This window comes from Scardinius erythrophthalmus (genome assembly GCF_964197995.2).
Source record: "Scardinius erythrophthalmus genome assembly, chromosome: 15".
NCBI classification, from domain to species: Eukaryota; Metazoa; Chordata; class Actinopteri; order Cypriniformes; family Leuciscidae; genus Scardinius; species Scardinius erythrophthalmus.
Window position 1 is genome coordinate 19,597,561 of NC_138235.1, and position 72,089 is coordinate 19,669,649.

The 72,089-nt window shown below is 37.1% G+C and overlaps 2 protein-coding genes across 9 annotated transcripts; one reads left to right on the forward strand and one right to left on the reverse strand.

Moving 5' to 3' along the window:
* The first annotated feature begins 2,123 nt into the window (after window positions 1–2,123).
* tcea2 (transcription elongation factor A (SII), 2) lies at window positions 2,124–12,219 on the forward strand. The gene is made up of 10 exons (XM_081386097.1): window positions 2,124–2,421; window positions 2,892–2,954; window positions 3,885–3,990; window positions 4,245–4,338; window positions 6,152–6,288; window positions 9,059–9,115; window positions 9,644–9,798; window positions 10,202–10,348; window positions 10,647–10,718; window positions 11,371–12,219. The coding sequence occupies exons 1-10, from the start codon at window positions 2,353–2,355 to the stop codon at window positions 11,377–11,379; spliced, it is 909 nt and encodes a 302-aa protein (XP_081242223.1). The 5' UTR covers window positions 2,124–2,352; the 3' UTR covers window positions 11,380–12,219.
* An 8,737-nt stretch (window positions 12,220–20,956) lies between these two features.
* On the reverse strand, window positions 20,957–60,645 carry rgs19 (regulator of G protein signaling 19). Of its 8 annotated transcripts, none has more exons than XM_081386690.1 (8): window positions 60,510–60,610; window positions 51,575–51,611; window positions 51,101–51,248; window positions 48,222–48,332; window positions 29,157–29,296; window positions 27,176–27,247; window positions 26,783–27,017; window positions 20,957–23,244 (listed from the first exon to the last, which is right to left on the reverse strand). In XM_081386690.1, exons 4-8 carry the CDS (start codon window positions 48,234–48,236, stop codon window positions 23,056–23,058), a joined length of 651 nt encoding a protein of 216 aa, XP_081242816.1. In that variant the 5' UTR covers window positions 48,237–48,332; window positions 51,101–51,248; window positions 51,575–51,611; window positions 60,510–60,610; the 3' UTR covers window positions 20,957–23,055. The 8 variants fall into 8 exon arrangements, with proteins under 8 accessions (XP_081242816.1, XP_081242814.1, XP_081242818.1 ...); XM_081386688.1 differs by having other exon boundaries at window positions 27,176–27,259; XM_081386692.1 differs by lacking the exon at window positions 48,222–48,332.
* Between the last annotated feature and the right edge of the window lie 11,444 nt (window positions 60,646–72,089).

The window sequence follows — 72,089 nt, forward strand, 5'->3', positions numbered from 1 at the left end:
TAGAGATAATCACCATATTTATAATGAAACCATCATATTTTAAAAAATATTATATTTATCATATCATATAATAAAATAATTTATTTGTTACTACTTTAAAGCTAGCCTATATTCGATTATTGTGGGATCTCATTCTATGCTCACAGATTATTTTATTTTGTCTGTATTTATTAAATGAACATATTTAATGACAGTATTTGTGGCATTTATGGTGACAGTATTTATTGAACACAAATTATTTTGTTTATCAAAATAAACCGAAAATACAAACTTTGCTAAAGTGATTGTTTTGAACAAGTATTAACTTAGACATTATTAAAACATATTATTTTAGCTAAAGTATTTGTGTAAATACGCCCCATGCTGGTGAGCCTTTTGTCCCATGTGTGGGGCACCTCATACATTTATAAAAATTTTAAACAAACAAACCACGTTTATGAAATCCCTGTAGGTGATATTTCATAAATTCATAAATAAAGTTAAACCTATGACATTTACTATAAAACAAATAAAATGAATGCACAACACTTGTGAATTTACCTTCAACTGTTTTCAACATTTTTCTTAACATTTTTCTTATAGTAACAATAATATAATATAACAATAAATATGTATTCTAATAAATTAGTATATATTATTATTATGGTATAAACATATAATTAAGGAATTTAATAATTTATGAGGAAAAAATAAATAAGGTTGAGGCCAATATAAACTCTCTTGTTTCTGGTTGGTATAACTTGACTTGATCCTTAGAAGAATACGACTTGACTTGCTTGAGGTGAATCACTGACTTGACTTAGCACTGCGACTTGAGATACAGTATATATATATATATATATACTGTATATATGACATGGATAACATTCTAAAAAGTTGAATGGTTAATACAAGTCATGTTCTTTGCCAAAACACAGCTCAAATTTGACGTTAAGACAATGTATGTTTAAAATAAATGTCACTTGGTTTAAAATTTTGCTGCAATGAAATTCATGCATTTTAAATTGTGGTTTAGAGATGTCTAAATACTTTAGCACTTTTGTTACAATGACGCCCTCTACTGATCCAGTCTCAACTAAAACCTGTTCAAGCAACACACAGGCAATACAAAATATAGTTTGCATTATAGAGTGAACGCATTTTTTAATTACTATCATTCCCTATCATGATGTCGAGACTAGGCTTAATATGCTATTTTACAGTAACTGACAACAAAGTTAGTGTCAAAACGTGAACTGTGAAATTAAAGGTTAAACCAACTATTGTCATGATAAGGTTGCATTCCCGATTTATCTACTTATATAACTTAAATTAAACTTGTAAATAAAAATAATAATAATAATTAAAAAGAAACTTTTGAGTATTGACTCTATTTCCAAAATGACACATCAAAGTTGTTTATAAAATATGTCAAAACAAAATACAAAATATCAGAATTGTTAAAACTGTTCAGAAATGTTTGCATGTATGTATGTATGTATGTATGTATGTATGTATGTATGTATGTATGTATGTATGTATTTAACAAGCTGTGTGATTCACTGCCTTGTTGCTGAGCTGGGTCAGACTTCACTTCGTTGAAGACTTCACTTCCCATAATGCCCTGCTTCACAACAGAAGAGTTGTCCAGTCTATCTAATTTCCGCGAATCGGTTCTTTCGAACAGCGGATTGAAACAACCGGTTCTAAAAAAGATTCAGTGATTTTTGAATCATAGAATTTTGAGAATGATAAAACCATGTATTCACATATTGCTCTGTATAACAGTCTATCAACGGTCTATAAAATTTCTGTCAAATATGTTGTAATGAATGTATAATGACTGCAACAAACTTAACTAGAACACATCAATTAAAACACTCGATATGTATACGTATGTAAATAAACCAGCCATATAGTTAACTCCTAAACATTTATATTACATAATATTAAAATAACGTACCTTTCACCTCATTTGTCATTCAAATGTTCTTGCTATCATTTCGCTCCTCTCGTCTTGGCTCATTTACATGACTGAAAAAGACGCGGTTCTTAGTTCCCTGTGAGTCGGTGTGTAGTTGACTCAAGGACCACTCTAACTGATTCAGTCTGATTCGTAAACGAGTCGTTCACACCGATTTTATGAACAGGTTCGTTTGAAAAGATTCGATTCTAAAGAACAATTCGCTCGCGAATCGGTCATCGCTAAACAACAGTCGAGAGTGGAGAGAAAGGCAGTGGATTCCTCTCATACTGCCACTAAAAGAGACACACACACACACACACACACACACACAGAGAGACGGGCGCATTTTCACACATAAATGGAGGCACGTCCGTCGGGCGCCATCAAACAGCCCTAAACCTGTAAACATGGCGAAGGACCAAGAAGTGGAGCGCATCGCCAAGAAGCTGGACAAAATGGTGCACAAGAAAAACACTGTAAGTGTGACATTATTTCTTTATTCCTAGCATCTGAAAAAACGGATAGGGAAGAACTATTGGTTTCATCCACGCGCTCGTTTCTGTTTATCTTCATAAACGAGCACGAGATCTAGTGTGATTATCACCTGTTTCATCCTCATCCAGTCAACCACCGGGCTCGTATTGGTCAATCTTCATGCACAATCACACATTTGGCGTTTATACTCTCATGTTTGAAGCGTTTGTGTATACTGTGATGAGCTGGCAGCTGGTTGTTCTCCAAATTTCTCCAGCGCAAACAAAAGACTCATTTATCCAACACTTCACACCAGTCATTCCCATTTATGTCCCCACAACACAGCATTTATGTGCAGACTGGCTGTGTTTTTCTATGACCCAACCTATAGTGGAAGAAGCCATGTTTACTAATGCATTTGAGAAGTTGTTGTGTTAACTGTCTTTTCTCCTCGATGTGTTTTGATCTTCAGGATGGTGCTATTGACCTGCTTCGGGAGCTGAAGAACATGAAGATGTCTTTGGAGACCCTTCAGGTATCTCAGCTGGATTGGAGACAGTATTTGTGGGCAGAGCATGTGCTGTGTTGGATTACATAATCATCTCTTTCTCTTCCAGTCAGGGAATCCCATGCTTTTGTTTCTTATTGGCTACATTACTACTTGTACTATTTCTGCAGTGTGTAGTATGCAATCTATGTAGTATGCAACATTTATACATGTATAGAATATCTGGATAAATTAGATTTGCCAAAAACTGCAGTATACAGTATATTGCATGGTATATACCACGATTGTGATCAATCAATCCTGTCTTTTTTTGCCACCTCATTTGATTATATTGGTTAAAAAAAAGGCCTACAGGATTTTTAAAAATGCAATATATATATATATATATATATATATATATATATATATATATATAGTATTTCATTCTGAACAGAGCCACTGTGTTCCAGAACATACCAATGTTTTGGCTGGCAGTTTTTATCGTTCATCAGCTGGAACATTTTTTTTTTTTTTAAAGTGATTCCAACAATATCATTCCTCTGTTATTACTCTGCTATTCATTTATATTAAGAATGATATATATTTTTAGAACTATAATGTTAATAATTATCGCTCTTGGTGTGAACGGGCCTTTAGTCTTTTCAGATCAATGCCTGATGTAATGTGATTAGAATTGTAAAGGATATCATGCCTAATACTCAATGTTGGTCAAAAACTGAAAATCTCACGCGGACATTTGCTCATTCTTTAATTTACTTACGATCCCCTCTCTTTTGAGCATTATATAGCAGAAGAGTGACCAGTTAGTCAAAGCTTAGTAATTGGCTACTGGATGGTCATTTATAACAAAATGTATCAAGTTACAATATATCACAAATTGGATTTTGTGATAATCACTGTTAAATTTATTATAACAAATATGATTTTCCCATTGCTTCAATGTGGCCCACGTTGCAGTCGACACGGATCGGGATGTCAGTGAATGCAGTGCGGAAGCAGAGCTCGGAAGAGGAGGTGCAGACACTGGCCAAATCACTCATCAAGGCCTGGAAGAAACTGCTGGGTACTGCATCTCCATTCACACCCAGACAGCTTAAACAAGACCTTTTAGACATGCGTTTCTCTTATTTCAGAGTGAATGAAAATGATTGAGAAGGAGACTGAAGATTTCCAATTTAAAAAGTGGTGGCACAAGCCTGCTGTCTGTTTGCTTTCTTGTTCTTATTATCTTGAGGATGTTACAAGTTAACTTGGTGATAGTAAATGCAATGAGTTTGTCTAATGTTAAAGCTGGATTGTGAATCTTCTTTCATGTAGATGGTTCTGAGGCTAAATCAGAGGAGAAGAAAAAAGGTGGATCTCCTCTCCAGTCCTCGTCTTCTAAAGACTGTCCAGGATCCAGTGACTCCAGGTGTGTGGAATCTATTTTGTAAATGCATATTATAGATCTTACTGTGAACAATTCTATGGAAGCTTGTTTTCGCATGTGAATAAAAAATAAAAAAGGTAATTGCCACTTTTTATCCCAAAATTCTGACCTTTCTCCCTCACAATTGTGTGATATAAACTTGCAATTGTGCGTTATAAAGTCAGAAATATGAGATAGGCCTATAAACTTGCAATTGTAAGTAAATGTCAGCTGACTTGTGAGCTGACTTTTTTTCCTCAGTATTGGACTTTATAACTCGCAATTGCGAGGTTAGATCTCACAATTCTTAGAAAAGAAGTCAGCATTGCAGGATATAAATTCATAATTGTGAGGAAATTTCAGAATTGCAGGGTATACACTCGTAATTGTGAGGAAAAAAGTCAGAATTACGGGATATAAACTCGTAATTGCAAGGAAAAAAAGTCAGAATTGTGGGATATAAACTCGTAATTGCAAGGAAAAAAGTCAGAATTGTGGGATATAAACTCGTAATTGCAGGATATAAACTGGTAATTGCAAGGAAAGAAGTCGGAATTGCGGGATATAAACTGGTAATTGTAAGAAAAGAAGTCGGAATTGCGGGATATAAACTGGTAATTGCAAGAAAAGAAGTCGGAATTGCAGGATATAATCTCGTAATTGCAAAAAAAGTAATAATTGCGAGAGATAATCTTGCAATTGTGAGAAAAGAAGATGGTATTGTGGCATATAAACTCATAATTGTGAGAATAATAGTCAGAATTGCGGGATATAAATGCATAATTGCGAGGAAAAAAGTAAGAATTGCGAGATATAAACTCGAAAAACTGTGAGGGGAAAAAAAGCCAGAGTTAGGAGATATAAACTTGCAGCTGCAAGAAAGTCAGAATTATGAGTTTGTCTTGCAATTGTGAGGGAAAAAAAGTCCAAATTGTGAGATAAAAAGTAAGTCCAAATGATCTTTTACATTTTTTTTATTCCGTGGCTGAAACAATCTTCCATACAATTAATCTGTACATGTTTCATAAAAAAGAAAAAAGATTGACCTTGTTACGGTTAAGAACGTAATCCTCAAGATACTTGTCACTAGTGGTTGATTGGATCTGGATTTTTTGATGGCCGATACATAGTCAATCTTTTTGATAACATATAATTTTTATATTTTTTTACTAGTGGGTGCAGGACACTATAGTTCATTTATGTGAGGATAGCAAAATAAAGTAAACTGACATATTATACCCAAAAATTCTTCATACAGTGGACTACCAGTAAAATGTATAACAATTTTGGACCAAAAATGATCCAGACACTTTGACCTGACCTGTTTTGCTTAAGTGTTTTTTCTTTAATTTCTCATGTGAACTTTTTACACCACAGACTGAACAATATTAAGCATTACTTGGTAATTGGTTGACCTAAATTGGTATTATCTAACTGTGTACTTAAATTTAACAGCTGACAGCTATTCATCCTAATTCATTTGTGAGACGGTCTAACAGAAGGATGGCCAAAACCAGTGAAATATCAACTGATTTGATAACTCTGAGTTATTGTCATATTTTATTACCATTTTCTAAACTATAGAGAATAAACTGTGATAATGTGAGAAATGTTGAAGGTGTCTGAATAAATTTTGGTTTGATTGTACATATCACACTTTAATTTACATTTACTAAAATGCATCATTAATTTTTCCACATTTTTTAATAGTTAAACATTTATTGTTTAGATAGCAGCTTCTTAATCCTATTATAGTAATTGTGGCAAAAATTGAGTTTTACAGAACAGTGAAATGTTGTTTTTTCTTATTGACTAGTAACAAACAAGAGACGCCAAAAACTCCCACCACCCCAGTCACCCCAAAATTCACCTCCTTCCCGCCTGCACCCGTCACGACGGACAGTGTGCGCACTAAATGCAGAGAGCTGCTGGTGGCGGCCCTACAGACTGATGGTAAGCCATGAACAAATTAAGCTAAGTAACTGTAAGTTCATTTTACTTGAATATAAATTTAAGTTCATTGCACTTAATTAAACAAAGTTACATGAACTAACTGTGAAATTAAGGGAACTAAAATGTTGAAATTAAGTGGATTTAAATTTGAGTTAAACTATTTTAATTTAATGGTTTTACTAAATTCAGTTAAATTTCAGCTACACAGTGTATTTGAATAGAGTTCATAGTTATTTAATATTTAGAAATAAAATATTTTTTTGTGAAATCAAATAAAACATGTTCACATTTGTCGTAAATGTTGGTTTTGACTTTACAAAATGGTTTATAGCATAAAATGATGAGTTGTCACAGCTCATTAGGTCTTACTATGTGGGTGAATTACTATAAATGTATTTATAAGTTATATATAATATGTAATTTTATTATATTAAGTCCTGGTTTTACTGATAGAACCTAGATTAAACCAGGATTATTATGCTTTTTCGAATATTACCTTTTGTGCAGTGTGTAATATAGCTGTTTGTGAATGTGAAAGATTTGAAAAGTTTTACAGATCAAAGTGCACGACAAATAAAGTTGTCCTAATAGAAATAATCAGTTCTGAACTGGTGAAATGAGTCATCAGCAATTCCAGTCTCACTTCCTGTTCAAACCTACTTAACAATGTAACAAATTAGCATAATATCAGCCTATGGTTTTCATTGGCTGCCCGCGAACGACGTCTACTTTGACCGGCCCCTCAAACACTGTAGTGGTAACTGAGGACTGGAAGAGTTTGGTTTGTGTTTCGACCATAGACAGTAAAAGAAATGGACACAGCGACCCCATAGACTTCAACGGAGACCAGTGAAGTCAATTAGAAGCACTCTCTTCCTTATGGCTGAGCGTACTGCGCAGACTCAAACTGAGCTTGACGACGTAGATGTGACGTGAGCAACCTGTCTGACGGTTGTAAGTCTTCTAGTAGCTGTGCCAAGAGAAATCTGAATCATTCCCTTCCGAATCTTGCAGAGAACGGTGAGTGTGAGTAGGAGGTGTCCATGAGCTTGGAGCAGGAGCAACTTTATGACTCTCTATGGGCTTCTCCCTTGACTTTTTTTTTTTTTTTTTCTCCATTAGGTCACCTGATGGAGTTTTTCGGTTCCTTGCCACTGTTGCCTTTGGCTTGCTCAGTTGGGATATTTAATTTAATTAATCAATCAACGATACTATTGATCAGCATTACCAAACGTAGACGTTCCACTAGAAACAAACATTGATGTATTGTTCTAATTTATTGCTGTGAAGCTGCTTTGATACAGCCTGTGTTGTGAAAAGCGCTATATAAATAAACTTGACTTGACTTTATCAGACTTTATGCCTCCACGTCCCCCCGATTGCCTGCGAGCTTCTCCTCCTGTCCATACGGTAATTTCTGTACTGTGCGAAAGAGTCGCGTGGTTATGACGCAAACGTTAGCCTATTTTTACAAAAACTGCTTCTACGGGGCCATAGTGTATACAAGGTAATGGAGCCTTTTATACATTGTTGTGTTTCTCCATTACAAATGGAGTCTTTAAACGCCTCAGATGTAAAGTTATTCGCTGTCAAAGTGCCACCAAAATGAATGGGAGTCAATGGAATGCTAACAGCAGGTGATGGCTTGTTAGCCAATGGATGCCCCCATAGAAGGTACGCTTTCCCGGTGCTGGATTACCCCCTTGGTTTCGACATGTCGAGAAGACGCTGTTTTCAGCGCTGCAAGTCCACTTTGCTGCTCTTCAAAAGGATGACGATTCCCGTTGGAATTAATACGGAAAAACCAGCGCCACCGTAACAGTTTGTATCACTGTGTGTGTATCAAGCGTTGAGGAAGCCTCCTGAGCTGAAATTCAGATAATAGGTGTTTCTTTTCTGACATGCGCTGAAAGCAGTAGACCAATCACAACAGACTGTTCTGTGTCGACCTCCAAAATAAAATTAGAAACAATTAAAATAGCATAATAGAGGCATGTTAAAGGGATAGTTCACTTTGAAATTAAATTTTGGTATGTTTTAGCTTACCTCAAGGGCATCTAAGATGTAGGTGTCTTTTTTTGCGCAGTAGTTTCAATTTTGATATTTTTAGGTCAAACCGTTCTTGTCTGTCAGTCGTATAATGCAGGTCTATGGTCACTGTCTCAAAGAGCATGCACAGAGTCCAAATTAAACAATTCCCCATCGTAAGTACACATTGATGGCCTAAGACACGAAACAAGCGGTTTGTGTGAGAAAACGAACAGTATTTATATCGTTTTTAGCTCTTATACACAGACACGTCCAAGTGATCTGACGGCACGGGCGCTTCCTGCTGTGTGACGTGTGCGCAGACTGGTGCATAGATATATACACTAGATGTCGCCTTAAAGACATTTGTTCCAATGAACTGCCGTAGCCAAGGCGACATCTAGTGTATATATCTATGCACCAGTCTGTGCACACGTCACACACCAGGATGCGCGCACACGCCCTCAGATCACTTGGACGTGTCTGTGTATAAAAGCTAAAATCGATATAAATACTGTTCGTTTTCTCACACAAACCGCTCGTTTCGTGTCTTAGGCCATCAATGTGTACTTGCGATGGGGAATTGTTTAATTTGGACTCTGTGCATGCTCTTTGAGACAGTGACCATAGATGCCCTTGAGGTAAGCTAAAACATACCAAAATTAATTTCAAAGTAAACTATCCCTTTAAGCATAAACTGGTCTTACATTTAAGGAAGTTATTCTTTGTATTAATTTCTCAGGTGATCACCAGACAATCGGAGCAGACTGTGAACACCTGGCAGCACAGATTGAAGACTATATCCTTCTCATTACCACAGTTAGTTGGTAAAACAGTAATGTTCTGAAATATTTTTACAATTTAAAAAAAATGAAAGGTTAATTTAAATAAATATTTGGAAACCATGATACATTTTTTTTTATGAATAAAGAGCAGCATTTATTTGAAATTGAAATATTTGTTACAATGTAAATGTCTTTACCCTCACTTTTTAATAATGTGCCAAACTTTTATTTTGAATACAAAAAAACTGAATAGATAAAGATGCATTTTGCCTGCATATTGTGTAGTTACATCTACCAGCAGGAGACGTGATTATCAGCCAAACCTTGACCTTTTACCCTAAACAATGTTTTGATAGCGCCACAGTGTTTACGCTTTCCATTGAAATCCGCCTACAAATGATTTACTTGCAGTAGTCTCTGCATATTAAACTGCTAGAGAAGAAAATAAATATTTGAAATATCTGAAAAATGTCTTGTTTCCCCTTGAAAGGAGAATGTAAAATAAATACTTTGTGCTTCCTTGACTGAACTTCATGGCACACGTATCTACCAGGAGTTCAAATCCACTGACATAAAGTACAAGACCAGACTGAGGAGTCGCATTTCCAACCTCAAGGACCAGAAAAACCCAGACTTGCGCCGGAACGTCTTGTGTGGCAACATCTCGCCAGACCGCATCGCCAGTATGACAGCAGAGGTACGTCTGGATCTGATTTTGGCTTGAGAAGTGTTAAAGTCACCATGAGATTAAAATGACAATTCTTATTTTTTTATGGAATATTACAGTATTCATTCAGTGCTCTTCCCCTCCCTCCTGCAGCATCACTACTTCTTTTCTCTGATGACATGTTTACTGGTGTGAGGGCGGGACAACCTGTCACTCACATGACATCACAGCAATAGCAAACCACAATGATCCAATCAATTCCCAATTGACAAAATCAAGTCCTGCCCTAGATTCTTTTCTGGTTCGATAGACCGTTTCACTCCAATATTAAGTCACAATAGGAAAGAAAAGCCTATCTGCCATTTAAGGTCTAGTAAACTACAGCTTCTCTGCAGGATGTGAAGCGTGTTTGTGTGAATTGCGTGTTTGGCAGGAGATGGCAAGCGCAGAGCTGAAAGAGATCAGGAAAGCGCTGACCAAGGAGTCCATTCGAGAGCATCAGCTCTCCAAAGTGGGCGGCACGGAGACTGACATGTTCATCTGTGGAAAATGCAGGGGCAAGAACTGCACTTACACTCAGGTATGCTGTGAGCAACTTCTCACCAGAATGCGTTTCATAACCAGATGCGTTTATACTTGCCATCATTATAAAAAAAACAGCTATCAATCTGAGCAGCAGTAGGTTACACAAGCATTTGTATACTTAAGCCACGCTTTAAAAAAAGAAAATGGGGGCGGATCAAGTTTCTGAAACACAAAAAGACCCACATTTCTGTGCTTTGATCCGTTTGCATGTCTGAAAGGAAGTTTGCAAGTGGGCTAAAGCTGCATTGAAGCGTGAAACAAGCAGGAATGTAACGCACAGTCTCTCCCCGCAGGTCCAGACACGCAGTGCAGATGAACCCATGACCACCTTCGTGCTGTGCAACGAGTGTGGAAACCGGTGGAAGGTAAGAATCTCCCTACACGCCTTGCAGTGCAAAAGCCATTGGTTGACTTGAGTAATCTGGGTTACTGAAGACCTAAAACCTGTCAAATCCATTATGCGACTGATAAACACGTGCGTTTTGAATTAATGTTACAATGTCACCACATGGTGGCAGTATTTATTCACTGTAATCTAACCTTACAGCGGTACTTCGTTCAAAGTTTACCAGCATTACTGAGTGCATAAATTGGCTATAAGGAAATGATCAATTTAAGGAGGTTTATATTTCAAACAATGACAATGGAACAAGATAAAATATAGAGAGGAGAACGGGGTTAGTTGTCACATGGTTTATGTTTCAGTAACTATTAGATCAGAAGGAAAATTACACACATGCTGGTGTTCCCTAGCTAGCAGATGTCAGTTTCAATCACCTGTTTAAATATTTCAATATTTTATTTCAAATATTTAATTTATATTAAATATTTTATATATATTTTTGCTATAGCTGTTGAGCGCACAAAAAAAAACCTCACTGGCTTACATTAAAAGAAACTATATAATGATATTAAACTATATTAACTGAACCGCGAAAAACACAAAGGAAAAATTTTGAGAAAACATGTTTTGAATACTGTACTGTATTTATTGTCTTCTGTTTTCTCTTTTCATAGTTTTGCTAAAGACTAACGTGAGCAGGATTCTTCATATGAAGAGATGACCTGAATTCATAGTGAAAGGAACTGTTTTTTTTTTCTTTTGAGAAAAAAAAATCTGATGTCTTTTTTTGATACATTCATTTTCATAGCTTTGTAATATATGAGTGTTGCTACTTCAAAAACCTGCTCTGTATTATTTTTTATTATTTTTTTTATTTTTTTACTGCTGTAATATCATTGCCTTTCATGCACGGCCGATAACTTAGACTCAGTAAGTCAGCTGGCTTGTTCATTCTTGCTTTGCCTTTTGATATAGCGCTTGTGCCTTTTTGCTCTGAGTGCCAAGTAATTGCTGAAAGAATTTGTACCCATTCATACAATTTTTTTTGTTTGTTTGTTTGTTTTGAACGTGTGCTTTTCATATGTATATGCAGTTGATGCACTTAGCAGATGATTTATTTAACCAAATCTTGATAGGTTGGTTGCTTTTCCAGAGTTTAGGAAGTCTTAAAGGATTACGGTTAATATTTGAGTCTTAATGTAGGCGGTAGTTTGCTTCTTGTAGACAGCCAGACAAAGAGAAAAACAGAATGTGGTACATGATTGAAGGTTCATATGTATTATATGAATAATTTGACTGTTTTGCCTCAGTAAATTTGACTAGAAATATTTTGTGGATTTCGTGTTTTTTGTTTTGTTTTGTTTTTTTACTTCGTCCCTCCAGACCCACCTGTATGACTCCCTCCATGAATAAAGCTAATGTTTTAGCTGCTCTTCCATACCATAAAATTCAACAGGGAATAGCAACAAACTATAGGGTCAAACTTAAAAAATAAAAAAAATAAAAAAGTATGATTGCACAGTATTTTTAGTCATTCTCAAGTCATTTGTTTTGTGGAAATCATACTTTATGAATATAAAGTTAAAAGACCAATTTATTTTAAATAGTTTTTTTTTTTTTCGTAGCATTATAAATATATTTACGGTCAATTATGATCCGAAAATCCATTTTGATTCCATTTTCCATTTTGCGTTCTTGCTAAATAAAAGTATTAAAGGGGTCATATAATGCCATTTTTGTACAAGCTAATATGATTCTTTAGGGTCTAAATTAAAAGTTTGTAATATACTTTAATTAAAAATTCTCATTAGTATTGTAAGAAAACACTAATTTTACCTGGTCAAAAACAGCTCTTTTTTCAGCACGCCGTTTAAGTGCATGTGTCTTTAAATGATAATGAGCTTTGCTCACCCCGCCCCTCTGTTCTGTGCATACACCGTTTGTAACACAATAGCACAATAACCATAACGCGTTGTTCATTATAAACGTGGGATTATGAATTATATTGAGACCATCGTACATAGAAAACATGCCGTAATGTTCCCTGAGTGTAAAAATAGCTGCATTCATCGTGAAGCGTGCAGCAAGCGATTTGCAAAGATTAATATAAAGGTTAATAAAACGTTACACTCACTTCTTCTGGAGGTGCAGCAGGAACACGAATAGTTGGTAACGATCCTTTTTTCAGGAGCAGCTTCTTGGCAAAACCAGCTTTTTACTGACCCTCGTTTGTAAAGCAGTCTGGTGTGTGAAAGCATTGACGTTGATCGTGGGGAATATTCCCTTCGAAAACAAACTCAGCCACTGCGTCTTCAGCAGTTCGGATTTAGGAACATCAAAATGACTGCTGTGTTCCTTATTACACCCAAGAACAGAACACCACAATCGCTTAGACGCCATTCTGCTCATAGACAGTGCTCCAGCGCATCAACAATGACTGCGCCGGGTCCGCGCAGACTATGATTGACAGCTCGCTCACGAGCGAGGGAGGGTCTGTTGAAACGCTGCTGTCAATCAACAATCGTGGGAGGGGCGTCGATTTTGTGACGTCACAAAATCGAACGGCTTGATTTGAGATGGGTTTGAAAAAAAAAAAAAAACACTGGATGGATTTTTATCATTTTATGATGGTTGTGTACAGGCACTGCCAACACACATTTCAGTACAATCAACTTGTAAAAACTTGCATGTACCATTATATGACCCCTTTAAATATATAAAACTCCTTACTACTGACCCCAATCTTTTGAACAGTAGGGTGTCAATGGTTTTCAAATATGGTGCTAAGACACAATCACAACAGATTTCGTCAATGGCAATTGGAACCAATGATGTTTGATATTGTTTTGATGTTATGTATTGTTAAACCACTTACATTGTGGTATCACTGGTATATGAGTTGGTCACATTTTGGAGCTCAGTTGCCCTCATCTGCATTGACTATATAATTGTATAGAAGACACTATGGAATGTTTTCCATAATATAATCAAATGGTCACATTTGAAAAACATGGATGTGAGTAAATGAATTTTAAGATATTCTATATTTAGTCTGCAGCTACTTTTTATTGTGCTTCAGATGTTTTCCACTAGAGGGAGCAGTCAGACAATACACAGAACAAACACTCAACAACTGTGTTCCACTGACATCATATGTGTGATGTATTAACAGGAATATGATGTTTTAATCCAGTGTTTGATGTCTTTGATCCTGAGGATTTGCACACAAAACTGGTCCTATATTTTGGGAACTTCTCAGCAGTGTCCTCATATCTTAATCAAATCTGAGAATAGAACTGACCCTTTTTGACTTGCATAAGACACAGCTGGTGAAATATGTCTGGCCTTTGCCCGAGCAGTAATTTGCTAAGAGCTGTCACAACATTTCTTAATTATGTTGACCAAAAATAAATGCTGTGAGATCTGGTTTTGAATGGAAGGGATCATGGAAGGTGCTCCTAAATAACAGCACATATGGGTTTAGTACCTGCCAGATCATTAAGAAAACAAAGCTTTGAATGTGTGATGGGTTGGAGAATAGGGTGGGAATCTCCCAAGCAACTGTCTCCACAGAGGGGCGTTCGAGGGACAAAATAGCCCCCAGTCATGGGGGAATTAAAGGGTCACTAAGCAAGCATTTAGATCTGCTGATTTCAAATGAATGGCTGGGTTATTTAAAATGCGCAGTGTTTGGAGGAAGTTTCCAGGCCTTTCAAGGGAGTAAACCATGAATGTATAGGAATCTGTAGGACCGAGCCTCAGGTGAAGGCTCATAGTCTACATGTTACAATCCTCCTTTCTGAGAAATGAGTTGTTCTGAAACACTGATCTCAGTCTCCATATCCAAATGTAAACACATTCGTTGAAGACAAGTGTAAATAATGGGAATGAGTTATATGTGCAATTCTTTAATAAAGTAGCAGTGACTTGATGCACAACAAATGTGGGGAAAATAACAACAATGAAATCTGATCTGATCAGGTCATGCAAAGGTTTCAAACCATTTATTTATTTTTTACTGTTCAGACTACAAATAATGAAAAGGCTTGAATTAGCTTTATTTTTATATCTTTATGTTAATTTTTGTTTATTTTAAGTGATATCTTTTAGTCTTTTTTATATATTGCTATGCATTTTATTTATTTTTATTTCAGGTTTAGTTTTCCTTTATTTCCAGTTAATAATTTTAGTGCTTTAATTTAAACTTATTTCAGTTTACTGCCAAGGCAACATTTCTAGTTTTCATTTAAAGTTTTTCAACTATTTATATTTATTTTATTTGTGAAAGTAAAAGGTCTGCAAAGTTTTAAAGATCAAAGTGCACTAATAATAAAGTTATTGTCTCCTAAAAGAAAGACTCCATTCTGCACTGGTGAAACAAGTCGTCAGCAATTCCAGTCTCACTTCCTGTTACACACATACCAGTGTAACAAATTAGCATAATGCCAGCCTATGGTTGTCATTGGCTGCCCGCGAATGACGTCTACTTTGACCCGCCCCTCAAACACTGTAGATGAAACTGAGGACTGGAAGAGTTTGTTTTGTGTTTCGACATGTCGAGAAGACGCTGTTTTCAGCGCTGCAAATCCATTTTGCTGCTCTTCAAAAGGATGATGATTTGCACTAAAATTGATATGGAAAAACTGACGCCACTCGTATCACTGTGTATCGAGCGCTGAGGAAGCCTCCGGAGCTGAAATTCAGATATTAGGTGTTTCTTTTCTGACACATGCTACAATCAGTAGACCAATCACAACAGACTGGGGCATCTGACCAATCAGAGCAGAGGAAGCTCTCTCTTTGAACAAACTGTTTTCAGACTGTGAGAAATTATGTGATGCTTCAATATTATGAGACAATTAAAGTGATTTTTGACTTTTGATTCATGTAAACCTGTAGGAGACCTCCAAAACAAAATTAGGAACCTTTAAAAATAGCATAATAGGGGCATTGTTTATTTTTTTTAAAAGAAACGCATGGATAAATCATTTACAATAATTTAAATATTATACATTTACAAAATATATGTAAAATTTATTTCGTGTCAACTTAAACCTACACAGCGAGTTTCTCATTTAAAGGTTCTGTTTCTGTTACCACCTTTTATCATGTAACTTATCTGTTTTAATGAGTGTTTCCTGAAGAGTTACTCATCTCTGACGGGTCACTCTCTTTATCACCGTCAGATTCATGTCGGAATGGCAGCGTGAACTGAGCCTCATGTTCAACTCCAGGAATGTTTGTGGAACTTGAAGGGGGAGGGAAAAACGTCTCTGTGTTGGTATTTCCGTCTCACGTTTTAAGCCATTTGTTTTTTTCCTACTAAATACATTCAAACTTTATGCGACACAGATGTTTGAACGGTGCTGATATATGTGCAAGAAGCACATTCGCTGTTTCAGTCAGCGGTCACTTACACGGCAGAAGCGGAGTGTGTAGAGCCGCCTGACTGATATCCGTGTTTGTTTTGGCAATATGATATTTCCATACATGCTCTCAGCGACGGCAACAAGAAGAACGATAAAGCCAGAGAAAATCCCTGAGCATTTAAGGATACTAACTTGGCATTTCACACTGGTTTCAATAATGTATGCGGTCACGGTTAGCCCAGAGTTGAAAGGATCAAGTCAACACAATAATGAGACATGTGACATGTAGAACTAGCTGATAGTAACGCGAGGAAGACAGTCTAGAGCTCTTAATGCTATACAAAAAAAAAAAAAAAAAAACACAAACACCCCAGTCAACTTCGTTGAAGTAAAACCAGATGTGCAGAATGGGGTCAAGTTAAAAATACTATTTAGATGGATACTTAGATCATATTAGGCTACTTTATATGGGCTTTTCACATTTAAAATTAAACACAAATGATTCTGCGGCCTGGGTTAATGTTATTCTTTTCCATATTTCTCACTAATCGTATACTTGACAGCAGGTTAGTGAATACATGTATAATTTGGACTTGATTTCGATTGAATCATTGTGGTTTGCTATTGCTGTGATGTCATGTGAGTGACGGGTTTCCCGCCCTCACACCAGTAAACGCATCATCAGAGAAGAGAAGAGGGGAAGTTATTTTGATTAAATATTAGGGCACGTGAATTAATTAAATATTCTAAAAAAAAAAAAAAAAAAAAAAAAAAGAAATAGTCAGTTTAGATTTTTATAGTGATTTTAAGCAGTTAAGGGTTCAGTACAGTTTGAAAAGCCTTCTAGAGGCTGCAGTAAAATTAAATATCTTGGCAAGCTGTAAATGAATAATAACACAAACATATTTATTATTATCACTAGTCATATCCTCTCTTTAAAAAACATAAAAAAAAAAAAATGCAACCAAAAGTTACATTATTACAGACGGGTTCTTGATAAAATCATCTCCGGCAATGAGCTGGCCTGGGATAAGAGGGACCTCAATTCGGCCCCAACCACAACCTGAAGAGGGCGTCCTGCTACGGCACCCAAGGGCGAGGGGAGGTTACACAGTAATGGTCACAGACTTTGGGAAACAAACAAACAAAAAAATTGGTCCAGAAATCCATAAACATACTCTTTAAAACATAACTTGATTTATTTTAATACAAAATATAATGATAATGTCAATAAATAAGTGTCCATAGAAGTCCATGAGTCAGGGACCGATCTCACTGCTGTATGTCATGGCACTGCAAATCTCGTGAGAATACACGCCAAAGAGAAAACCTCACAGAGTGACCGGAGAGAACGTAAGAAAGAGTGAGGGAAGGCCAATGAGATGCCAAGACCTTGAGGCTAGCGTGTGAGGTGACAACCAAAACATATTGTAACAAAGTGACCATTTGATGATGGCGTAATGCAGATGATGGAAACAAACGCATCAGTTATTGACAGACTCACTCCTCCACACAAATGTCCTTAGTTTGAGACTGTTAGAAGGCTAGATTCATTTTGGCACCTTAAAGAAATTTATGTAAACATAAGCAGCTCTAGGTCACAGTCTCTGTCTCCAATCAAATACAAGTATGTGAAAGTCTGTCTGTTCTGTGCAGCTGTCGAAAGAACACGATACAACAGATTCAAACATGCATTAATTTGGTGTTTTTTCTATATGCATGGAATATTGGAACCATATTGGTTATTGGCAGATATTACAGAATTTATATTTATATCGTGATGCTCGTTTCCCCTATTTTTACATATACAGACAAAAAAATATTTAGGTTTGAATTTTCATTAATTGCATGTAAAATATACATCCATTCGGATTACACAGTTTTAATATAAACTATCAAACTTAGATGTGATGCATATTTCTCAATCATAAATTAAACAGGTAAGACATCTGTAAAAGTAATAACAGTGAATGTGATTTTAATACACAGTAACCAGGTTTACACATTTATCGTCAATAAATCCAGTTTGTTTCAATCTGATACATTTGAACTAATTTAATATTGCTTGTTCCACAGCTAGCCATATGTTAACCGTGTTCATATTTTTAATGGAATAAATGTAATTGGTTTCACAATTAACAGACTTATGCAGATTCTAAGCAATCTGAATAAATCCATTTTGAAAATATGATTATTTAAATTAAATTAAATAGATGCAAATAGTTAAAATAAATTCCTGTTACATTTACTGTATATATAAGTGACAAATATGCGTCACAATAATTATTTTTTATTTAGTTAAAAATGTGTAATCCAAATGGATGAAAATTTTAAATGCAATTCAATTAAATAAATCTTAAAAGTATGCCCTTTTTTGAGTGTAGATTAATCTTTAAAAAAACGAATAATTTAATATCACTGATTAATGTAATCTTTCGCATCAAATATCCACAACTCAACATTAAGGCCGTGTGTCCACCAAAGCGTTATTAGCCAGCTGAAAACGCTAGGCGCTCTGCTAAAAACGCTCAGCTGTGGGCGCTTGAGAGCGTTTTGGCAGCGCAGCGTTTTTTCAGTTGAGACGGTTGAGACCGAGACACTTTGCTTGTTATGATACGGAATATCCGCGAAAGTCTTACTAGTATCTCATTTCACACATATTTTGTTTCTGTGTTGATTCTATATTAAAATGTCAATACAATGTAATGTATTTTATCTGGCTCTTGATTTTGTTCCGTTATTATGCTTGTTGTTGTCATCTGTTGACGTTGTACAAGCAGAATCATGTGGCGGACGCGGTTGGTCGGTGTGGTATTAGTCCCGCCCCTCCTCCACTGTGATTGGACGGTTGGGTAAAAAGTGACAGTGATGAGCGCTGCGTTTTACCAAAAGTTGAACATTCTTCAACTCTCGGCGACCAGTAAAAAACGCCGAACGCTCAGCGCTTCAGCGTGAAAAAGACGCTCAGCGCCTCGTTACGCTCATGGCGTTTTAAAAACGCGGCGCTCCCATTGAAAACAATTGAAAAAACACGCCAGCCGCGAGTAAAAACGCTTTGGTGGACACACGGCCTAAAGGCCTGTTCACACCGGGACGAATTTCACGCGCGATATTCGCCGACGTTTAACGCCTCGTGACTAAACAAAGGGCGCCAATGTGAGTGTGCACACCGGCGCGAAAAACGCCACGCGTAAAAGCGTATTTTTTAAAAAACGCCTCGGGTTCGTTATTTTGGTTTGACGCGCCGCGTCAAAAACTATCCGACCAATGAGATCGGCGCTTTTGTTCACGTGTCTGGAGCTTTTGAAGTTACAGTAAAACACAACTTGGGGGCGCTCAAACACAAAACGGTCTTGCCGAGCACACATACATAACGGCGAAGAAGATATACACCAAGTAGCGTCTAAACACTGCCGGGAAGAAATAAGACGAGGAAGATGCAAGGCAAGTTGATTGTAGAGCTGCTGGTCTCGGAACATAAAGAACTATATGACAAACGCGACAGCGTCTACAAAAATCTTTATAAAAGAGAACTGTTATGGAGTGGTTCCTGTTTTACATTAAGCGCCATCTAATGTCAGGGAATGAATTTGCATGTTCACTCGGCTCATCGTCAGCGAAAATCGCTTGGGTGTGAACACAAAAAACGCGCTGAAAAACGCTGGCGAATAACACGCGCCGATATTCGTCCCGGTGTGTAGGGCCTTTTATACTGTTGTGATGCCTTAATTCACTTGTATCATTTAACCAATTCATTTTAGTGTTTTATCTTTAATATTTATTTAGACAAAATAGTATAGAATTTTAATATCCGCCATGACATGACAAAGATCAGCTTATCAGTTTTGGGAAAGTTTAAATCTGTTGCATTGCATTGGTTACAAAGCATTCACACTGACAGCGATTTGCAAAGCAATCTGAATTAACTTTCAATGTGACTTGGCAATTTGAGTTGACGTGAGTGACAGTTTGACATTATGCAAAAATGAACAGTGACAACCAGGAGTGAACAGTGTGCTCATTTGATCAGCTGATACAGTACAGTAAAGTGACCTCTAAATCGCTTTCAGTGTGAACGCAAAGTGCAAGTGATGTGAAATTTTAAGAGGTCCACCAGCAAGCTTCCCTCATTGAGCGTGTCTTTAAAGAGCTTTGTGTAACTGTGAATATCCCTGTGTAATTGAGTGTTCGCTGTCAAAGGCCGCAATGACATTGACATCTCTCTCCTATTGTCTTAAGTAAGTTCACTTAACTTTTACCACACACGCACACGCACGCACACACGCACACACACACGCACTCTCTCTATCTGGCTTAAGTTAGACTGGTCACATCATGTCGGACAATAAGAGCAATACTAAATATATGTTCATATATAACCATATACACACATATTTTACACACATATTCCAAAATGTACATCTTCATGCACAACTGATGGAAGAAAAAAAAGGCATCAGTCTTTCTTTTTTTTTTTTTTTGGTACTACAGTACATGAAGTTCCTCTAAATTTACACATGACTCTTGAAATCTCACCACTAGAGTCCTTAATTCAATATACATTTATTTTCTGTACGTATATATTTACAAAGAACCAAATCCTGAAAGTACCAGGCGGATGTGGATGATTTACCTCATTTCAATGTGAAATGAAAGATCTGATATTAAGACTTATTTGCTCAAACCAAAAGAACTACTTAAGGAAGGAGAATGTTCAGGGGAAATATGAACACCAGATTTTCAGATCAGTGCTGATATAAAAAGAGCGAGTCTATAAGAAAACTCTATTATTGTGGACCCACTCGCACAGTACTGGTTGGTTTCATATGCACATTATGAAATATTTAGTGATGCATATGTTTGGAGTGGTATCACAGCTCACAGTGTTAACATCAATCAAACCGGTTACTCTCCGATAGTCCTATTTTCTTAAAGGGATAGTTCACCCAAAAATGAAAATTCCGTCGTTCCAAACCCGTAAGAGTCTCGTTCATCTTCGGAACACAAATGAAGATCTTTTTGATGAAATCTGAGAGCTTTTTAAACCGCTCAATTCATATGTATTAGTTTAGTTTTACGATCTCTTTATGAACTTTTTAAAGCGTCTAGTTGTGCAGCTGTCAATGGAGGGACAGAAATCTCTCAGATTTCATTAAACAGATCTTCATTTATGTTCCGAAGATGAACGAAAGTCTTACGGGTTTGGAACGACATGAGGGTGAGTAAATGGTGACAGAATTTTAATTTTTGGGTGAACTATCCTTTAATATCAAGTGGGTTCAGAGGCTGTTGAAGGCATCTGTAAAAGAAATGAGTTTAAGCATAAACACTGAGCATTAAACGTGAATAAATGAAGTGTACTGGACCAGTGAAATCAATGAGGGATCGAGAGGATTTTAAAATGAATTTTACAGCAGATAATGGCTTCTGTTTTTAAAAGGTTTCTGTACAATACTATAAAATACTTTTTCTTGTTCTGACACATAAGAGATATTCTCCTTAAAATGTACATTGTGTGAAAAACAGACAGAAAAAACACTGGTGACTTGATAATGCAAAAAGCGAGATGTTAAAATAATTTCCAATGGAAGTATAACGCTTAAATTCAAATGCGTTATTCGCTATTATTTTATTAACTTTTATTACAACAACATAATTTGGGAATTAAATAACTGTTTTTAATTTTGCCATCATTTTAGATGAAGTTTTTACATTTACCAAGAAAAAACTATTTTCTGTGGAATAATGTGGACTGACTAATAAAGTAATTAAAGTTATTTTGGATTTTACGTTGACTGAAGAAAAGGTAGGAACATTGAGAAACAGCTCCGCAGAACTGAAGCGAATCAGCTTGCAGAACTGCAGTACCTGAAACTGCTTTTCAGGAGGCGCCAGAGAGACTTGTGATTTTCACACCATACAACCACACGCTTGAACACAGAGAAACAGCGCGATTGAGCACTCACCACTAACAGTTTGCTCGGTATGGCGTATAAGTTCCAGGTTTCAAATCAAAAAAGAAAATCAAATCAGGTCATAGTTTAACAAAATAAATAACATTAAAAAACTCTTTAAAATGTGAGTGACCAGTCTAATTAAGACCATGGCATTCTCTCACCTCTGTCGTGTTTGTTTTATTTAATATCTCTAAAAATAGTGTTCCTCCTCTCTCTCCTATGTTGTTAAGTTGTTGTTATCTGTTGTTTAAAATAAACAGGCCCAAACGAAATCTGTAATACACAGAAATCTGAAACATAATTTAAGTTGATAATGTTTTCAGCTAACAGTATGAGTTTAGTACACTTAAAAAAAAAAAAAAAAAATTTATTTATATTAATTCCACAGATTTTCCCTCAAAATCAGAGCAGAAAATCCGGAAAGTTCCAGAGATTCCGCCTGGGCCTGGAAATTGATTTGCTTTCGAAACAGTGTGTGGATATTTTTGTACCCATTTGTTTAGCACCTGGAAAAAGTGCTGTCCCTCTCTTTTACGATGCCACCAATCACCTCTAGACCCCTCGCCTCAAAGAGCCAATCAGAGCACAGAGACAGTGGACAGGTCAGGGTGAAGAGATAGGAGCAGATTGGTCAGGCCACCCCAGTGTATGTTATTGCAGAGGCCCTCTCAGCTCTCTTCAACTAGAAACGTCAGGAGATATAAGTGAAGCATGTTTGCTTGAAAAAAAAAAAAAAAAGATTGCTATGAAAATCAGTAGTTGATGCTGGAACGAGGGGAAGAAAAAGAGGATTTGAAAAATGAAAACTGCATTTTCAACCCTGTGTCTTCCAGTTTCAGTCTGTGCAGGTTCAGAAGAAATGTGGGATTCCCTCAAAAATGAGAGAGGAACATGGACTGAGCAAGAAACAAAAATGATAATCCAACCGTGGTGACACGAAAAAGGAGTACTTTCTCCTCGAGTGGTTGTGCAATGAGCAGGATGGAGAGAAATGGGATGGAGAGAATGAGAGAAAGAGGTGGGGGTCGGGGGTCTATGACTCAGACGAGGAGCGCGACCCCCCCTGCACCAGTGATCTGTAGACGGAGGAGTTGAGGAATCGTGGGTAGGAGTCTCTGTGCATGAGGGTGTAGATCTGCAGCTGTGCATCCTCAAATATGTGAGGGGTGGGATCCTGTAACCTCCTGTTGATCACTTCCCTCACGCGAGAGTCCAGACTCACCTTCAAGACAGAAAGACAGCATTGTGAATATTAAACTACAAGGCTTTAAAAAAAAAAAAAAGATCACTTCATTGCCGTTTTTATGCTAAAACTCAGGGTTAAGAAAGTCCGATTTTAGGATTTGGGTTAATGTCTTTGCAAGAATACAGTTAACCAATCGGAAACTAAACTAAACTTCATTAAATATTATTGCACTTTGTACAGTCGCAAGAAAAATTTACATTTACAAGTTTACTTTTAGCGGATAAGGAAAACATGAAAAATATGATGAACAGTGACGCTTCTCCTACCACCCTTTTTTGACAATGAATTTTGATTACTTTTCCTGTCATTCATCACTGCATAAGTGTTTTTAAAATCATTTCATAGAGATACAGTTTGCAGTCATACCTAAATCAAGGAGTATTAAAAGCCAAAGAGAATAAATAAGTCTTTAAAGAAGATTTGAAGGTGGAAACAGAGGGAGCTAATCTAATGTAGAGAGGGAGACTGTTCCAAAGTTTTGGGCCTGGAGTCGGAAAAGTGCGATCGCCTTGTTTTTTAAGTATAGATCTAGACACAATGAGTAGACAGTGATCACTAGATCTCAGAGCAGATCAGTCAAAAACAAAAACAAAACCCAAGATGATTTTGTTAACAACAAAAAGGGTCAGTAAGATTTTTTTTTTAATTAATGCTAATTAAGACATTTATAATTATACAAACGATTTCTATTTCAAATAAATGTTCTATTCATTAAAGAATCCTGAAACAAACATATCACGGTTTCCACAAAAATATGAAGCAGCACAACTGTTTTCAACATCAATAATAAGAAATGTTTCTTGAGCATCAAATCAGCATATTAGAATGAATTCTGAAGGATCATGTGACAAGTAATGATGCTGAAAATTCAGCTTTGCCATCACAGAGATAAATTACATTTTAAAATGCATTCAAATAGAAAAAAGTTATTTTAAATTGTAATGATATTTGTGATATTTGATATATTGTATATACCTCAAATGTATAAAATCAGCCTTGGTGATCATAAGAGACTTCTGCAAATACATTAAAAAGTCTTACCGACCATAAACGTTTGAATTGTAGTGTATCTCAAAATGTCTTGAATATCTTTAAAAAAATCCCTGTTAGTCCAATGGCTGACACTAATACTACACCGACCGCTCTAGTTATCTTTCTTCCATGACTCTATTTAATGATTCCTTTCATTCTCAGACTAGACACTCAAGAGCTCGTACACTCTACGGGAACTAGGAGTTCAGGGCAAAACAAAGCTCATCCATCCGATGTCACTCACTCCCTCTTGCACTCTATAGCCTATTTATATAACCACTTTACAGTAGAGCATCCAGCAGGGATCAATTTATAGCTTCCTTTGCTCAACCTTTGCTCCTTAAAGGGATAGTTCACTTTGAAATTAAATTTTGGTATGTTTTAGCTTACCTCAAGGGCATTCAAGATGTAGGTGTCTTTTTTTCCGCAGTAGTTTCAATTTTGATATTTTTAGGTCAAACCGTTCTTGTCTGACAGTCATATCATGCAGGTCTATGGTCACCGTCTCAAAGAGCATGCACAGAGTCCAAATTAAAACAATTCCCCATCGTCCAAATTAAACAATTCCCCATCGTAAGTACACATTGATGGCCTAAGACACGAAACAAGCGGTTTGTGTGAGAAAACGAACAGTATTTATATCGTTTTTACCTCTTATAACACAGCCACGTCCAAGTGATCTGAGGGCGCGGGCGCTTCCTGCTGTGTGACGTGTGCGCAGACTGGTGCAAAGATATATATACACTAGATGTCGCATTAAAGACATTCGTTCCAATGAACTGCCAGCCAAGGCGATATCTAGTGTATATATCTATGCACCAGTCTGCGCACACGTCACACACCAGGATTCGCTCGCGCCCTCAGATCACTTGGACGTGGCTGTGTTATAAGAGGTAAAAACTCCGCCGTCTCACACCGTCAGGAGGCAAAACATAAACAGCTCATAATAGAAAGCAGGATCGACCGCCACATATGGTGCTAGAGGCCTGTATCTCAGGAAATGAGCCTTATAAAACATTAGGCTTCAATCATACATCTGGCAGAATTCCTTCACAACTCGTTTCTTTGTCACAGATGGTGTGAAGTTCAAGTCAAGCTTCCAAATAAGTTTACTTTAAGATAAGTCCCTAGTTGCTTCTCACTGGTCAGAACACAGCCAATCACAGACCTGCGCAGAGGCTGAAATCTGCATTCCACAAAGAAGAGACAAGACAGAGGTGATAAAGAACAGCCACCAATCTTTCCATTGCAGTTACTGCAAACTGGACTTTTTATGGACAATGTATTCGGTGGCTGATTAGAAAGGATGTACATATATATAATTAAGTTTAATTTAATTTAAAGGTGCATTATGTAATATTGACAGGTAGTGGTTGAAATGGTACTTCAGTCCAAATTCAAAATATTGGAGAGAGTTGTTTCCCCCGTCGCCTCCTGCTCAGACTTGACACTCACACTGGTTGCCAGATTGAGGACACGCAACAGGAACGAGCGCGATTTACAATGGAAGGCGACGAGCCTCACACTGTAAGTTTATGAGTTGATTTATTTGGGTTTTAATATGCCTCACATAGAGCTTTTTAGATGGATGCTGAGGCTTTTAGGTTTGGTAGAATCTGCGATCTCTGACCCAGTTCATTTGCTGGCTTCCGTTGCAACGATACGCTGTGTTTTCTGCCAACTGGCAACCCTGGGTGTCGAAATACTACTGGGTAAATCGAATGTGTGGGGGATCACACAGACCAAAACAAAAACAGACATTCCGACACGAACACGCATTTCAAAGTAAAATAACTGGCTGTAGCGTTGTTTTTCGGAGAAACAAGTATGTGAACTTGGCATGTTTCCTTAATCTTGAAGTCCTACCTGAGTCCTTAAGTCCTCAAATCTCAAGTCTGTTGTCAATTCTGATATAAACATTTTAATTATAATTACTTTTGACAAACCCTGAACCAAACCAAAAGAAAACTTTGTGAATTTTCAGAGTAAAGAAAAAAATAAATTAAATTGTAACTTGCTTTTTTTATGAATTTCTCTAAATAAGTACATTTCTAGATTCACTTAAAGGGTTTTGTCAGATTTATAGAACTTCTAATATTTTAGATATTTTAATATTTTAGAAATATTAACATTTTTCCACAAAATCCGCATTTAGATTTTACCTTTGCAACCTCACCTGATAACACATGTACATAGACAGCATATCGGAGGGATGTGAGAGTTTTGTCCTTTTCATTGTCATGTGTGATGAGCAGACTTCGCTCATCTGCAAAACGGTGTTAAACCGTTGTGCTGTTTTTGCGACAATGATTTCGATTTTTTGTGGATTTTTTTTACGTTTATCAAAAGTACACAAATAAGAGGCTTAAAAGAACACAATGATTTCCGATTATGCACTCTCTCACAGATGTGCTTACAGGATCAAATTCCTGCTATAAAGACAGTTTACTATGAACCATTGTGCTGGGGTGTGTGTGTGTACCTCTTTGGGTGAGAGGATCGAGATGTAGTCTTCGTAGATCAAACGTGTCTTCTCCTCGATGGCACTCTTGTTGATCTCCTTCTTCAGGTCTTCGCAGGCCAGCCAGAAAAGCATGTTCTCCTCGCTGTACTCCGTCCGCAGGAACTCACGGAACTTGTTCCGCCCTGCCGGGTTCTTCATCAGCTTATCGAAAGACTGTGCCCACAGTTTAATCTCCTCCATCGTCGGTTTGGGGCTGAGAGACAGAGAGAGAGACAGTGGGTACATTCGCATCCCTAATAAACATAATCCATGATGACTTGGTTAAGAGAAAGAGCTCAACCCTCATGATAAAAAAAGTATATGGGATTGTATTGTCTATGACAATGTATAACTGTGAGTATGTGTTCTCACCAAGTTTCACATGGAAAGGGCTCCAGCTTTGTCTCCTGGGTTTTCCTCCGCCCACGCTTGTCATCTTCACTCCTAACAGTGAGACTAGAAGGTGGTAAAACGGCATTGAGAAATAACAGCAGTGCCTAAACAAAACAACACAACCTACACGCATACAACACACTCACATTCAACATGCAAGGCCCTTCAACTTCATTGTCAGGTAAATTCATGTGAGCCAAGAGGATTTTTTATTTTCTGATATGATTATGAACTTTGTCTCAGGTTTCTCTAGTCACACCATATCTAGTCATCACTAAAAAGAACCAGTTCCTAAGAGTCATTTGTTTGGGGAATCGATCGGATTACATTGTCTGATTTAAATTACTAAAAAGAACTGGTTCGTAAGAGTAAATTGTTCAGGAACAAGTAAGACTACACCGGTCGCACCAGATTGTTTTGAATCACTAAATATAACCCCTTAATAAGAGTCATTTAAGGAATGAGTTGGAGTACAAATCATTAAAAAGAACCTGTTCATGAGAGTAATTTGTTTGGGACAACACTGGTCATGGTTTATGGCTTTGAATTGCTAATAATAACTGGTTAATTAGAGTCATGCATCTGGTAATCGGTCAGACTACGGTCATTGCACTGTACAGATTTGAAACATTGAAATTGTTTTTATTAATAATAATAATAGGTTAATTAATGTCATTAGTTTGGGAATCAGTTTGACTACACTGGACTCACTGTATGGTTTTGGATCACAAAAACAAAAAAAATATTCTTAAGAGTCATTCATTTGGTAATCGTTGGATTACACTGGTTGTATGGCTTTAAATCACTGAAAAGAACCAGTTCAAAAGAGTCGTGCTGTATTTTGAGTCACTAAAAAGCACCGGTTCATTTGAGTAATTCATTCGGGAATCAGTTGGACTACACTAGTCACACTGGATTCTTTTGCATCTCTAAAAAGGACTGGTTCATTAGAGTTATTAGTTAATGAATCGATTGGACCACACTGGTTGCACTATGGTTTTGAACCACTGAATCAAGAACTGAATCATAAAAGTTATTTGTTCGGAAATCGTCGGACTACACTGGCCGCACTGTATGGCTTTGAAACACTAAAAAGAACCAGTTCATAAGAGTCATTCAATTGGCATCGGTTTCTGAAGTATCTACAGAAGCAGCTCTAATGAAGCTCTGTCATTAAGAGGACATCAGAGTTTGGACCTCAACTATCTCTACTAACGGCTATGTGAAAATGGCATGCTTGAACAATGAGTGCGATTATTTTCTCCAACCACGTTTATTCTCCTGACTGACAGTACACTTGAATGTGTATATGATCACAGAAGCATGTATTCACCAGCACTCACAAACACATATCATTTATCATGCTGAAATACATATCAAATCTCAATCACACACTTTCACATTCAAAATAACTGGATGTGGTGATGAGGGATCTTCTTGATATAACAGTACGAGGGAGAGCTTTATAACATATTCAACTTAATGTGGTATTATTTCCAAGTGAAACTGAATATTTGTCCGGAAATAACACAGCATTGATTTTTCACAGGGATTTGATTGTATTGTAAAAAGTAGACTATGGTATTATTATACTATTATTAAGCTTAATGGTGGTGACACTGAAGTAATGCGGTTGCAGTGTAGTTTTTTTATAGCCTATGTTTAGCTTTTTACTTCTGGTGATTCAAAAAGTTGTTCATTTTTGAAGACGGTGAACATGTGAAATGTGTAAAAATTCTAAACTTTTGTTGGTCACAGAGCTTGTTTTCTGCAATAATCCAAAAGCCAATGGAAAAATCCCATTGGGTTTTTGTTGAGGGAAGCAGGGTGATGCTAACTTCCAGTTAGCCTACAAAATTGCGTCCTGAAGGAGAATATAATCTCCGTGAAGGAATGGACGTGGAATGTAAGACTAGCAGCGCTGATGAGTGGAATGTACCATGTGGAGAGTGGGTCGTACCATGAGCAGCTACAGCAGCAGCACCAGCAGAAGCAGCAGGTGTTGGGTTTCTGTGAGGGGGAGGGATGCTGGGCACGGCTGGGGGACGTCTCGCTCCGCGTCATCGGAGACTCGCGGTCTGCCGGGACAGGGCCTGTGTACTGAGACATATTAGAGTAAATACCAAACCCTGTGCAGAAACACACACACAATGGAAACCCTCTACATCGGATGACTTGAGTTTGGAAATTATCATGCACGTGGTCATGAGGTCATAATCGGTCCATCTAAACAACCCCACATAATCATAATCTTCCAACAAACAGAGGTGACTGGTGAAGCACTAAATTTACATTTACAATTTTTAATTTTTTTTTTAAAGGTACTTGTAAGAGTAGGCTTTACTGGCCATACTTGTACTCAAGTTAAGTTCTAATTACAGAAATGTACTTTTACTTTGCTATATTCAGTGATGTTCCTCCCATTAATGTTAAATAATAATGAATGTATAGTTTTAATAGTTTATATTACGTACATGCTACGCTGCATGTTCTGAATGCGTAAGCATCAACTGCTCACTTTTGAGCGGGCTCAGTTCTGGAAGATAGGGCCAAGGAGAGGAAAGAAGAGTTTGTATCGATGGAGGCAAGGCACCCATGGCCTTACATTCAATCAATCGATCTTCTCACTCCAAGCAGCTATTTAATGCAATGCCTGTTATGTGCACCAAAACAAGTTATCTCTGCGTACAAGAATTCCAGCTCTAACTTAAAAAAACACATGGTCACAAGTGTCACGACAATGCCTATTATAGTAGGGGTGTGAATCGTCAATAGTCTCATGATTCAATACCATTACCATTATCATGTCAACGGTTCGATTCGAAATCACAAAGCATTACGATGCGTTGCAATATTACTGGACATGGCTACATTTTCATTAATGAATATAAGCAGCGTATGTGGTGAATGACGTCAGAGAAATGTCAGTAAGCTATAACGGCTATAGTCGATTATGGTCTATTACTCCATCTATGCAGAATCGGCCATGTCCGCAACGCAATGCATCCAAGAAACAATTCATTTCATATTATATTATAATTTTGTAGCTATGGGCACTTTATTTTAATTAAAATATATATATAAAAAACATTTGGTTTTTATTCTGTTTTTACAAGTAATCAATTTCTCACGTTTTTTTTTTTTTTTTCGTTTTTTTCTGATATATGATCTAGCACCAGCGATAATAAATATGTCAGCTCTAGAAACAACATACATTTAAATGTTTATTCCAAATATCTGCACATTTTATACCCATTTAAATGATCTAAATAATGCAAACTGAGCAGCATTTATGACATCTTGTAATCACACACAGCACCCTAACTTCTATCCAGTTATGTGCCACTAGAAGAATCGTTTTCAGAATAAAATCTTGATGAGTGGCTTTTCCGCGCCCAGTCACAAATGTAACGCAGGCAGAAGTTGACAAACTGTTGGTCAATTTTGATTGTTAAGACAACCATCCATTTTATGTCATGGAATTACCTTTATTTTAAAAAATATATATAGAAACCTTGTAACCTCAGTGCATAGTCATGACAAGGAAAACATTACGCCACAAAATACAGGAGGCATTCGAAAATATGAAAAGTGCACTCGTCAAGAAATTAAATGATGTTGATTATGTCTTTACTACAACAGAATGCTGGTCAGCCAGGCAGTGCAGTTACTTAGAGGTCACCTGCCTTTGGATTGCCAAAACATCTTTAGAGAGATCATGTGAAAGACGACTCCATCATTGAAGATAAAGATGAAAGTGAGTTGGAGGTGGAGTACTACCAAGATGTATACACATTTTGAATGAGGCCTGGAATACCAACTTCACAGACGTCAGAATGTGCATGGCATGCCATCTTCTCAGTTAGTGTTGATGCCACAGCAGCAGAGGCTGGAAACGATACCTACTAGAGACTGTCACGGTCTGACTGTGTAGTAAAACAAGCAGGTCGGTGTAACTGTCTGGTCTGCAGCACGCGCAACGAGACGGAATAGGAACTCTGAATATTCTTTATTTAAACTTAATAACACTCAGGAACACACAGGGAAACGTAGGAGAAATCGCAAACCAATAAACACATTCAAGAACCGACAAGGGACTGAACATAACAGGAGGTTTAAATACAAGACGACCATATTGACTACTAGGTGATTATTATTCATAACCATAGAATCAAATGAGGAGATAATCCGTAACCAAGGAAACCGGGAACTAAACAGAGCGGGACAACAGGAACTAAGGAAGCAGAACAGAATATCAAAATAGAAGACCACAATTGTGACAGTCAGCCTTGGCTTTTGAACCCTGAGTGTAAATTTCAGTTCCTGCATCTCAATCAGACCCGGAACTCACTGGTCCTTGCTGTAGAAAGGGTGGTGTGCATCCAGAAGGAACAAGGAGAACAAGCAATTTGAAATGTATGCACAGCATTAAAGATAAAAAATGTAAGTTGTAAGACATGTTAGCATTTAAAAGATATTCTAATGTTTATAGTGTTAGTGTGTGTGTGTGTGTGTGTGTGTGTGTGTGTGTGTGTGTGTGTGTTTGTGTGTACTCTATAATTACACAGCTAAACTACAATATCATTATTGTTGTTATTATTATTATTAGCTATTTGTGTTTTTTTGTGCAGGCTGAATCCAGCTGAAATGGGATTTTTGGCTGAGTACACTGCTGCAATGAAGCCTGTTGCAATGGCCCTCAAATACTCCAATGGGAATCATCTGTCGTGCTGCCAACTCTTTACTAACTGCTGAACAAGCTGAAGAGGCTGGAGTCAACCTGTAAAGTCTGTAAACCCCCCCTTAAGAAGGAATCCTGAAACGTCTTGGAAAGGTCATGGAGGAACCAGAGCTGATTGCTGCTGCAGATATACTACTTCCAAAAATTCAGAACCTCCTGGATAATAGAGCATCTTGAGAACTGGTAATACTTCTATGTGTGTCAATTCAAAAGTCTTTTTTGTTTGTTTCCTTCAGAACACCAAGCACAACCCAGGCAGTGTCATTCATTCGGGAAGAGCAGAAGGTACAGGGAAGGCTTCCTTTATTGACAGGTCTGTACATTTCGAAGGAGCACGAGAAAATGTTGGCTGATGTGGGCAAACAACTCAGTAAATTGTCAGTAAAGACCAGACCTGGTATTTTGGTTCAGCACCCTGCACAGTGCACGCTGTGTATTTCATTTAATAGACTACCCTGGGAGGATGCTACTGAGGAAGCAAATAAGAGGAAGAGGTTTCGGTCCATGGAGATGGCAGCGGATGCTCAGCAAAAAGGATGGAAAGCATTGGTCCGTCCGGTAGAGATTGGCTGCAGGGGCTTTGTGGCAACATCGACCATCAGGCTGTGGAAAGAGCTGGGAATCCACGGCCAAGCCCTGCACCAGACCATCAAAGAAACAGCAACTACTGTAGAAAGCTACAGTCAGTGGCTTTTGGATCAGGCGTAAAGACCCCAGTTGGGCCCCAAGATGATGGGAACACATACCCGGGCCTGATCTTTTCAGTCATGCAGGACTCCTGCTCACAGCTAAAAGATCAATACTGAAGTGTATATACCTTGCGAGCCAATTATGGTTGAAATTCAACAGTAAAATTCAGTAAGACAAGCAAATACACACACACACACACACACACACTAACAAACATGCTACTCTCTCTCTCTCTCTCTCTCTCTCTCTCTCTCTTTACACATACTTTCTCTTCTGTTCTGTTCCATAGTCTGTTCTTTTGTTGCCCTGTTTAAATGCAGATGCTTACTCAAGCAATTATTAACATTAGCCTATTAGTTTTACTGTTACTTGATTAGTTATTTTTAGAAGTAGTTTTACTTGTACTTAAGTACATTTTTTGGCTACTACTCTACCCACCTCAGTTCCACTCTCAATCCACCTTTAAAAGAGGCAAAGACACAGGGAAAGAAGAAAAGTGTTGGGCCATTGTGATACATCACACGAAATAGGGTTAGTTTGATTTCTGCCACCAAAAGCACACACAGAGACCAGATTAACCTGAGAGAAACCCCAATAAACAACTGTACAAACCAACCACAATTTAAGGCCTTGTCCACACTAATGCGTTTTCATTTGAAAACGCATCTTTTTCTCTCCGTTTTGGCCTTCCGTCCACACTGAGACAGCATTTTTATTAACGAAAACAAAGCTTTTTGAAAACACTCTCCAAAGTGGATAAAAGTAAAAGTAGTGTGGGTTACACTTTATTTTAAGGTGTCATTGTTACAGTGTAATTATATATTTAAGTACTGAGTAATATTAAGTAACTGCATGTACTTACTATAGGGTTAGGGTAGGATTAGGGTTTGGTTTAGGGTTAATTGCATGTAATTATGCATAATTTACTGTTATTACTACAGTAATTACATGTAACATATGTAACAATGACACTGTAAAATAAAGTGTTACCGTAGTGTGGACTGTGAAAACAGAGGTATTTGAAAAACGATGCCACATGTTTAGTCATGTGACTCATATTGTACCGATATGTTTATATCGGTTTTGTGTCTATTTTAGCCTAAGGGTGCTTCTTCCATTACTGTATAACTATGAGCTGTGACTGTGACTGAACTGTGTATACTGTGAACTTATAAACTCATAAAAGCACACTTTTTACACTCATTAGTTTAATCTGTCGACTAACAGGGTGGATGTACATATACTGCACATCAGAGAACTTTTTTTTTTTTTTGAAAGTCATGAAAATGACCACCATATCTCAACTGATGTATTGAGTTTACCAGCAGTCTGTGGTACAAATTACATTGTATGGTTTGATTGCAGGGAAAACAAATGGGGGCAGTTGTGGCCACGGTTTGCAGTGTGTGTTCATTACTCACTACTCCTAATGTGTGTGCACTAACCTGGATGGGTTAAATGCAGAGGACAAATTCTGAGTATGGGTTACCATACTTGGCCTTCACATTTCAAGCAAGCAAGCAAGAATTTTTTATTTTATTTTTGTAAAAAAAAAATGCCAGAGAGACCATTAGACCATTTCTTTTATTTTGGAAATTTCCTAAGGTACACTTGTTTTGAGAGAAAACAGAATGTTATTTACATAAAGAAGCTAGGATTGCAGTAAATCTTGTAGAAGCTGATGTGATTTTTAGATGTTTCTTGATGAATCCAGTCTTTATTGGATTTGATTGTTAATTATATGAATTATTGGATTTAATTATTTTATTATATTCATTAAGTCAATTGAAACTATTTTTTTTTTCTTTTTTATGTTTGAACAATTTAAACGTTAAACATATTTGGAATTTATATTAAAACATATTTGGAAATCTAAAATTAAAATCTTGAAAGCAATACAAACCAAAAACAAAGTTTTTATGTGATTATTTTTGTTGATTTGTAATATTTCTATATATCCCTGACATGTTAGGGTATATGCACACTTCTGTGTACAATACACATGGTTCTAAAAAAATTGGATTAAATATATATAATAATTGGATTAAATATATATATATAGATATATATATATATTTATATATAAAACTAACCCAGTACTTAACCAAGTTTACATGGAAATGGCACACGAGTGCATTACAATAAATGGGATTTCTCTGCTTTTATCAAACTGAGAGACAAGTCAATGGTTTTCTGTGGTAATCGACAACATGAACCAGTATCGAACCCGGAACATTCCTTTAAAGTGGAACAGAGAGTGGGGTGGTGTGTTTAAACTCTCCTCTCCTCCCCCATATGACCTTCTCAATTCAGAGGTTATTTTTAATTCACTAAAAGGACTAAGCCATAATTCTTTTCCAATTACATTTGGGCCAGCTGTCCTAAATAGAGAGGCCCTATCCCACTGCATACCGAACATCTCTAATGCCATCACAATAGACACACAAACATACTGTACATGTGTGTATGTGTGTGTTGAGAAAGAGAACCACACAGCATTAAAACAAAAGGCTTTTGTGTTGTTTGATGACAACTTCAGAGAGCACGGTCATATTCACATGCATGGAGAGCATTTTAAAATCAAAACTTCCATACACACAGACACACAACCACTCCACAGTTTCAGAAACTTCCACAGCCTCTGGCAAAACCAACAACAAACCCCTGAGTGTCTCTACAAGACTGAGTGCCAGCCTGGGAGTGAAGAAAAACTGTTCACTGTAATGAGGAAACCAAAGTTAAAGCAACAAGAGGAAGTGTGCATGAGGATGACAGCGAAGTAGAACTTCATACCCAAAATGGCAACAAATGTCTACCTTGATGGAAGAAACCAGGAGTATGGAGCCTTTTGAGGCAGGTTGTCCCCTCATCATATCAACCATGTCGAGATGCAACTGTCCCATATGAGACACTTTCATTTTATAAATCAATCACAAATGCACCTGCAAATAGAGTATTTCTAAAAAATGGCATCTAGTAAATAAAAATATTAGGTTTGGTAAAAAAAAAAAAAAAAAAAGGCTCCAAAGGGGTTTTCGCAGCAATGCCATAGAATTTTTTTTGTGTTCCCCCCCAAAAAACCTTTCAGTGAACAGTTCTTAAAAGGAACATTTTTTATTTATTTTTCCTTAGTGTTAAAAGAACATCTTAATAATCTTGTTCTACTATAAATAACATTTTGTGCAATGAAAAGGTTCTATGGATGTGAACGGTTCTGCATGGAATCACAGATTCCAAAAATAACCTTTATTTTTAAGAGTGTGTAATGCCTCATCCACGCCACTAGGTGTCAGTATACAAAACTACCGTTACAAATAAGTGACAGAGGAACTGAATCCTATTCTAAATATTAAAATTCTGGCAGATAACTGATAAATGGTTGATATTAAAGTTGTGATGAAACGGTAGCAGCAGCAAATCTTTTCTTCCGTATTATGATATACCGTATATTAGAGTATAACAGATGATCAAAAAAGAAACTTGGTTCAATCCACCAGTTGTTGATTAGATGGAGGCAGATCGGAATGTAAGCTTGCAGACAACTGGAGAAGTCCGACATATTTTACCAGAGACAAGTTCACTGGAAGCTCGATAAAAATTTACATGGACATTTAAAACATTAAAATTGTTCACTATACTATCAATAACACGGATTTAGGAAATAGATCGGATGAACCGAATTTAAAATTCTTCACTATTTTTGTCTAAATAAACACAAACAAAAAAAAACACGATAAACTTGAATGAATTATTTGAAATGCAAGTAAATTTAGGCATTATAATGTACAGTGTGAAAAATAATTATAAATTTTTCGATCTGCTGAAGAGTAATAATTTTATATGTAATAAAGATTAACTTTAATTGAACATCAGAGGTCGGAAAAGGTCATTTAAATGTAAAAACAAAGGAAATAAATAGAAATTCTAATATCGACCAACTTCCATGTATCCATGTAACGCACATTTAAAGGTCTCATGACATGAAATTTTCACTTTCTGGGTTTTTTTTAACATTAATATGACTTCCCCTAGCCTGTATATGGTCCCCAAGTTTCTAGAAATTTTAATCGGTGTAAATCGAGCTTTTGCTATCTTTCTCTGCCTTTGAGAAAATGGACGCTCAACCGCGCTGATCTTGAATCTCCTCCTTATGACGTTATAAGGAGGAATGTTACCTCCCCTGTCTCTGCTTTGCCCGCCCAGAGAATATTTTCCGCCCATGAGAAAATGCGATAGGAAGTAGGAACGCGCGTGCGCGATTGTAGTTTGTCCACGAGAGTTATAATGGCTTTTGAGCGAGCGAAGCATAATAATTGCTCAATAATTGGATGTACAAATGAACACCAAAGGGTTAATACAGAGCTGGGCTTGCTGAACGTCTGAAACTAAAGTCTGGATCAGTACCAACTCTCTTTGGCTCAGCACACCTCGGACAAGTAAGTCAACTAATAATACAAGTTGTTGCTTTACTGTTTATGGTTACCTAGCTTGTTACACGTAGAATGTGGCTGTAACATTAGCTATGCAGAAAAAAAATAAATAAATTAGCTATGCAGTTACTTGCGCTAATGTAAAGTTAGATAGCATCAAGTATGTGTGTGAATACACACACTGTAACGCGAGTGTTGTACACTTCTTTGTTATTTGGATAACCGTTTTCCTGTTGGTTATACGGCGTGCGCGATATCCGCATTTCAAGATCGCAGAGCTTGATGTAATTGTAATAAGATAAATTACAGATGTTACAGATCTCTCGTGAAAAGGCAACAGTAGGTTAGCGTTAGCTACATGATAATAACTAAACCATCCGAATAAAGTCCAGACATAATATTTTAAACTAACCATTCGGAAACGTCCTGCTGGAGCCGCTGAGTTGCAACTTCTTCATCCGTTGCTTCTCCATCTGGATCAGATTCTGGGTCAAACTGAAATGCTTGAACGACTACGTGTCTCCGTGCCATTGCAATATATCCAGTGTAAACATGCATGGTCTACCGTTGCCGCAGATGGTCAAGGCCACACCCACCCTCCACCTTACGCCGCCTATCTCCTCCTCATTAACATTTAAAGCTACAGACACCGAAACGGCCCGTCTGAAGGAAGCTCATTCTGGGACTGGCTTATAGTGGCTATAATTCTGCACCGAGACTGAATTTTTGGAAAGAGATTTCAGATACAGTACTAGGGACCACTAAGGCCTATATTAAAGCCTACAAAAAGTAGCATGTCATGGGACCTTTAACCTGTTAAGCCTCACCAGTGCGTCGGCGCACTGAAGCGTTCTTTTTTATATATAGCTCAAAGTTACTATCAGATTTAATGTTATACTTCGACAAACTATACATCATTAAAAAGATATAAGACTTAAGTTTCAGTATTTAACCACTATTGTATTCTGAGAAACTTATAGCGACAGTTATTTCTTAATTTGTGTCAGGAGTTATGAAATGAAAAAATTAGTCGATACCTTTAATATGAATTATGCGCGTCAGCTGCTTTCATTCATAAAAAACTCCCGTGCTGTCGTCATGACAGCGATACACAAAACAACGTCCTTCAGGGCTTTTAGCTCAAAAATGTGCAGACTTGGAGAAATATTGATATATTCTCATAGATTCACATCATATTTCTATAGACAGGAATAATATTTATTGAATTTATACCAAATGCGTCGATGTAATCATTATGAGCGCTTGCATACTCTGATACTGTGTTTTCAATCCATACCAATAGCCTGAGGGCGCTATATGCACAATAATTGTCCATATATGGAACATGAAGAAGAGCCATGATCATGTGACATTCCAGGACGTCACTGATACACACAAAGCTACAGAGTTCGCGCTGTAAAATGCAGATACAGATGTTTTGAAGATAATAAACATGTTTGCAATGATATTTGAGTTACCTGTGTTTTTCAAGACATGCCAGGTATTTTCATAATAATAGATTATATTTATAATGTAATGCTAATCTATATAGACTATCATTGTGCAGAACAGTATACAATAGTATATTTTCTGTCTGATTTTTTTATCTGAAGCCAAATTAGATCACAGAAGATTATTTAAAACACTCATCTTGCGTTTTAAAGTAAGTTTGGAGCACAAACATGGTTTTAATCTCATAAATTGTCGTGTATTGATGGTGTGCTAAGCTAACATGCTAGCTAGCCCTAGGTGCACATGCAACCTAGAAGTTATACTTTTATGTTTTTTTGAATGCTTACTGAAAGTTTCTTTATTCAAGAATGTTCTTTTTTCTTTATTTAAAATGTGAGGTGAACTTTGAGAAAAGAAATTAGGGACTGAAACCCTATGAATAGCATGTGAATAGCCAGTCGTTAGTAACTATAATGCAGACAAAAGAAATGCATATTTCGAGCCATAACCAGGCTGGAGAGGTGTGAATGTGTGCAGGGGGAGACTGAGACTGAATGGGGCTCGTTTGCACCACAAAACAATAGAGACAATAAGACTGAATGGATGACTTAGAAGATGACAATAAACATCAGCAGCATTTTAGTGTCAAATCAAAATAAAGTCACATGACATGGTCTTGAAAAACATTTAACTAAATACAGAGTTTTGGACTTATTATCTTCAGATTTTAAACATAAAATGTTTAGACATGTGGCTTTAGCTGTAGTGCATTTCTAGATTGCTCCAGTGCCAACTTCAATTTTATTTTCATGAGGATGTTTCATTAAAATTAATTTCTAATAACTTTACAAAACTTTGAAGCTATTTATAACAATTTTTGTCATTATGACAATAATTAATTCTACATTTACAATAAACTGCCAGGTGTCAGCTTTCAAATGAGACCATACTTGTACTTTTAGTACAAAGGGTTCATGAACTGTATCTGTTTCAGTTTGGGTATGTCATTTCTGGGGATTTTTCAAAAGTGGGGTTGCAGCTTAACAGGTTAAGATATTTGTCAAATGTGTTACCTTTATTAGTCCACCAAGCAAAACAAGTTACCAGGCAGCTACAATGAACTATATCTTGTGTTTTCTCTTCCCTCAGCCTTTGACAGGCTGTGAAAGAGGCATGACGTCCCCTCAACACCTACTCACTCACTGTTTTACTTTCCTGACTTTCATTTTATTTTCCACAAAGTTTTCACAACTTCTCTCCTCATTCCCTCTCGTGCGTGAAATTCTCTCTACTGTAAAGATGGTTGCACCCGCTTGAGGTATTTTTAGCTATTGGCAGACCCCCATTCACCCTCCCCTCTCAAGCTTTCTTTTTCTTTGCTGGCGAGCTATTTTCTGCACTGGGGTCAATGGTGGCCAGAAATTTTGACAACACACTCCACACTTCACAAATACTATCGAAAGCAAACAAGGTATAAATCCTCCCCCGTCCCTACATTCTCACAGCGCGTGGCGTTGTACTTCCCTCCGGAGATTCTGTCTGTATTAAACGCCTCCCCTGTTTGCTTTTTTTAGCATTGCACAATGACAGTCTCAAATGAGGTCCTGTGAACATTTGTGTTTTTGTTTAGTCTGCGTCTTTTTTCTTTTCTTCTTCTTCTTTTTTGTTTTTGTTTTTTAAAGGCTTGAAAGATTACACAGGGATTTAACACATATACACAACTGTGTTAAGCACCGCAGAATGAACAGCATTTTAACCATAACATGCTTCAAATGGGTAGTATTTATGGGTCTACTTAATGATTCTGCAAAATATGAAGAAGCAAATGTGTGTGTGGGTCCAGAGCTGAGACAAAGTGGAAGCCCAGTCCTTTCTAATCTTGTTAACCCTCCCTCCAATCCTGTTAGGAGGGATTTTATCAAGTTTTGGCAACCCCAAATACCATCCCATTTGACCCACAGTGAGCAATACACAACGCAAGAAAGACAGCGAGTAGATGTGAGAGAAGAACGTATCTTCTGGGTGTCTCTTGAGATACAAATCCCAATGCAGACATCACAAAACATGTTGCAAAAATATTCCTCCTGGGTAACTGGATGCCAATTCTTGTCAGTGGCTGTGCTAAAGCATTTTAATAAATGAACAAGCACATGGGGGCAAATGTGTTCAGTTATGTGATCCAACCAAAATTCTGTAAAACATGTATAAAGAACATATCATCGAGAGGACCCCTGCAGAGCCTTATGACTGTGTGTTGAGGTCAACAAGTCTCTTAAAGTATTAGATAGTTTGACCAATAGAGAATCAAAGACAACGATAGCTTGTTATAAAATATGGTGCAATTAGCTAAAAACCTAATTTTATTTATATTATTTTATGGAAAATATATTCAAAAAACATTTTTGGAAATAATGATCAACATGTACAAATTAAATAAATAGTGCTTTATGTTTCTCAGGTAAGTCTTACAGTATTCAGGTACAGAAATTGAATTATGTAAAATTACACTGCATTGACTTCACTGTATAAATTAGATATATTTAATATTTTGTACAGCTACAAAAGTGATTTTCTCTTTGTATTTTGTTTGATTAACATTAATGACACAGACGCCAGCAGATATATTAGGCTGCTGTCACTTTAAGACCAAATGCACGGATCCAATATAATGATACGCATCCGTTTTCTTTCTCAATTGTTTACGTTCACATAAGCCATAAGTGACTGTGTTTACAAGCATTCTCACCGAGATGAGGATTTTTGACATAATTATGCATTGATGTGTCCGTTCAAACACAAACAGATGCAGAAGAGAGCAGATTCAGTGTTTGCGTGCAGCTCAGTGTGCGTGCAAGTTCAGAATTGAGTTCTCTTTCGCCTCTTCTTAAACTCAAATGGTTTAAAATCACTTGAATGTTTAAACTGACAGCACTTTAAAACACGTGCAAATGAAAAAACTTTTGCTTTATGATAAAACTTTGCAATTAATTGGCGAATCACTTGGATTCCGAACCATGGTGCCTGGTCCATACGGATCAACTACGATCCCAGTGCTTGACATTGCAACCCAGTGAAAATGTATTTCTGCAGATGAGAACTAGAGAAGAGGCTAAATGTGTGAGTGAGAGACAGGACATGGTGTAAAAGTAATAGAGGCCCCTGGGAGCTCCAGTGTCACCAGGGCCCTTGTGAAGCACATGGCAGAGGGTGAAACTCAGAGAGTGAGAACCGAAATGGAGGCATGCTGGGACGTGTCTCTCTGGGTGGCGTTGCTCTGGTGCTGAAGGGCTGAATAAAGCTCTGCTGTTCATGCCCGGGGGCTTAAATCAATTAAGAGTTCATTTGAGAATTAATCTGTGTGATTATTCCCTCATAATATCAAGCACAGATCAGCGCTAGAGGACCGAGTCAGAGAGAGAGAGGCTTGTTCAAATAACGCCAGGCACTGTGCCCATGATTACACAACAGCAAAAGAGAAAAGTTGGGATCGCGCTCCCATCACTGGGCGGAAAGGTTTTTTTTTTTTTTTATGCAGTCGATTCAATGTAACAAATGTTTTTTTCTTTAATTACAAATTGTCATTGTCACAACCAGACATGAGCCATAATTAAGAACGTCTGTAATGGCTTTGAACGAACCGTTGGCGTTGAGTCTGATATAAAAATGTTGAGGCTCTTTTTAGTCTTTTGGACAGATTCCTTAAGAGGAACCAGTTCATAAAACTAATTTGTTTGCATTGTGTCTCGTTGTAAGGGGGAGGAGAAGTTAAAATTAGTTGATTAAAGATAATGAGGGCAAATGGATTCTAAAAAAATTATGTGTGCATGGATAAATCATTTATGATAAACACTGCAATATATATATATATATATATATATATATATATATATATATTAATGTTGAGTTTTCGAAAGAATGATGCTCAGCAGTTTGCACTAAAATGTGCAATGCTGGCATGATTCCACAGACAGGCAGAGACGTGTAGTTTACATACAAAACAAGTGAAAACAAACACACTCCGATATTTGAGACTGGAATTTCACTTTGACATAAAAGCGGTACTCTTAAAAGCGGTGCCTGCCCTTATGGTGTGAGTCATCCCTGCCGCACCTTACAGGGGAATTTGGTGTCCAGTACAAAGGAGGTCAAAGGTTAAATGTACGAGGGCAAACATCAGACAGCTATAGACCTTATGCGCCAGAGAAACAAGTGCGCAGCAATCTTTAGAATACTGTCTTTGAACTTCCGTTTTTTTTTTTGGTCGCTCTGTGTATGTCTATGGCATCGCTGTCGAGGATTAACTAGCTGGTGAAGTGGATTTACTTATTGTAGAGTTAACGGAAGTTAGCACGAGCATTGTAATGTTTGAAGCAGGTGTCTTAACAAATGTAAATAGACCGGGAAGATTTTAAAATGGCCATTTCATTCATAAATACATAAGATCGCTGTGGAAATAGAAACCGGAAGACAAAAGACAATGAGTGCAGCGCTGAAAAGGGGCGGGGCTACATAAGGTCTATTCCAATCGTCTATGTTCTTTAATGGAGAGGAAATTCACCCCCCCAAAAAATAATTGCCTAGTTAGAACAAACTAGTATGAATAAGTCTAAAAATAGGTTCTGTCCAGCAATGTTTAATGCTCATGAAAGCAACGTCAGGCAGAATGAATACTCAAAGCTCCAACCAAAACAAAAGAAGAAGAAAAAACAAAAAAAACACAAGACAAAAAAAAAAAAACACAAAACAAAACAAGACAAAAAAACACACAACACAAAACAAGACAAAACAGAAAAAAAGACAAACCAAAACAAAAGACAAAAGACAAAAAAACAAAACAAAAAAAAACTAAACGAAAGAAGACAAACACCACAACCCAAGACAAAGACAAAACAAAAAAACAACCCAAGACAAGACAAAACAAAAAACAACACAAGGCAAGACAGGACAAAAAACAAAACAAAACAAAAAAGACAAAAAACAACAGAACACAAGACAGGAAAAGACCAAAAAACACAATACAAGACAACATAAAGAAAACAAGACAAAAAAACAAAAGTTAAGACAAACAAAAAACAACAGAGGACAAGACAAAATAAAAAAAACACACCACAAAATTTCACAGAGGAGAAGAGCATTTGCTAACTCTGGTCTTGTTCTAACAGGCTCTGAAACTCAAGCTCCCAGTGAAACAAAGAGAACGAGTTTTCAGATCTTCACACACACTAACCTACGCCAGCATAAAGATTTGTGAGCTAAGAGTGCATTAACATTCTCCCTTAAATCATCAACTCACCCTGGAAAAGCCGAAAACCTTGTGTGAAATAACAGCCACATAGTATTATAACACTAATAGTTTATTTGGCCAATAGATATTTTTAAAACTGTCAGGATTTGTAGTTTGATGTCCATGTAAGGAGATCCCACTGTAAATTTCGGCTCATTTCGTACAGTCACACGGGAAACGAAGACCTCAACTATGAAAACTATCATGAGCACCCTAAGGCTTTGTACATTGTACTTGATCATGGATTAAACTATTAAAATGCTTATTTCAATATTAATAAATAAAATTTTGTTAAATATTTCTGGGCACTTTGTACATGCTTTGCTGTCCAGTACTAAAAACATTAATCCACTCCAGGGTTCACACTTTTGCAATGTGAAATAGTGTACAACCCAGTGTTACGTTTACAGTTTACTACCATGACATTGTACTAACAGTTTCAAGTGTAAAGAGTACAGATAAAGGAACAGGAGAGGAAAGGAAGTGTTGTAACTCTTCAGATGTTGTAAGTGGCACACGGCGCTTGAAATCTAATGAGTCAGCCGCAACCTCTTCCTCTTTCTAGATGCTCACCTCTCACCAGATCAAACCAGATGTCCTGACAAACAATGAGTCCACAACACCACATCTAAAGCTAACATCCGTGCACAACTCCAAATACCCTCTTTATCAAAGAGCACACATCTCAGCACAACGAGCTCGGTTAGGTAATTCATCTAACACATCCTATTTATTACACAGCAGCGTGAAGATGCAGATTTGGTCATTTCAGCATATACACAGAAACAAAATTGGTGTAGGATTTACTTGAAACCACTTTCACTCAAAAATGCTGGAAAATTTCAGAAATATAAACAGAAACGACAAGTAACAATGAATTAAAAGTTAAATTTGTAGTAGAAAGACTGAAATACCATTTTCTTGTCAAATGTAATAATCTGTTATATTTACAACTTCGAAAAATCATTTTTACAGTGTAATTTACTTATATTAGCCTATATTATATTATATTCAATATTATGTTCAAACATTCGGAAAGAAATTTTATTGTTTTTTAAACAATTCTCAAAGGCTGCATTCATTTGATCAAAAACAGTCATTTCAGAAATATTATTACAATTTAAAATAACTGCTTTCTATTTGAATATATTTTAAAAAGTAATTTATTCCTGTGATGGAAAAGCTGCATTTTCAGTCTTCAGTGTCACATGATCCTTCAGAAATCATTCTAATCTGCTGATCTGATGCTCAAGACACATTTATTATTATTATCAATGCTTAATATTTTTGTGGAAACTGTGATTTTTTTCAGGATTATTCGATAAATATAAAGTTCATAAGAGCCACATTTATATGAAATATAAATATTTTGTAAACTTATAAATGTGTGTATATATATATATATATATATAAGCATGTCAGAATAGTTTTATTTGATCTGAAAAAAAGTTTGAAAAACTTTCCGCAAATTACATGACGAGAAGCTGAGGTTTCTGTCATGCCAGTGTTTGCTAATAACATTGACACATGACATGACACTTGAGTGACTTCTGAGCGAACACGTGCCACATCAAGAGCTGGCATTAAAAAACAGAAGCATCCCGTGTCCGTGGTCACAGTCAGCCTCACAAAGCAGCTTCCTCTGAGAGTCAATACAACAGCTCCTATCCTGCAGCTTATGGGGGAGCAAAAGGTCACGACCTCTGGAGATAACAGGGCATATGTGAACTGTAACTGTTACAGTCCAAACTAGCGATTGAATACAGAAAATGATTTTATTAAGTTAGGAAGACCAAAGGGGCCTTTCCCGGATCCACCAATTTTGAACAAGACTGACAGTGTTTCAACTTCCTGCTGGGAGTTGGGAAACAGTGGCCACGTTGGCCTCTTTTCCCATTAATAGTGCATGAACTCCTCACATGCCATCCCATGATCATCAGTACACTGTGTGATTCTAGTCATCATTAACTGTACTAGTCCTGAAGCTTCAGGATGTCTTTTTACGGTGCTTATATCAACATGTGAAGAGAATTGAGTTCAATTTAGCCAGTGGCAATGTTGTAACCGCTCCACATTTAACAGGTAAAAACAAAACAAAACAAGGACTTAAGATGTACAAAAGAAGCATTAGTGGTCTACGAAAGTAAGAGTTTCAAATAAGAGGGAGCTGCCTCAAAGAACCAATGAGAAAAGGAAGTGGTTTTACTGAAGAGCAACCACAGCAGAGCAGCGGCCCACCAGGAACTGGCTACGCTTTGGTCTTAAATCACTGCAAACACACATAACAGCCCTTTAAAGCAACACAGAGCCGCACTTGTAACTTCAATTCCACTCGGTCACATGACTAAACTATCACGTTTGTTTAGAGGTTACAGCATGAGCCTGAGCAGAAACACTCACACTGCAACTCAACCAAACAACTCAACAAATCAACTCAAACAACTCAACTGTTGGGTGCGTACCCAACAATCAACTAACTGGGTGACATCAATTCACTTTTCAAAATCCAACCAAATTTAAGAAGTTTAACAGTATCTTCAGCGGTTAGCCACTAACATTACTGCTAATGTAGATTCCATTTAATTATTTATTTCTTATTTGTTATCTGTTATCATATTATTTTAATTTCTTTATCAGAATTATAAACACATACTGGTTTATAGCACAAATAGTTTTACCGTTTACTGCACTTTGATATTCTTCTACTTATTTACCTTTAGCAGCTAATGAATCAGAAATCTCACACATCACAAGAAAATAGCTAACTTCCTGCGTTTTGCAAAATAAGGTGGATACTGTACTGCACAATATGCATTCTGTTGCAAACACAGCCCATGTTTCTGCAACGTTCATGCATGATCACTACAGCATGAATCAATCCTTGTTGGACTGAAACCTTGAGCTTTCTGGAAACCAGCCCAGATCCACTATAGGCTGCACCACCTCCATCCCTTATAAAAAAGACCTGGCCGCTTGTTTTCTAAAAGGAGTATCAAAACCAACAGGCTTGAGAGCACTAGCACAGAGAACCCCCAACCTGGCATCAAGCGTGAGAAACTCAGAGATCTCCTGAGGGCAAGAAACTTAACCCAGGAGAAGGGGAGGGAGAGAGAGAGAATGTTTGCTTTATATTCAAATATGTGAGCAAAACTTTAGTCTATGGAGTTGGGAGGTGCTCTGCAGAAAGACATGCAACTAAATAAACTGGAGATATGAGTAAGCTGCTCTGTGCTATTAAAGACGAGAGGAAAACTCCCTTACACACACACACACACACACACACACCCACATAGAATGAATGTCTGTCTGCTTGTCTGTTTTTAGATCTAAATCTTGCTTTCCTCTAACTTTATCCAGATGCCATGGCGGACTGGCCATGAATCATGTGACTTATCACTCCCTCCCTCCTCTTCAGACTTCTCCTTTCTGTCTCTCTCGCTGTCTTCCTAGCTTCCCTGCAGTCTTTGTCTCTTAATGAACATCTCAGGATCTCTTGTTTTCCATCCATCTCTGCTGTTCTGTGAGCTTTGATGGACCGAAACTAGCCAGGGCGGAAGCGTGAGTGTGTGTGTGTGTGTGTGCACGCTTTTGAGGGGTGACACCTTTCTGAAAATACCAGAAATGTAGTGAAACATCTTCAAATCGTGATGAAGACAGATACTGGCTTAATAAAAATGTCAAAGAATGATTTGTGGGACATAGTAATTATAATTAGCTTAATTTAGGCTCATAAAAAAAATAATAAAAAAAAAAAAAACGTTTATGGGAGGTTTTTATAAATTGGTGTGTTTGTGTGTGTGGAACAGGGAAAGGACAGGATACAAGATGTGGAAAAAAGGAGAGGAGAACAGAGCAGAGGAGACCAGATGAGATGTGAGGAGAAAAGAGGAGACTCAAGGAGAAGAGAGCAGACCGGGAGAGACTTCACATGCTGTAAAGTAAAAAAATTCCAGCAACGACCAGAATAATTCTCTCAAGTATCAAACACAAAAAGCATCGTCAGTGAAGAAAAGAAAACACACATCATGATATATGGGTATAACCAGGACCAGGCGGAGTTCACATTTTCTAGAACACAAAAGAACTGACTTCTATTGCATGTTCTCAAAAGATCTTCTTTTCTGTTCCCCAGATGGTTTGGAACGACATATGGGTAAATGTTGACAATAAATGGTGACAGAATGTTCATTTTTGGGTGAACTAACCCTTCAACAAAAAGGGAACTTTGTGAATAATGGAGTTTCTAATTCCATTTCCGCCTGGTCCTGGATACAACAAACAATATCCATCAGTATCGATCAGGACATCACTTGAAGAAACCAAAATGAACAAACCACATCAGAACACTCTTCATTCCATTAATACGCAAATAAACCACCACAAAAACACCCCAAACACAAACAGCAATGAGAGAAAAGGGCCAGTTACCAGAATGTCCATCATGGCTTGGCGGAGGGCAGCCTACTAGTCTTAAAATCCTCAATGATGTTAAATGCCTGGACACATGCATGTCATCCCCCCGCAGGCCGCGGACCTCTCCTTCACACGCAAACACATATAGCACAGGCCGGAATGCACAGGAACACACAAACAGGGCAACAGTAAGACACAGACACACACACAAATAGGGAGAGAGAACGGTGAGGGAGAAAAAGAGAGAAAGACTTTATATTAGTCACATCAAGCAAATGCTCACAATTAAATCTATGACTTTGTGTTTTATGAATTAAGCTAATTTAGTCAGGCATGTTCATTTTAATTGTCTACTGAAATGAGCATATGGTGGCAGAAACGTTAGGTTTTTAAATAATATTGTTAAGGGAGAGATTAAAATGAAAACATCTGCAAACAAATTCACCATTGTATGAGATTTAACAGAGAAAATGACACATCCATCCTTCCATTCCATTTCAAACTGCTTGTCCATGTCCATTCCCACATTTACACTACTGTTCAAAAGATTGGGGTCGGCACAATTTGTTCATGTTTTTGAGAGAAGACTCTCTTGATAAAATACAGTAAAACAGTTTTAACAGCATTAAACTGTCTGTTTATTCGATTTTTAAAAAATGTATAACTTCTATATGAATATGTTAAAAAAGCGCATTACTTCAGTCTTCAGTGTCACATGATCCTTCAGAAATCATTCTAATATGATGACTTGATGCTCAAGTTTTTTTTTTTTTTTTAGCAAAGTTGAAATCAGTTGTAATGCTTAATATTTCTGTGGAAACCATAATACATGTTTCAGGATTCTTGGAAGAATAGAAAACATTTGTACTGTAAATGGTTTTACTTTCACTTTTCATTTAATTAAATGCATCCTTGCTGAATAAAAGCATTACAAAAATCTTACAGACCCAGACTTTTGTAGATTTAATTGGTAGGATTAGTCTGTATTTAATTTATACAATGAAGACTAATCAGTGTTATTTTACATTGGATTACATTGGAACACTACTGTTAGACCTACCTGAAAAACTTAAAGCACTGCTTATGTCATTTATATCTTCTCGTATATCTTGTCATTTATATTCTATTGTATTTATTTGTGCTACTATTTGCAATTTGACTGCTTGACTTTTTTTTGAAATCATGCTTCCTTGTGCTATGTGTAAGCTATTGCGCAACAAAATTACCCCATTGTAAAAACAAAAACCAACGAGTAAGCAAACATTTAGCTGATAAATGTAATAATAATAATAAAAAAGCATGTCTAAAAAAATCCCTCCACCCACAAGAGTCATCTAAGGGGGGAATTTCCCCCCAAACCCCATTTTCCAAAACAAAATGCAGGCCCTTCCAGTGAATGTTTATACAGTTTTTTTTAGTTTAGTTATAGTATTAAGTTTAGTATAGTTTATATAGACATTTAGATTAAAATTAAATGTCTTCAATACATTTTGGCTTTAATAAGATTTCCCCAATAAATAGGCAAGAATAAACCTAATGTCCTCCATCCTATTCTTTCCAGCAACTAAGTACCTGAACGCGACTTAATCACGAATTCAGAAGTGGGGAAGTAAGACATTTCCGACAGCAGGTGAAGGCAGCATGTCTTGACCCCACCCTCACTGTTATCTGATTATCAGTTCATTTGCCCCACCTGCTCTCCCTCTCTACCCTTATTTCCTTCCCTATTTATTCTCCGTTTGCTCTTTCTTCTGCCAGATTGTCATCATATCTTCGCTGTTGTATCGAGCCTTGCCTTACTGTTGGACAGTGTTTCCCATATGGGGTAATTTTTGATTGTTTGTTTTCTTTTTCCTAAAAAGCCCATTAAACTCTGCGACTGAGTCCTTGCCTCATCCCTCAACCACTTCTGACAGTTTACAACTCATCGTCTCAGTTTATTTAGCTTATGTATCTATCTTAATTTGACATGAATGGATAAAAGGGCTCTGAATGTTCTTGCATCTTCTGACCAGTGAATGGCAATTATTTACCATAATTATATTAACTAAAGACATTTCCATGACCTTTCAATCTCCTTTTTATGATTTCATTAATTTCCATGACTTTTCCAGGCCTATAAATTACACTTGAAATTCTCTGATATTTCCAATTTTCCAGGGCCAATATGAACCCTGGGAATGAAGCACAGTCTGTTCAATAGGTTGTATCTTAATGTCACAGGTCAGGTCTGTTTTTCACAACCAACATTTCTTGGAGCTTCTCTTCCACTGAACTTCATTTGAAAAACTCTGGCAAGATGTGTTTTCAATGTTTTGTAGGCTAAACTATTTACATCAGCCTATTCACATTAAATCAAATGTGGCGCATACTAATCGAATCCATAATGTACAGAAAATCACACAAGTGACATGAAATTAAATATATTATTCTAAAAATCCAAGTCTAATACCTTTTGAGAACTCTGTCTTAACCAAAATCAAACTTTACTAAATCACCACATAAAGCTTATGACCTGTCGTCTGACGTTAAATAAAAATCTACCAAGAATCACCCACAAATCATGAAAAAAATCAGCCCCAGATGTTCAGCCAGCTGCCAAGATCCTGTGCCACTCTCAGATGCACACAGATGTGAGCTAAGAAGGTCAGTGAGTTCATAACCCAGTGAGAAACTGGCATGCGATCCCAAATATGAAAACGCTCTGCTTTTATTAATACGTATTACCATATTTAATTAATATTAACGCCACTGATACAACTACTTCAACAAACACTACTGTTATTGCCATTCTAAGAAGGACAAATGTAATCTCACTGCCCTCAATATACCAATATGCGTATTAAAACTATGAACTTTAAATAGAACTATAGATCAGGTCTACTGATACTTACATGGCTCCAGGTTTTAGGGGTTAGATAATATCTCTGGACTGTCAGCTAACCTCCACTAGATTTTCCGGAGAGGGGTTTGTGACTACGCAGGGAACTAAAGGCACTGCTGAGTCTGCTATGGCCACAATCTCCTACTTCCCTTTTAACTCTGTGAAGGAGAGAGGAGGAAGGGGAGCTACACATGAAAAGAGGAAACGTTCAACAGAAGACTGGGGAAGAAAAGCGGACATTGGCGAGGACATGCGTAAGAAAAAAACAGAGATGGAAGGCAAAAACATAAGCGCTAAAAGTATGAGGGAGGGTGTGGACTCTGTTAGCCAGCCTCTCTACGGACAAAATGTGATATTTTAGTGATGTATGTGTCAGGAAATGGCATTTGGACACTTGACAAATGACCAAACTAAACTGGTTTTCCATAGCAAAGAGCAAAGACCTGTTTGACCCAAAATGAATATTCTGTCATGATTTACTCACCCGCATGTTGTTCCAAACCTGTATGACTTTCGTTTCTCTGTGGAATATAAAAGAAGATATTTTGAAGACAGTGCTGGTTGCTCTTTTCAATGCAGTTACATAGAATAGCTTTCAATTTTCAAAAACGACACAAAAGCACCGTTAAAGTTTCGTAACAGTTGTTTATATTAATCTAAGTCTACATATAAAAGATTTGTGAGAGGAACAGACTAAAATGATCATTAGTTGAGATAATTAAGATTATAATCTCCCCCACAGAGGGCTGTTGACTTGAGTCAATTTGTAAATGAATCATTTAGACTTATTTTGTGAACCAAACCAACTGATTCAATGAAATTATCTGTTTAAAATGAACGGCTGGTTCATGAATCAGATGTTACAATTCACATGAATGCGCTAAGAAAAACGGAGTGAGCTTTTCATTAATAATGACTTAAAATTTTAGTCTATTTTCTTCACAAAGGTCCTTCAAAAAAAGTCATCATTTGACTTCAGAACACTTGAAATATTTGTAAGAACCACTTTATGGCACTTTTATGGAGTTTTTGACCTTTTTTCTGAAGCTTGAAAGCTGCATGGAAAATAGCTTCCAGTATGAAGTCATGTAGTTTTAGAAAGACATGAGGTGGGTGAGTAAATATTTTGCGAGACATGATGGATTGGAATGGAGAATGTGATAATCATAGCCGTAAAATTAGTGTAAAGTGAGAAATAGAAACAGGAAGTATAAGAAAAGTGACAGAGAAGAGTGTGAAAGAGTGTGATTGTGAAAGAGAGAAGACAAGAGGAAAGTAGAGTGTGATGAAAGAAAGAAAGAGAGAGAGGGAAATGACTCGAGCTTCATCCTTAAACTCAGTTTTTTCTTACAGCGACACCAGGTTAATGCTGGGAACTTGCACTCCAAACTTTTCCTCAGACCAACACATGAAAACTGACAAAACAACAATGGCGCAATGAACTCAAGTTGTTTACACTTGAATTCTTCGGCTTTCAACTGTTGGGTCGTGACCCCAAAATTTGTCAGGGTTACGGACAGCAGGGATATAAACAATGCTAAATGCAAATAGTAAAGTGCTACAAAATCATGCATAGTTTGGTATCCAGCACAATAAATAGGCCTATGCTTGTTGACACAACTCAATTGTATTTTGTCGCATATTCATCTTTCATTTGCTAGAGTCAAAAGATGCCATGACCTCATCTTTAAAAAAACTATGCACAAAAGTACTTTGTCAGGGATGGGTCCTGATTCAACTCCTCACTGAAAGACTGTAAAACTATTTATCAAGTTTTACTCCAGCATATGATGTGAAAACAATGCCTATCGAAATTATTTTGACAAGCAAGGCGTTCATGTCGGGGCTTGGGTTTTCCGAGCAATGACAACAGGATTGTGTTTCATCATAAAACAAGCAGTATCATGAAAAACATTTTTGGTCTTTCCTGGACAGCATTTGTCCCTTTATCAACAAACAACCCAATCCTTCCCTTTTCAACCATTTTATCTTTATTGACAATATAATCAAATATCATTTAACTGACACTTTTATTCAAATAAACTACATATTACATAGACAGTCTTCCTATAGAAGCCAAAAGTGATTAGTGTGCAATTTGAACCTTCATGCCCGTCATTCACAAAGTTCAACACATCAGAAGAGTCATTTATTGAATTTAGTATAGAAAGACGTGTTTACTGTCTGTTTTTCTAGTACACAAAGAAATGCAAAAAGAAAAAAAGAAACGTTTAGGTCATGACAGCACTACAAAGATTTTCATCCAATCAAATGTTCTCAAGGATGAGAATGTTCTGCCCCCTAATACCACCTCCAAAATAATGAGTGAATGAATGAATCAATCAATGAATCAATGAATTAATCCCCTATAGAGCTGGTAAGTCCCGCCCATCCGTAAAACCCCAAGTGGACGTCTAGGTTGAAAAATCGTCAATGCAAGTGAATGGGGGAAAATAATTATTTTCTGGTCCCGTTTGAATTGTGCCATGAATGTGAACATATGTTGTCTGTGAATTTTTTATATAACTTTTCATGTTACGAGTTTGACAGTATATGGTACGATTCTTCGGCTAGCAGTTGTGGAAAAGACATAACGAGAAAGACTACATGTCGCCTATGTGACGTCACCCCATAAAGTTGACTTACCCGTGGTTTTCACCAACCTCAACAATTTTGTCCCCTCCCTGAAAGAAGGAGGTGAAGTGCACCAAAGACACTGTTTAGCGGGATCCGTGAGCTAGAGCCGTGTGCTAGTGGTGTTGACGTTTCAAACGCGTCGAAAGCAGCGAAGAGTTGTAGTCCACAAAGTGCTCTCACACAAAGTCTAACCGTATCAAACTTCTACCCGCTAAATTGTAGCATTCTTTACACGAAAAGTTATATAAAAAAATTCACAGACAACATATGTTCACATTCATGGCAAAATTCAAACGGGACCAGAAAATAATTATTTTCTCCCATTCACTTGCATTGACGATTTTTCAACCTAGAAGTCCAGGGGGATTAGCGGAAGGGGCGGGACTTACCAGCTCTATAGCAACAACAACTAGCTAGACGTTTAACTTTAGCTTACTATACATAATGTAAAAATGCCACCTTTGCAATTTGCAATGGCGAAACACTTTTTGTTTTAAAAGGAGCTGTGTTTGCTTAGCAGTGTTCTGGTTGAATTAGTGCTTCAGAGAGGACGACTAGCCCCTTATGAACCCTGCACAACCCTGAAGGCCCTGAATAAGGGAATCATTTATTCAGGATTCTGCTCCAGTGACTGGTCACATTGCTTTTCTATTTTCTCTGGTTTTGTTCATTCAGTAACTGTTGTTGAATAATGACTATACAGCAGACAGAATTAGTTTTTTATTTTTTTTTCTTGCAATAGGATGTGGTTAAAGATATCTTATCTGCAAACCAAACTGACGGAACTCATCATTTCTTACAAAAATATGTAAATGCAAAAACAATGCAAAACCTTGCCAGACCATGATTTCCTGTCTACTTTACACACTCTTATAAAAAGTGACAAAAACACTACCCCCCTGAAAAAGAACAGCGTAACAGTCTCATAAAAAGTGTAGCCTAGTGGCTTTTACTCCATGTCTATAAACTTTGAAGTTAATACAAATAATTAACGTTTAGTGCAGTGTTTCCTGCATCACTTTCAATGCCTGCAGTTCGAATTGAATGTGGTAAAATACAGGGCTGTACGTTAACTTTTTTTGAACATAGCACTGGTGCTACAGATGTTGAATGTTTTGTCGCACAGGCCACACAATTCTAGAAAAAAACGGCTGAAACCTTTTCTGAAAACAACCATAAATCATGCATGCTATACAGTATGTACTCTATGCTAATTATGTTATCATTCACATCAGTAACCTTTCGTTTAGGGGTGGGCGATGTGACCAAAATATTATTTTTTTCTTACAGTGTATTTAGTTATATTGTTTTATCATTATTGTTTTTGAAATTATGGACCAAACTAAATGAAATTAATATGAATAGAAATCTCATAAAATCATGAGTAACAATTTTTCATTTTTCTTGTGCATATGGTATGTTAGCAAGATAACTATTACCTGTGCTATATATTGCACTAATATACTTTAATATATTTACATAATATATCTTTATTCCTGTACAGGCTATCTCTGTTAATAAAAAATAAATGCACACATTCTTTATCAAACAGCCTCAATACAAGTATCCACGTCCCTCCAAAACAACCGTTCAATCTTCCAGAGCATGCTTGACATACAATCAAAAACTAAATTTGAAGTTTGACGATTTGATCTGACATTAACTACTTCTCACCACTACTTTCTGTTGGTTTAGAGGACTTTTATCTCAAAAATTCCCCAATCGTTTCAGAAAGTAAAACGACGAGTGTGTCATCTATAAACACATCTGAGGTGTAAGTCAGCAGTGCTAGATGAAAATAAAAACAAGGCTTGAGTCAATGTGTCTGTGAGTATTAAATTCTTTTTCGCAGCTTATAGTGCTTAATTATGTTTTGTGCTTTTTCTTATTCACTCATGTTTCTTTATCACTCTATATGTCAATCAATTTTAAGCAGTAGCTACTTTGCTGTGTGAATAGGCCTATATTTACATAATGCCATATCATGCACGAATGAAATCACCAAGAAATCTGCAGCGCATAAGAGGGAAAAAAGTTTGTCTTTAGGGAGTGGAAGTGCAACGTATCATGGTTCAGATCATATTACGTTTTTTTGAGTCACGGATCGGTTCAGCAAAAGTTCAAACATTATTAAAGACAAGTGAACAGTCAGTAAAGAAATAAGAACAAATACACTAATTACAAGCATAGATAAATACAATATAATGAAGTTACGAATAAAGTAAGGTCTAACAGTAGTATTTAGGTACAAAAATGTAATAATTAAATGTAAAATAACACTACATAGTGTTCACTGTATAAATTAAATATAGTGTAATCTTTGTTAAAGCTGTCTTTTGTTGATTAACATTAATGACATTTAGCAGGTATTTATAGGCTGCTGTCACTTTTTAGAGCTAATGCACGGATCCAACTCATGTACACATTTCTTTCTCAACTGTTTAAGTTCACTTAAGACGTAAGTGACATTTTGACATATTTTTGGTGTATGTGTCTGTTCAGAACGTGCAAAAGAGGAATCAATTCGTTTTTTTGCATGCTATCTGAAACGCGCATCTCTGTGTGTGTGGCCGTATGCAAAGATAACAGCGCGCGAGTACCAAGTTCTCTTTCGCCTCCTGCGCTGGAATGGTTTACAATTGTCAAGGAAAAAAAAACGTCCAAATGATTAACTTTCACTCTAATTTGCAATTAATCTGACACATGCGTTCCGAACATTGGGGCCTGGTCCGTACGGATCACGGATCTGTTACAGCCCTACAACAAAATCTCACTTCACACAAACTGCTTACAGAAACTGTCGCATGCGTTCTACAGTGGTGAATTTATTCATCGCACAGACATAGGCTATATATCGCACTGTACAGCCCTGAATGTACTGTGAAATATGTCAGGAAAATTAATCTTTCTATTCAGTTGTTTTTCGGGCTGCACACAATAAACATAAAACACAACCAGAGTAGTCTGATTTATCAACAAATGACACTTATGAACAGATTATTTTAAAGTCGCAGACTATCTTCAGTATTGTGACATACATTCGAGTGTAACAGATTATCGGAAAAGAAAAAATGTAGGGTGGGGACTTAGTTCAATGCATCAGTTGTGTTCTGCATACGTCACCAGAGAGAAGTCTGTCGTTTCACTGACGAGTTATAACGTTTTAATTAAACATTACGGTGTTAAAAAATATATATATTAAAAAATTAAACTTGAAATCTATAATGTGCATTTAGAAAATAGTGTGAATTTTTGTTTCAGGCCAACTTTAATGAATCATAAAAAAATACTTAAGGCTAAAGTATACTTGACTTTTTACGAGTATGCAAGGGTTAGCTAGCGTACGGTGCGCGTGGCGCGAATTCCGTCATCAGAAGAGTATGTGCATACTGTACGCGCACTGCCCTATTTTTGTAACCGGTCACAAGTGCGTTTTTCTTTTTTTTCCTCCAGTAATTCACAAGTTCTCACTTACGTCAAATTAAACAGAGTAAAGATTGTGCGTATTGGCATGCTCTCCGGGTGGGAGGGCTCCGAGCTCAGAATTTTTTGCCCGAACCCAGAGTACTCCCCCCGGTTGTTGTAAGAGTAGCTAGGACTAGAAGCAGTGTTGCCAGATTGGAAATGTCCAAGGATCGTACCAGAAGCTTCTGGTTCTGATTAATTCGGTTCGGGAGTATAGGCTAGATAAAAGCCTGCCCGCACTTACAATTGATTGGTTGGGTCCTTACATGCGCTTCGTGAGGCACACTAGCACACACACACACAAGGTCTCTCGCTCCCTCTCTCTACACGTTCTTCCGGCCGGTAGACGTAGAATCCACAGCTAGATCAATGAGAAGCCCTATGATTACAACGACCATCATTTGAAGTGTCACACAGTTCTGAAATTATCGTACATTATAAGTTTTTTTCCATTATTGATCGTACATCGTACAGAGGTCAAAATTATCGTACAAATACGATAATTATCATACATCTGGCAACACTGACTGGAAGTGAGGAGATGGGGTGGTGGAGGGATGCTGTTAAACTGTCGACAAACAGAGGTAAGTCAGCTGTACATATACCTCTTAATTTGTTAATAGGGTTGATTAACCGAATGTGCTCCACTCGTGTTTAATTAGCTTTGATTATCTGAATGCGCTCCACAGGTGTTTAATTAGGTTTAATTATCTGAATGTGCTCCTCCCAAACTTTGTTAATAAAAAATCATTTAGTTTATCCACAAGGTGGCAACCATGCCCTGGGGGCGTCGATTCACAAGGTAGTCGAAGAAAAACTACATAAACAGAACAGACCGGAACGCATTCAAGCTACAGCGAAAATGAAGGCCTACATAGACGAGAGATTGTGCGAAGAGGTTATAAAGTACCCTCATTTGTACAACTCTAGCATGAAATAATACAAAGATATTTACATGGGTTGCAACTCGTGGCGAGAGATTGCTCAAAACTGTGTATGCGTCGAACGCCTGTGTACATATACGAGTCAATGAAGTATACTTTGCAAGGCTGTTCGTGTGTGCGCTCGACTGTGGACGTACTGTAGCGTAAAAAAAAAGAAGTACTTTCTGCTTTAGGAACCCAGAGGTTACCAGTTTGAATCGAATCCTTCATTGAATGAACTTACTGAAATTACATTGAGAGAAATCTTTGTTCAATATGTAGATAATTTAATAAAAAATAAAACATTTATATATATATTAAAGGGGTAAGGGGCCTCCTCTGTTAAAGAAATAATAATTCTATAGAGGAAACTGGCTTTGCGTTTTAAATGTTTTTTTTTTTTAAATCTTTTATCTTCTGGCTTATAACGGACAAAAAAAAAGTTCAAAATGACTCATCCTGCACTACAGATTTTTGTCCAATCAAATACCACTTGCAACTGCCGAGTATATTGCAAATCATGGTTCATGGCTGTGACATAACTAAAGTTTATTGACTATTTTAAAGAGAGAGAGAGAGAGATAGAGAGAGAGACAAAGAGAGATAATTACTTTGCTCAAACTAGCTTTTTCAATGGCAAATACATCAGCACAATAAATAATGGGGTCCTTAAAGCACCACTAATATTAATCTCCAGTTCTTGGTTGCTGATTTAAATTTGGTTTAGCTAGTTTTCAAGGTCTTTATCCCCTGACTAGATTGGTCATGAGCACGTTATCTCTTCTCTGGTAATATATGGTTTAATTAATGCCAAATGCACCAAAGACAATGCAAACACAATGTCCTCTGTGAATGTAAGAGTGCGACTTTAAGGAACAAATGAAGTAAGCTCACTAAACCTGAGTCCTGGTACAGCAGAGATGCTGAAGATATCAAAGCAGCTGAGCTTCGACTGGCATGCCCACGTGGAAGCTTACTTGGTGTTTCAAAGCATGTCATTCTTTTCGCTAAATATAGACCTTGTTGTTGTCACCATAAACTAAGAAGGCTACATACACAATGATGATTAGGGTGAATTCAGGTTGATTGGGACACTTTTTGCCACTGAGATGACTGGAACCAAAGTCATCTTCATTTATAATATAGCGCTTTTTACAATACAGATTGTTTCAAAGCAGCTTTACAGTGATAACAGGAAATGAATGCAACAAAGATTGTTTTGGCAATCAACCTGAATTCACCCATTTAATTTCGTCAAGCAGCAGACATGCCTGTGGTGTGGTCAACAAATAAAAATCCAGGCTTGACGTCTTCAGGGAAACCAAAAGGTCACGTATAGACAGTCATTGATTGGACAAAAATATCTCTTAACCTCGGGAATTCTCTTTCTGACGTCAGAGCTGCGCGAGCTCTGTGTCTCCCCTCCATTTCTGCAGGGACACGCGCGAACGCGTTCAAAGCGTTGTACCGCCACGCGACACCGCGGGCCCCGCCCCCCGATCGCGACGAGAACGCGCATACAGAATTCATTCACCCGAAGGTTTCGCGCGTGCATCGCGAACGCGCTTTACTATACAGCCAGCTAAAGGGAAAAAGATAACATCTTTCGAGACGAAAAATAAACGCGAGCACGCACCAAAAAAAAAAAAAAAACCGTTCGGGGTTTATTCTCATTGGTTACGTAAAACATGCGGTTCATTGATAGAAATACAGACGTAGATATATGTCAGTGACAAATGATAACCTGAGCATATCCTCCCCCACTTCCTAGATGTTTGAATTGAAAATATCCCCCTTCATACAACGCAATAATCCGTGCATTAGCTTTCACTCTCCGATGAACTGAAATGCCCCAAACCAACATTGTATCAGATCACACTGCTTTACGGATAGAGATTTAAAGCATCGGCTGTGGTGAAACCATACTGTGTTATGCAAATTGTTTTTGTGAGGAAAATTCAAACCCGTAATGCCCGTGACACACACACACACACACACCGGGCGCACGACTACTGCATGGGGCACACAAAATACATCTTACAGCAGATGACAACTCAGTTTAGCATTCCAGCCAGATATCTATCCCATTCTGATGAAGCGAAACGGGAGACGCGAAAATAAGCGGCATTCCCTCATCGACTGCGAATAAGCGCTGTATTAGTCTATCTCGGATACATTCAACCGCTCCATTTCTAGGAAAGCTTCGTTTACACCAAGCCATAGAAGTAAGTTCCTGCCCATAAGACTGTACAAAAAACAAATGTAGAGACAGAAGGTTGGGGTTTACAGAGGACGACTCATTCTTCGGGGGGGAAAAAACGGAAAAGGACCCACCATCCACTGGCAAACTCAACGTTTATGCTATTGAAAAACGCTAACGATGACAATACTTACAATTTTGGCATTAAAATGATCTGGAGGGCGGTAGCCGTTTCGTTTTCTGAAGCACATCCGTTTGTTTTTGCCTGTTTTGTGTGTAAAATACAGTATCTTTTTTTCCTCCAATGTTCCAGCTTGAGAATCGACACCCTTACGGAGGCAGGCTGAGGATGAATTGCGCATGCGCTGATTTAGACAGTTCTACTCAGTCGATTGACGAAAGACTTCCTCAGTAATTGTCATTTCCAGCGGAACTTTTCAAGTTGATCTGCCCATAATATTAATAATAGTTACATACACATTGTGTTGATTAAAGTAACAAAATAGCGGGTTATAGGCTACTAAACGTTTGGGACTTCAGTCATAGAATAATTAGGCCTTGCATTAACAGACTTTTATGTAGCCTACCTATGCAATAATTTCCCTTTCATGTAGGCTATTCTCTCTTATATATAATAACCCAAATATTCACATAACTTCTACCCTTCTACCTTTCTTTACATGTATATAACAGTTTATTGACCACAAAGCAGACATGAGGATTTAAATTATATAGAATTTCTATTAATTGAATCATCATTGTTTCATAGATTATAATCATGTCTTCACAGAAACCTTGTAAAAATCCAGCAGGGGGCGCCAAACACTAAAAGAACAAAAATCCCCCAACAGCATTTCTGCAAGATTCCTGAAGATAAAAAATAAATAAAAAATTCAATATCAAATAGATGCAACTCAACTGGCTTGACATGCAAGTTTTATTGCTTTGACTGATCTAGATTCGTTTTATTGCCAGATTCGATGTGCTTTTAATAACAGAGTGCAGTATTGTGAACCATCTGAAGTAGCGTGTCTCTCTTGCTAAAACTCCACTGTTCGACAGGAAAGGGCTGAGGGTTACGAGGGGACACCTATGCGGCGACCACTTGGTGTCAGTAAAGCTCTCTGTCTCAGTGTAGGGCTGAACCCCCTAGTACACCATTAAGAAGTCCGCAGTTTGATTTATCATGATTAAATCCCTGCTAAAAGCACCTATTTTGCTGAGCATTTAGTTAGGTACAATAAGAATGTCTTTAAAAAGCAATTCCTTAGGTATAATTAACGATAGTCTATGTTGTTAGAGCTATTTTCTCTCCTCACCTTGCTAGCAGCTCGGCTAATTATGTTATCTGCTTCCTGTCATCTTCATCACCCCCGTCTTTAATTTAAGAGACATGAAATTGACCAATCTTTCTCCCTCCCTCCCCTCTAATTACAGTGCTGACATTATTACTTTAAGCCATACTTAGGTTGAATTCTGACTTTGTTTACCTCTCTCTGATGCAGGAAACCTACATGTTTGCTCAGGGTGTGACATGTGAGTGTAATTCTAAAATAGCATCACACTAAAGCACTTTGCTTTGTCATTAGCTTCCTTTCTGTCATAACGTCAGCAATTTGAAAGGTGATAAGAGGGCAGTGTTATTACTCAGACACTATACTCATGCACACCTTACAGACTCATCATCCGCTCACAGTCCGACCCCCCCGCTGCCAGATTCACCCCCTGATGCTTTACAGATACTTCACACACACACACACACACACACACACACACAAAAAAAGTCTTGCTGACAGAATCTGTGTTTGATTGCTACTGACATTGCAAGCTGCCCTGTTCTTTACTCTCACTTATTTGCCAGTAATGTCAGTCTGGGATTCTTTCTTTTCACCCTGAAAACCTCTGTGCTTTTAGCTGGAGACTTTCATTTTGTCTATATGGGGTTTTGTTCTCGATAATAATCTGCTGAGATGGGATTACTGAACCAGTCTCCACTTTGGCATCCCCCTTTGGTTTCCAAAACCCAGTTTGGAGATATAGCAGAAACCATGAAATATGATACAATAAGATCAGAGGTTCAGACCTCTGGTTATTGCAAGAGCTGCACAATGGATTTTTATACAACAGTTATAGTCCTCTATATATTGCTCAAAATGGATGTTGCTAAAAATGAACAGAATTAAATACATTCCTATATCGGTACCATATCGTTTAGCAGTCAATGTACAATTTGCATTCAATATTAGTGATGGGTCGTTCGCGAATGAGCCGGATCTAAGAGCCGGCTCTTGTAGGTGAACGACGGGAGCCGGCTCGCATATCTGAAGAGCCGACTCTTTTTAAAAAAATATAGCCTATTGAAATTAAATCATTATGTAAGGCTAATAATGAAATAATGAATAATTTGAATTGCATTTAAAATAATTGACTAATTAAAAAACCAACAAAATATAATTATATAGGCCTAAAGGCACACACATTTGTTTCGACTGTCTGATCAGCCTCGCATTCTATTCCTGTCAATCATACACGCGATGTCAACCAATTAAACTGCATGAGGGAGGGCCGAGCAAACTCTCACACACACACACACACACACACACTAGAGATGCGAATAAACCGCGGATCGGGCGGACGACGTGACGAAAAATAATATTTTAATTAAATTCGGGCGGGTGGCGGTTGAACCAAATGAAAAAAATTTGCCACTATGCAAATCTGCAAGCTAGAGCCCAGCTGTCAGTACTATTGGAGGAGGCCTAAACGTCTCTTAGATGAGACCGCCTGGGTTATTTTGTTTCGATATTATATTTTAAAACAACCAATCATAGCCTACCACTATGGAATATGCATTTAAAAGAGAGACAGATTATGGTCTGAAATGACTCAGAAATGACATCGGGCAATTGCAGTGCAAGATGTTCAGAAGAACGCAAGAGCTAAACTTCTACAAGCTCAATATATCCACATTAAAAAGTAAAAAAAGAAGGTAAGAAAAATAGTCAGTCATAACTTTGCCAATTAATTAGATGTGCAAGGCAAGCAGGCCAGTTTTTGGGTTGTTATGGACAATTAAAAATGTGAATATTCACGTTGCACAGTTGTGTGGTGGACTTTCAGCGAGTTAAAACATATTTTTTAAAGAGCCGTTTGTGAGTCAAAAAGAGCCGGCTCTTTTCAGTGAGCCGAGTCAAACGAGCCGGCTCACGAAAAAGAGCCGAAATGCCCATCACTATTCAATATATTTTACATTTAGATTACCTTTGCTGTCATATAACCAGTGTTGTTATCATTTACTAAAACTATTAAAAATTGTTTGCTTTAATTGAAATAAAGCTGAAATACAATCGCCTAAAAATATTAGATGAAAAACTTAAAAATGGAAAGGAAAATTCTAAATGATGCCTAACTGAAATTAGTTTAAGTATACAAAGACTTCTAAAACTAAAACTGAAATAAAAATAACATTAAAGCTAATTTAAAAAACAAAAACATAAAAATACAATTACTAAAATTACAATGAAAACTATAAAAATTATTAATAAACACAATAATAGTATATAAATAATACATAATAACACTGCACTTCAAGTTAATACTTAAAGCACTAATAATTTAAAAAAAATCATAAATATTGTATTTCACTTGTACTTTATTTCTACATAAATTATATAATTTATCAATTACCATCTATAACATTGAAATAATTTTCGGTAAATAATTTGTATCAGCTGGAATTTCAGGTACATCCTTAAACATAAATGCTTTATTGGTCTGTGGTAGTACAGTAATATATTTCTTGAAATTTGCAACATTAGCTATGTTTCCACCTATGCACATTTTGGACGTTGCATAAAATACCTCTGGATGGAAACACAAAGATGCGCATAAATTCTAAAAATGTGCATAAAACTCTTACGCGCTCAATTGAGACAGACACATTATTTATCCCATAAGAAAACATAAACGACGATGGAAACTTTACTTTTCATATCTTGTATGCTCAGAAACCAAGGTTCGTTGACTAGATTTTTAAGAAAGTCCAATCAAACTCATGCATAAAGATTTGGCATGCAAGGCAAAAACACACTTTTTGTCTTCAGTTATCTGCGGTTGAGGGTCAGGCCCTTCTCATCCTCCAGGATCTCTTCAACTCTTCGTCTCTAAATAGAGCATAAAAACAGATAAGCAACAGAAATGTTGAAAATTTAATTTGAAAAGTTCATGTTCTTAAAGATGCCCTTTATTTATAATACGAACATCTATTCATGTAGCAGACACTTTATCCAAAGCGACTTACAAATGAGGAACGCTAGCATAAACTTTTCATAAGCAGTCGAGTTAAAGGGATAGTTCATCCAACAATGAAATTTCTACAGAATTTTGCAGAACACAAAATATATTGAAGCATGTTTCTGGTTATATGTACAATGAGTCAGTGAGGTCCACTTTGATTCAGCGTCATTGTCATTAACTATAACTATAACTAAACATTTTTGTTAATTGCAATACAATTAAATATAAAAATTAGATGAAAAACAAAAACAAATTTATAAATGTTGCCTTGGCAACTCACTAAAAATAAATATCTAGTTCAGTCATGAAACTCTAGAGGGCGCAGGTCCTTTACATGCAGTCTGCAAGCAATCACATCATTGCATGGCACAAGCTGATTGGCCCCTGCTGATCCTGCAGCCAGTGAGTTTATATAATACTAAAACAACACTGCTTTCATTGTTTGGGCATCAAAAACCACAAAGACATTCTTCAAAATATCTCAAAATATCAAAAGAGAGTCAGGTTTGGAACGTTGAAAATGAGGATGAGTGCATGACGACATCATTTTCAAACGACACACTTTTTGGGTAAACTATTACTTTAAGTTTACAAAAAAAAAAGAACCTCTATGCGCTTACAGAGGCCTATAGCATTAAAAACACATACAATCTCTTGAACTGAACAGTTTTATATTCACTTGAGAAGCCAACGGCTAACGAAGACCATGTATCGATCTATAGATCAATAAATCATGCATATTTGCTTTAAGCATGCTCTTTTTTTAAACAGCTCAGTCTGAGTCCCTGTGCACTCTGAATGTCATGATTCAATAATGTCAATTTCATCAATGCAGGGTCTCGCATGGCAGCAGTTTGACCAAGCCTGCCGATGTTACAACGATGACACTTGGCACTGCATTGACATTTTACTTCTAAAGATAACATGAAAGGACAGTCAGATTGGGACCCCTGTTGTCATGATTCTTTTTTTAAACGAAGAAGAATAAGCAGAACCTTTTAGGGTAAAATGAAGGCTGCATGAGACAAAACAAGCAGTCACTTCAATATCTGTCTGCTGAGGGGAGATAATTGGAATGTGTCCCTCCACCTGTTAGAATATGTGGAGCTCTCTCTCTCTCTCTCTCTCTCTCTCTCTCTCTCTCTCTCTCTCTCTCTCTCTCTCTCTCTCTCTCATTTAAGAGATAGCATCAGGACTGTGACGGTCAATGAGAAATTGTCAACTGGGGGCTGCTTCATGTTATTTTGTCATTTCAGCAGTGCGAAAAGGGGAAATGAAGCAAAGATCAGACTCCCTCTGCTCCTACTTCCGTTGTAGAGCAGGCATTGAAGAACATTTTGGGCCCTGACTCACACATTTCCCTGAGCTACATTTATACTGATAACAAAAGAAAAGTATTGGGAATCTATGAGATTTGATAAGTTTTAGGTAAAAATATCCACCTGTAATTGGTCCATGCAGTCAGTGTGGGTTATCTTGCTCTGTCTCACAGGGAGTAAATGCTCCAGGCGTACAGCCCTCTGCGTGTTAGACTGGCATGAAATCATTAAGTTAATTTCCTGCTCCTGGAAATTTGCAAAGGAGAGAGATTAGACTTTTAGGCAAGCGTCAAGGAGGCAAATACTCTATTGAGAATCCTTCCAAAGAACTGGGTGAGATTATTTTACTTGTGTAAATCCAGAGGTTCGTGTAATGATTTTTGATTAAAGGAAATTTACTAGCAATTTTGGAGTGGAAATGGTTTCAAGCTTACACCATTATTATTATTATTATTATTTTTGTGTTTAAGTGGACTAAATGATTGGAGAAGTCCTGCATATGTCTGTCTGTATTTTCACCAGATGACATTTTGATTCAAAATTATGAGCAATGTAAAAATAAATAATGCATGCACGAATCGTGTACAGTAAGATCAAACACATGCATTTAGAAAATGGGTGACCTTTCCTTTCATGGCAACTTTAAATGAGATGAAGATTCCAGTCATGTAAGTAACCTAATATAGTTTTATTTTATATGTTTGCGGCTTCACAGCGGTATAAATGTTAAAAATAAGACCATGTTAAATGTGCCAAAATAAATGAATTAATCACAGATGACTATGTACAGCCGTGGCCAAAAGTAATTGCAGTGACAAGTTTGCTGCTTCAGTTTCAGATTATTTTCTTCAGGTGGGTTTAAGAAGTTTTAAAAGCTTTATTGAAAAATAAATAAATAAGACTCAATATTTACAGTGTTGACCATTCTTCTTCATAACCTCTACAATTCGCTCTGGCATGCAGGATGTCAGCTTCTGGGCCAAATCTTGACTGATGGTGATCCATTCCTGCCTTATTAGTGTTCGGAGTGGATCCCAATTTGTGGACTTCTGCTTGTTCACTCGCCTTATGAGGATTGACCACAGGTTCTCATATGAGATCCGGGGAGTTGCCTGGCCATGAAAATTCAGTGATCTCCGAGCCACATCATTATCACTGTTGCTTTGTCACATGGTGCTCCATCATGCTGGAAAATACACGGATCATCATCAAATTGCTTCTGGTTCTTTGGGAGAAATTGTTCTAACAGGACGTTTTGATACCATTCTTTATTCATGGCAGAGTTGTGAGAGAGCCCACTCCCTTGGATGAAAAGCAACCCCACACATTGATGGTCTCAGGATGCTTCACTGTTGGTACAACACAGGACTCATCACCTTTTCTTCTCCAGACAATCGATTTTTCAAAGTTCTCAAATAGTCGAAAGGGGGCTTCAACAAAGCAAATAACTTTGCACCAGTCTTCTACTGTCCAATCCTTGTACTTCCTGCAGAATTTCATTCAGTCCTTATGCTTTTCTTGGATAGAAGTGGCTTCTTTGCTGCCCTTCTAGACACCAGGCCGTTGTCCAAAAGTCTTGGCCTCCCTGTGTGTGCAGATGTACTCACACCTGCCTGCTGCCAATGCTGAGCAGCTCACCAGCGGGGATGATCCGATGACTGGCAGAGACAGTCCTGGCGCTTGCTGGACACTTTGGGACATCCTGAAGCCTTCTTCACTGCAGTTTAACCTTCTCTCCTTGAAGTTCTTGATGATCCGGTAAATGGTTCTTTCAGGCATAATATTTTTTGCAGCAATTTCCTTACATGTAAGGTCATTATGGTGTAGAGCGATGATGGCTGCACATTTTTCTTTGGAGGTTTGCTGACACAAGAACAAAGCTTGTCTTCTCTCCTTTTATAGCATTCAGAATGACTGAGTGATTTCACCTGACTAATAGGCTACTTGTTCACAGTCTCACACTTTCATATGCGCTGATGATATGATTAGTGAAATTCTTATGTTAAGTGGTCACTTTGTGCCAAGGCAAAAAAAAACAGTGAATTTTTCAATCAATCAATCAATCAATCAATCAATCAATCAATCAATCAATCAATCAATCAATCAATCAATCAATCAATCAATCAATCAATCCCCTACCTTCAGATCTTGGTAGTGTTGTCTCAGTTGTCTAACACGATTCCTGGCCTCAGCGGCTTTTAATTGTGCGGTGAGTTGATTTTGACGCTCGGCAGCAGCAGTGGAGGTGCAGACCTGACAGGATTTTTGATGATTTAGATGCGCACACACGCGCTGTCTCGCCTCTGCCATCCATCTCTGTGTTTGTTTAGACGGCTCGTTGTAGGCTTCGTGACGAGCTCTCTGCTGAGGGCACATCTTCAAAGAAATACTGTTCCGTGATTTCCGTCCTGCCATCTTTCACTTCCACAACAGGGCACAATTATAAGCTATAGGCCTAAAACATTTTTTATTTTTTTTTGATATATATATATATATATATATATATATATATTTTTTTTTTTTTTTTATGTTAAATTAGCTTTTCAAGTTGACAAGAACATAATGGACTACTTTTCGTTTTATACAAAACAATAAATTTGTACATTGTATAGAAGAAAGTCAAACTTTTAATATGCTATGGGGATTTCCTAAACCAATAGCCAGGGGCGTAATTTGTGGGGGGGTTAGGGGGGAGATAACCCCCCCAATATTTAAATCTATGCATTACAACCCCCTCAATATGTATATCATGATTACATGAAAAATATGCAGAACCCAAACTTCAACCCCCCCAATGTTCAAACCAAATCTACGCCCTTGCCAATAGCCTACTTTTCATATTGCACTACACATTTTTATTTTCCATGTTGCCAGTAGTGGTACATTTTTCGTTCTCGTTCAAAACTCAACTCACACTCTTAAATATTTAAGAAAAAATATTTTTAATATAGTAAAATAAAACTGCAATGCATCGTTTTTAACATTTACTTATTAAAAACGAACGTTGGTTGAATGAGAGAGTGATTTGATAGTCATTCATAACTCACAACAGATGATTTTGTCACCACCTGTTGGCGTAACGATGTAACATGCAGATATGATCAGTGAAGGAATCTGATTGAATCGTTTTGTTGAACGAATTCAAATGTTTCTTAACTGAGATAAATGAATAAAAAGTCATTATAACATCAAAGTCAAAACATAACCTCTGCGCATTATTCTAGATAACCCTTTTGGATCTGTCTATCAAACATAAATTATACATGCAGCATATTTGAGAGACTATAATTTAAAACGTTTTACCTCACAAAACTCAAACGAGTAACTGCCTTCTGCTGTAAAAGAAGTGAACACACGGTGTTTACTAAAGTCGTCATGGCGACATGATCTTTGTCTTGTTGACAAAAGCCTTAAAAGCAATGAACCAGTTCTGCAGAGGCAGCAAGGCTATACCAAGAAATTGTTAATTTGTGAAATGACATTGGAGTAGCCTTTTCATATCATATTACAGTTAGTCTGAAACATGCTTCAGTGAATAAATAAATAACCACAGCTGGCAACATAAAATAAATAGTGACATGTTATGTTTTGTAACACCACTAGAATGTTTTTGAACATGTAGGTTATGGTAATATGATCATGGTATTCTTCGAAGAATGGAGTAGGATAGGCTAACCCACAGGTCTACATTGTAGGCCTATAGAGCTGGTAAGTCCCGCCCCTTCCGTAAAAACCCCGCTGGACCTCAAAGTTGAAAAACCGTCAATGCAAGTGAATGGGAGAAAATAATTATTTTCTGGTCCCGTTTGAATTGTGCCATGAATGTGAACATATGTTGTCTGTGAATTTTTTATATAATTTTTCATGTTACGAGTTTGACAGTATATGGTATGATTCTTCGGCTAGCAGTTGTGGAAAAGACATAACGAGAAAGACTACATGTCGCCTATGTGACGTCACCCCATAAAGTTGACTTACCCGTGGTTTTTGCCAACCTCAACGGTTTTGTCCTCTCCCTGAAAGAAGGCGGTGAAGTGCACCAAAGACACAGCCATGTTTAGCGGGATCCGTGAGCTAGTGTCCGTGTGCGAGTGGTGTTGACGTTTCAAACGCGTCGAGAGTTGTAGTCCACAAAGTGCTCTCACACAAAGTCTAACCGTATCAAACTTCTACCCGCTAAATTGTATCATTCTTTACACGAAAAGTTATATAAAAAATTCACAGACAACATATGTTCACATTCATGGCACAATTCAAACGGGACCAGAAAATAATTATTTTCTCCCATTCACTTGCATTGACGGTTTTTCAACTTTGAGGTCCAGCGGGGTTTTGCGGAAGGGGCGGGACTTACCAGCTCTATAGGAAAATGCTATTGTGTTGTCTAACTCCCATGCTATTGTCATTTGATACCACAGTATCAAAGCAATGCATTTTTAAGTGAACCTATGGCATATTTTGAGGTAAACAGAGTTCTGAAACAGATGAAGTGAACAATATCTGCAATAAAGCATTACAAAATGTGCATGTGTGTGAGATACTTGGCTGCTTAATAGGCTGCTTCTGTGTAAAGGGAGGAGTGGGCGATTATTGATTATTGATTATTGATTATTGAGTCCCAGCTCCTCCTCACGACAGGTGCTGAGAAGATGAGAGATGAGATACAGGCTGCCTGTTCGCATCCTGTTCTGCAATGAGTAAACAAACGAGGACAGGAATTCAAACATGCACGCACTTCCTGAAAATGAACTTCTGTACACAAACCTGCAAGGCTTTTTTTTTTTCCTCTCACCTTTGCTGGGCTATAACTGATGCACTGTTGGCGCTTCTGGGGGGAAATTGGACTGGCTGCACATGTCACCATGCAATTAACATTGATCTCAGAGTGCTGTGCAAAGTTCAATGTTCTCCATCACTATGGATCCCACAGTAGCACACTCAACTCCCGCTGTGATCTATGAACTATATAATGTGGAAAAAATGGAAAGTGAAATCTTATTTTACAACTTGTTTCCATGAAAATACTAGCAAAACCTTAAAAGATCATTGAATAGTTAAAAATATCTGCAACTTTGATTTTTATTTAAATTTTTAAAACTCATTGGAATGAGCATAAATCTGTTAATTGTGAAAACAATGAGCATTACAAGGTTCAAGTGAGGCAATCTGTGGAACAAGCAATCTTCATTTAGTTAAATGTATGAGATTGGTTTACATATAATAAATTGGATTTATTGATGATAAATAAACCTGCTTATTGTGTATTTAAAACACATTCTGTTTATTAGTACTATTACGTAAATGTCATTCTTACTTGTTTCATTTATGACTAACAAATAGCCTATGCATCATATGAAGTTTATTATTTTTTGAGTGTAGTTTTAATACAATTTTATCAAAGATAAATTCCTGTTTGTAGCCATATAAATATCAAAAGCCTCACAGTTCTGAATTTGTTTTCTTACTTTTTTTTTTTTTTACAAATGTCTCCATTTACTTATTGGTTTTAAAGAAAAGGAGTGAAATTAACAACGTGTCATAAGTGCTGTCAATTGAACTTAACTAGTTCTGAACCCAGAATATTTGTTTAACAACCTAATAAAACCATTGCATGCTTAGTTTGTACAGTGAGGAGAAATTGTCCATCACCTCCAGAAGATAATATTTGAAAAATGAGTTTCTAAGAGCTCTCTCTGTTTGGCTCTGAGCCCATAAAGGCCCTAAAAGCTCTTGAAGGGGATGATTCACAGTCTCTCTGCGGGTGCTTTTATTAATCTTTAGAAACACCATACCACACTAGAAAATAAAGAAAAGTTAACTTTCAGTATTGTAGAAATGTGTAGTTGTGTGTGTGGGTTTCCAGCACTAATATATGACACACTTGCTCTTTGATTCTAATACAGGCTGCTAAACTTATGTGTGTGTAGAGAGAGAGAGAGTAAATAGTATATATTTCTCTTTAGCAACAGGGCAGTTATTTATGCCCTTCTGAGTGTGTCTTAGTGATTAAAACCCCCATGAAATGGTTTGATCAACAGCTTTCTTTCCTGTGTTGACATATTTTCAATTCAAACTAAAATTTGAGATGGCAAATAAGGACGTTTTACAGAAGAAAATAAAATAAAATGTTAGCCTTTAGTTAAAGGGTAACTAAACCCT

What these genes read in the sequence shown, in the direction of transcription:
- tcea2 (XM_081386097.1), top strand. Translation starts at nt 2,353, where the DNA reads ATGGCGAAGGACCAAGAAGTGGAGCGCATCGCCAAGAAGCTGGACAAA. An exon ending in TGGTGCACAAGAAAAACACT is followed by an intron (nt 2,422 to 2,891) that starts GTAAGTGTGACA and finishes TTTGATCTTCAG; the next exon opens with GATGGTGCTATTGACCTGCT. An exon ending in GGCCTGGAAGAAACTGCTGG is followed by an intron (nt 3,991 to 4,244) that starts GTACTGCATCTC and finishes TCTTTCATGTAG; the next exon opens with ATGGTTCTGAGGCTAAATCA.
- rgs19 (XM_081386685.1), bottom strand. Translation starts at nt 60,566, where the DNA reads ATGTGCTTCAGAAAACGAAACGGCTACCGCCCTCCAGATCATTTTAAT. An exon ending in ATCATTTTAATGCCAAAATT is followed by an intron (nt 29,297 to 60,509) that starts GTAAGTATTGTC and finishes AATATGTCTCAG; the next exon opens with TACACAGGCCCTGTCCCGGC. An exon ending in CCCTTTCCATGTGAAACTTG is followed by an intron (nt 27,018 to 27,175) that starts GTGAGAACACAT and finishes TCTGTCTCTCAG; the next exon opens with CCCCAAACCGACGATGGAGG.